At 38.6% G+C, this 60948-nt stretch overlaps 1 protein-coding gene and 1 pseudogene across 5 annotated transcripts; one reads left to right on the top strand and one right to left on the bottom strand.

The window, feature by feature from the left end:
* Nucleotides 1-30001: 30001 nt before the first annotated feature.
* On the bottom strand, nt 30002-40780 carry Vom2r73 (vomeronasal 2 receptor, 73). Of its 5 annotated transcripts, none has more exons than XM_063273640.1 (6): nt 40109-40780; nt 37238-37530; nt 34090-34896; nt 33013-33237; nt 32025-32148; nt 30002-30888 (listed from the first exon to the last, which is right to left on the bottom strand). In XM_063273640.1, the coding sequence occupies exons 1-6, from the start codon at nt 40311-40313 to the stop codon at nt 30002-30004; spliced, it is 2541 nt and encodes an 846-aa protein (XP_063129710.1). In that variant the 5' UTR covers nt 40314-40780. The 5 variants fall into 5 exon arrangements, with proteins under 5 accessions (XP_063129710.1, XP_063129711.1, NP_001092956.1 ...); XM_063273641.1 differs by having other exon boundaries at nt 30002-30885; nt 37238-37520; nt 40108-40780; NM_001099486.1 differs by having other exon boundaries at nt 37238-37520; nt 40108-40313.
* Nucleotides 60284-60627, top strand: Vom2r-ps129 (vomeronasal 2 receptor, pseudogene 129; annotated as a pseudogene).

Below are 60948 nucleotides of genomic sequence, written 5' to 3' on the forward strand. Positions count from 1 at the left end.
TATTGGGGACGAAGAATGGCATGAGAAACTGTTGGATGGTGAACTGGGAGTAGGGGGAATGACTGGACTGTAATATATAAAAGTAATTTTCAAGGCAATAAAAATAGCAGGAAAGTAAATAGACATGAGCATGCAAATGGAGAGAAAAATAAAGCAATTTCACTAAAATCAGGCAGAAGACAAGATTGACAACTGTCCTCTTATTTATTCAGTATAGTACTTGAAGCTCTGGTCAGAACATACAATGAATAAAGGAGATCAAGGGAATACAAACAAGCAAAAAGGAAGCCAAAGTATCACTAATAGCAGATGCTATGATAGTGTACATAAGACACCACAAAAATTCTATAAGATAACTGCTACACTTGACAAACACCTTCATCTATGTGTCTGGGTACAGAACTAATTCAAAGAAATCAGCAGCCCTTCGTTATACAAATAATAAACAGGCTGAGAAAAGCATTAATGAAACAACACCATCTTCAATAACCACAAATAATATAAAACATCTTGGAATAACTCTAACCAAGAAAGTGAAAGATCTGTATGACAAGAACCTCAAGTCCCTGAAGAAAGAAACTGAAGAAGATATAAGAAGATGGAAAGATCTCCCATGCTCATGGATAGCTAGGATTAAAACAGTGAAAATGGCCACCTTACCAAAAGCAATCTACAGACCCAATGAAATCCCCATCAGAATCCCAACACAATTCTTTACAGATTTTGAAAAAGAAATTCTCATCTCCAAAGGGAAAAATAATGAACCTAAGGTAAACAAAACAATCTTGAATAATAAAAGAATTTTGGGAGGAATTTCCATGCATTACCTCAAGCTGTAATACAGAGAAATAGTAATAAAAACTGCATGGTATTGGTACAGAAACAGACAGTTTGACCAATGAAAAAGAATTAAAAACCCAGAAATAAACCAACATACTTATGACACTTGATTTTTTATAAAGTAACCATGACAATAAATGCAAAAATAAAGCATCTTCAACAAAGGATGCTCTATAAATTTGATGTCTATATACAGAAGAGTAAAATTAGAAATCTATTTAACACCATGCATAAAAGTGGATTAAGTACCCCAAAATAAAACTAGATGCACTAAATCTCATAGAAGAAAAGTATCTTTGAATGCATTGGTGCAGGAGACAATTACCTGAACAGAACACAAATTGCTCAGGCTCTAAGATAATTTGTAATTTTGTAGAACAATTGATAAATAGTACTTCATGAAACAGAAAAGATTCTGTAAGGCAAAGGGTATGGTCAATAACACAAAACCAAAGCTTGGGAAAGGTTCTTCGCCAAACTTTGATCTGACATAGGGCTAAAATGCAAAATTTATAAAGAACTCAAGAAGTTAAATACAACCAATGCAAATATCACATTAACTTGGAATACAGAAGTGAATAAATATTTTTATTTGAAAAACTGGGTACAGAACTAAAAAGAGAAATCCAAACAGAGAAATCTTGAATGGCCAATAAGTACTAAAGGAAATGTTCAAAGTCCATAGTCATCAGTGAATTTCAAATAATAAAGACAGTGAGATTCCATCTTGCAAACATCAGATTGGATGCTCAAGATATAGCACATGCTGTGGAAGTTACAGAGCATGATGAGCACACTTTTATTGCTAAAACTTGTACAACCACTTTGGAAATTTATTTGGGAGTTTCTCAAACAACTGGAAATGAAGAAAACCTCAAAGTCCAGCAATACTACCACTCGAAATATAACCAAAAGATGTTCCTCCATACCATAATGACATGTGCTCCACTATGTGTATAGCACACTTATTCATAATAATTAGAAGCTAGAAATAACCCAAAAGTCATTCAAACAAAGAATGGATACAGAAAATTTGATTCATTTACTCAATGAAATATATTCAGGTATTAATAAAAGGACTTCTTGAATTTTAAGGGCAAATTGATGGGACTGGAAAATATCATTCTAAGTAAGGTAAAAAAAAAGATCCAAAAGGACATGCATAATATATACACGATTCCCCATGCACAGATTGTTTGTCTAAAGGAATGGTTCCATTATTAAGGCTTTATGGGGCATTCAAGCTGCAGGAGACCTGTGGTCCATACTGCACCCATATCTGAAGAGACCTGGTCAAACAGCTCTCTGAACCCAAATCCCATGGGAGGGAGAACTGGATCTTGAGAGGGGTAGACATGCCTGGGAAGCCAGAGGAGACTACCCTCTGCCCACATTTCTGACTCTAAAGGAAAATGCCTAGTGCCATCTGGGCACTCTGTGCACAGGAATGGGGGAGAAGGCAGGGCAGGCCTTCCTGGTTGCTACCCTCACAGAGAGCTGAAACCCAGCCATGAGGTGACTTCAGGCCCGAGACCAGAGGTAAGACCAACTTTTCTGCTCCAAGTTACCTCCCTGGTGGACTCAGGACACACAAAGGCAAAATCCCTCTGGCACCAGACAATTCGAGTTCCCAGCTGGCACCAGAACCTCACTGATCCCAATCCAAATCTACCTACTCCCAACGGCCAAGGGAGGGAGACCTAGACTCTCAGAGGGGCAGACACACTTGGGAAACCAAAGGAGACTATTCTCTGCCCACATTTCTGACTCTAGAGGAAAACACCTAGCGCCATCAGGGCCACACAGAGACCCACAAGTAGGAGCAGACCCTTCTGGTTGCTGCCCTCACAGAGAGCTGAAACCCAGTCCTGAGGAGTGACTTCATGCCTAAGACCAGAGGTAAGACCAACTTTTCTGATCCAACTGACCTGCCTGTCCTGTGTGGACTCAGGACAAATGCCCACAAGAGCAGCAGAAAGCCACTAGACAGGAATGACTACATGCCTAAAACCAGAAGACTCTGTTAACATAACTTGTGGAAAGAAAACAGGAAAACAGGTCTACAGCACGCCTGACACACAGACCTATAGGACGGTATAGCCACTGTCAGAAATAGCAGAATAAGGTAACACCAGAGACAACCTGAGGGTGAGAGGCAAGCACAGGAACCCAAGCAACAGAAACCAAGACTACATGGCATCATTGGAACCCAATTCTCCCACCAAAGCAAACACTGAATATCCAAACACACCAGAAAAGATATAGATTTAAAATCACATTTGATCATGATGATGGAGGACTCCAAGAAAGACATAAAGAACTCCCTTAGAGAAATGGAGGAAAACATAAATAAACAAGTATAAACCTATAGAGAGGAATCACAAAAATCCCTGAAAGAATTCCAGGAAAACACAATCAAACAGGTGAAGGAATTAAAAATGGAAATGGAAGCAATAAAGAAAGCACAAAGGGAAATAACCCTGGATATAGAAAACCAAAGGAAGAGACAAGGAGCTGTAGATACAAGCATCACCAGCAGAATACAAGAGATAGAAGAGAGAATCTCAGGAGCAGAACATTCCATAGAAATCATCGACACAACAGTGAAAGATAATGTAAAACAGAAAAAGCTACTGGTCCAAAACATACAGTAAATCCAGGACTCAATGAGAAGATCAAACCTAAGGATAATAGGTATAGAAGAGAGTGAAGACTCCCAGTTCAAAGGAAAAGAAAATATCTTCAACAAAATCATAGAAGAAAACTTCCCTAACCTAAAGAAAGAGATGCCCATAAACATAAAAGAAGCCTACAGAACTCCAAATAGATTGGACCAGAAAAGAAACTCTTCCCATCACATAATAGTCAAAACACCAAATGCACAAAACAAAGAAAGAATATTAAAAGCAGTAATGGAAAAAGGCCAAGTGACAAATAAAGGCAGACCTATCAGAATTACACCAGATTTCTCACCAGAGACTATGAAAGCCAGAAGATCCTGGACAGATGTCATACAAACCCTAAGAGAACACAAATGGAAGCCCAGGTTATTATATCTAGCAAAACACTCAATTAACATAGATGGAGAAACCAAGCTATTCCCTTACAAAACCAAATTTACACAATATCTTTCTACAAATCCAGCCCTACAAATGATAATAAATAGCAAATCCCAACACAAGGAGGCAAGCTACACCCTAGAAAAGCAAGAAACTACTAATTTGCGACAAAACAAAGAGAAGACAAGCATATAAACATTAACTTACCTCCAAATACGAAGATAACAGGAAGCAATAATCACTATTCCTTAATATCTCTTAACATCAATGGACTCAATTCCCCAATAAAAAGACACAGATTAACAAACTGGTTACACAATGAGGATCCAGCATTTTGCTGCCTACAGGAAACACAAGTCAGAGACAAAGATGAACTACCTCAGAGTAAAAGGTTGAAAAAAACTTTCCAAACAAATGGTCTGAAGAAACAAGCTGGAGTAGCCATTCTAATATCGAATAAAATCAATTTTCAACCAAAAGTCATCAAAAAAGATAAGGAAGGACACTTCATATTCATCAAAGGAAAAATACTCCAAGATGAACTCTCAATCCTAAATATCTATGCTCCAAATACAAGGGCACCTACATACATAAAAGAAACCATTCTAAAGCTTAAAAGCACACACTGTATCTCACACAATAATAGTAGAAGATTTCAGCACTCCACTCTCATCAATGTACAGGGCATGGGAACAGAAATTAAACAGAGACATACACAGACTAAGAGAAGTTATGAACAAAATGGACTTAATAGATATTTATAGAAAATTCTATCTTAAAATAAAAAGGATATATCTTCTTCCATACACCTCATGGTACTTTCTCCAAAATCGACCATATAATCAGTCATAAAACAGGCCTCAACAGATACAGAAAGATAGAAATAATACCATGTGTCCTACCAGACCACCACGGGCTGATCTTCAATAACAATAAGGAAAGAACCCCCACATATACATGAGTGTTTAACATTGCTGTACTGAATGATAACCTGCTCAAGGAAGAAATAAAGAAAGAAATTAAAGACTTCTTAGAATTTAAAGAAAATGAAGGTACAACATACCCAAACTTATGGGACACAATGAAAGCTGTGCTAAGAGGAAAACTCATAGCTCTGAGTGCCTGCAGAAAGAAACAGGAGAGAACATATATCAAGAGCTTGACTGCGCATCTAAAAACTCTAGAACAAAAAGAAGCAAATACACCCAGGAGGAGTAGCAGGCAGGAAATAATAAAACTCAGAGCTGAAATCAACCAAGTAGAAATAAAAAGTACTATACAAAGAATCAACAGAACCAAAAGTTTGTTCTTTGAGAAAATCAACAAGATAGATAAACCCTTAGCCAGACTAACGAGAGGACACAGAGAGTGTGTCCACATTAACAAAATCAGAAAAGAAAGGGGTGACATAACAACAGAATCAGAGGAAATTCAAAAACCTCATCAGTTCCTACTACAAAAGCATATATTCAACAAAACTTGAATATCTGGAGGAAATGTACAATTTTCTAGACAGATACCAGGTACCAAAGTTAAATCAGGAACAGATAAACAATTTAAACAACCCCATAACTCCTAAAGAAAGAGAAGCAGTCATTAAAAGTCTCCCAGCCAAAAAGAGCCCAGGTACAAATGGATTCAGTGCAGAATTCTATCAGACTTCCATAGAAGACCTCATACCAATTCCATCCAAACCCTTCCAAAAAATTGAAACAGATGGAGCGCTACCGAATTCCTTCCCTGAAGCCACAATTACTCTTATGCCTAAACCACATAGAGACCCAACAAAGAAAGAGAACTTCAGACCAATTTCCCTTATGAATATCGACGCAAAAATAATCAATAAAATTCTTACAAACCGAATCCAAGAACACATCAAAACAATCAACCATCATGATCAAGTAGGCTTCATCCCAGGGATGCAGGGTAGGTTTAATATATGGAAAACCATCAATGTAATCCACTATGTAAAGAAACTGAAAGATAAAAACCACATGATCATTTCATTAGATGCCGAGAAAGCATCTGACACAATTCAAAACCCCTTCATGATAAAAGTCCTGGAAAGAACAGGAGTTCAAGGCCCATATCTAAACATAGTGAAAGCTATATACAGCCAACCAGTAGCTAACATTAAACTACAGGGAGAACAACTTGAAGCAATCCACTAAAATCAGGGACTAGAAAAGGCTGCCACTCTCTCCCTACTTATTCAACATAGTTCTCAAAATCTGAGCCAGAGCAATTGGACAACAAAAGGAGATCAAATTGTTACAGATTGGAAAGGAAGAAGTCCAATATCACTATTTGGAGATGATATGATAGTATATGTATGTGATCCCAAAAGTTCCACCAGAGAACTACTAAACCTGATAAACACCTTCAGCAAAGTGGGTGGGTATAAAGTTAACTCAATTAAATCAGTAGTCTTCCTTTACACAAAAAAGAGAAACAAGCTGAGAAAGAAATTAGGGAAACGACACCCTTCATAATATTCCCAAATAATATAAAATACCTCAGTGTAACTTTAATGAAGCAAGTGAAAGATCTGTATGATAAGAACTTCAAGCCTCTGAAGAAAGAAACTGGAGATCTCAGAAGATGGAAAGATCTCCCATGCTCATGAATTGGCAGGATTAATATAGTAAAATTGGCCATTTTACCAAGAGTGACCTACAGATTCAATGCAATCCCCATCAAAATTCCAATCCAATTCTTCAGAGAGTTAGACAGAACAATTTGCAAATTCATCTGGGATAACAAAATAACCCAGGATAGCTAAAACTATCCTCAACAATAAAAGGACTTCTGGGGGAATCACTATCCCTGAACTCAAGCTGTATTACAGAGCAATAGTGATAAAAAGCGTATGGTATTGGTATGGAGGTAGGAATGTAGACCAGTGGAATAGAATTGAAGACCCAGAAATGGACCCACACACCTATGGTCACTTGATTTTTGACAAAGGACCTAAAACCATCCAATGGAAAAAAGATAGCATTTTCAACAAATGGTGCTGGTTCAACTGAAGGTCAGCATGTAGAAGAATGCAAATCGATCCATGCTTATCACCCTTTACAAAGCTTAAGTCCAAGTGAATCAAGGACCCCCATATCAAACCAGATACACTCAAGCTAATAGATGAAAAAGTGAGGAATAGTCTTGATCACATGGGCACTGGGGAAATTTTCCTGAACAAAACACCAATAGCTTCTGCTCCAAGATCAAGAAATGGGACCTCCTACAACTACAAAGCTTCTGCAAGGCAAAGGATACTATCATTAGGACCAAACAGCAACTAACAGATTGGGAAAAGATAATTTAACAATTCTACATCTGATAGAGGGCTAATATCCAAAATATACAAAGAACTCAAGGAGTTCGACATCAGAGAGCCAAATAGTCCTATTACAACCACTCTAGAAATAGGCCTGGAAGTTCCTCAGAAAATTGGACATTGAACTACCAGAAGACCAAGCAATACCTCTAATGGGCATATACCCAAAATATGCTCCAACATACAACAGAGACGCGTGCTCCATTATGTTCATAGCAGCATCATTTATAATAGCCAGAAACTGGAAGGAACCCAGATGCCCTTCAACAGAGGAAAGGATACAGAAAATATGGTACATCTACACAATGGAGTACTACTTAGTTATCAAAAAGAACGACTTCATGGAATTCACAGACAAATGGATTGAACTAGAAAATATTATCCAGAGTGAGGTAACCCAATCACAGAAAAGCTTGAATTACCCAATACACAGTCAACATACCACATGAAGCTCAAGAAAACAGATGACAAAAATGAAGATGCTTCACTCTTTCTTAAAAGATGGAAGAAAAATATTCACAGAAGGGGATATGGAGGCAAAGTTTGGAGAAGAGACTGAAGTAAGGGCTATTCAGAACCTGTTCCACATGTGGTCCATATATACACAGTCACCAAAACTAGATAAGATTGCTGAAACTAAGAAGTGCATGCTGACAGGAACCGGATATAGATGTCTCCTAAGAGACACAGACATAGCGTGTCAAATACAAAGGCGAATGCTAGCAGCAAACCACTGAACTGAGAATGGGACACCCAGTGGAAGAATTAGACAAAGGATAGAAAGAGATGAAGGGGCTCACAACCCCATAAGAACAACAATGCCAACCAACCAGAGTTCCCAGGGTCTAAACCACTACCCAAAGACTATACATAAACTGGCCCATGGCTCCATCTGCATATGTAGCAGAGGATGGCCTTGTTGGGCACTAATGGAAGGAGAAGGCCTTGGTGCTGATAAGGTTGGACCCCCAGTGTAAGGCAATGTCGGGGGCAGGAAGAAGTAGTGTATGGGGAGGAGATCCCCCTTCTAGAAGAATGGGAAGGGGAGGGGATGGGGGCTTATGGACAGGAAACCGGGAAAAGGAATAACATTTGAAATGTAAATTAAAAATATCCAATAAAAAAGAAAGTTTTTCACATATGATATTTTAAAGTTTTTCCTCATCTCTCAATTCCTTCCTATTCCTCCCCATCTCCCAATCAACCAAACATTATTAAGTTCTCTTTTTTCTCTCTCCTCTTTCTTTTTTTAATTTTAAATTTTGTTCTTTTATTAATTATTTTATTTACATTTCAAATGTTGTTCACCTTCTGGGTCCCACCTCCACTAACCCAGCACCCCCTCCCGCTCTTTTTTTCTGCCTCCAAAAGGGTACTCCCACCACCACCACACTCTCATCTCACTTCTATCTCATCTCTATCATGCCCCTTCTCCAGGGTATCAAGCTTCCACAGGATCAAGCACATCCTATCCCACTGAGGCAAGACAGGGCAGTCCTCTGCTAAATATATAGTGGAGGGGGGATGTCATGGACCAGCCCATGTATGCTCCTTTGTTGGTGGTTCAGTCCCTCAGAGCTCTGAGTGATTCAATGAATTGATGTTGTTGTTCTTTCTATGGGGTTACTATCCCCTTCAGCTCCTTCAGTCCTTACCCCTAACTCTTTCATAGGGGTCCCTATGCTCAGTCCAATGGTTAGCTGTAAGTATCTGCATCTGCCTCAGTCAGGTGCTAGTAGAGCCTCTCAGAGGAAACACATGCCAGGATCCTGTCTGAAAGAACAATATGGCATCATTAGTAGTGTCAGGAGTTTGGTGTCTGCAGATGGGATGGATCCCAAGATGGGGTTGACTCTGGGTAGCCTTTCTTTCAATCTCTTCTCCAATTTTTGTCAATGCATTTCTTTACATGGGAACAATTCTGGGTCAAATATTTTGAATTGGGTGGGTGGGTGGTCTCATCTCTCAACTGTGAGCCATACCTAGATGTTGTCTTCTCAGGTTCCATCTCCCCACTGTTGGACATTTCAGTTAATGTCATCTCCATTGATTCCTGTGTGCTTCCCACATCCTTTCTGTCTGGGACTTTCTAGTGGTTCTCTCTCTCTCTCTCTCTCTCTCTCTCTCTCTCTCTCTCTCTCTCTCTCTCTCTCTCTCTCTTTCTCTCTCTCTCTCTCTTTCTCTCTCTCTCTCTCTCTCTCTCTCTCTCTCTCTCTCTCTCTCTCTCTCTCTCTCTCACACACACACACACACACACTGCTGAATATTTCTATTCATTCTCCTGGCCCTCTAGACTTCTCTCCTGTCTACCCTATACCTGATCCTGTTCCCTTTTCCTTCCCCCTCCCAGGTCTCTGATTCCCTCTGCATCCTGTGATTATTTTGTTCCCCCTTCTAAGTAGGATTGAAGCATCCACACTTGGGTCTTCCTTTTTGTTATGCTTCACATGGTCTGTGAGTTGTATCCTATCATGGGTACTCTGAACTTTTTAGCTGATATCCATTAATCAATGAGTACATACCACATAAGTCCCTTGTGGTCTAGGTTACCTCACTCAGGATGGTATTTTCTAGTTCCATCCATTTGCATGAAAAACTCATGATGTACTCGTTTTTTAATAGCTAAGTAATATCCTATTATGTAAATGAATCATATTTTCTGTATTGATTTTTTGATTAAGGGACATCTTTGTTGTTTCCAGCTCTGACTATAAATAATGCTGCTACGAACATAGTGGAGTGTGAGTCCTTATGATATGGTTGAGCATTTTTAGGTATATACCCAGGAGTGGTATAGCTGGGTCTTCAGACAGAACTATTTCCAATTTTCTAAGGAATCTCCAGATTGATTTCCAGAGTGGTTGGACTGGTTTGCAATCCCACCAAAATTGGAGGAGTGTGTGCCTTCTTTCTCCTTTCTCCTCACCAGCATCTACTGTCACCCGAAGTTTTTTTTTTTTTTTTTGTTTCTTTTTTGTTTTTTTTTGCCGGAGCTGAGTACCGAACCAGGGCCTTACCACTGAGCTAAATCCCCAATCCCCCTGAGGTTTTTATCTTAGACATTCTCACTAGTGTGAGGTGGAATCTCAGGGTTGTTTTACATTTCCCTGCTGACTAAGAATGTTGAACATTTCTTTAGATCCTTCACAGCCATTTGATATTCCCCAGTTGAGAATTCTTTTTTTAGCTCTATATCCCAATTTTTAATAGAGTTATTTGATTCTCTTGGATTTAACTTCTTGAGTTCTTTGCATATTCTTGATATTAGGGCTCTATCAGATGTAGGGGTAATGAAGATTTTTCTCTCAGTATGTAACAGGTTGCTGATTTGTCCTATTGACAGTGTCCTTTGCCTTTTAGAACCTTTTTGGTTTCATGAGGATCTATATGTCAATTGCTAATCTTAGAGCCTGAACCATTGGTGATTTGTATCAGGAAGTTTTCACATGTGCCAAGGGGTTCAAGGGTCTTTACCACTTTCTCTATTAGATTCAGTGTATCTGGTTTTATGCAGAAGTCTTTGATCCACTTGGAATTGAGCTTTGTACAAGGTGATGAATATAAAACAATTAGAGTTCTTCTACAGAGAGACTCCCAGATAGACCAGAGCCATTTTTTGAAGATGCTTTCTTTTTTGCTGTAAGATTTTAGAATTTTTGTCAAAGATCAAGCATGCACAGGTATGTGAGTTTATTTCTGGGTCTGCAGTCCCATTCCATTGATCAACTTGTCTGTCTCTATACAAAACTCATGGGTTTTTATCACTGTTGATTGTAGTATAGCTTGAGGTCATAGATGGTGATTCCCCCAGAAGTTCATTTATTGTTAGTAATTGATTTTTGGGCTATCCTGGGTTTTTTGTTTTCCACATAAAGTTGAGAATTTGTCTTTCCATATCTGTAAAGAGTTGTGTTGGAATTTTAATGGGGATTTCATTGAGTCTGTAGATTGCTTTTGATAACATGTCCACTTTCACTGTGTTAACACTACTGGTTCATAAGCATGGGAGACCATTCAATCTTCTGAGGGCTTCTTTGATTGCTTCCTTCGGGAACTTGAAGTTCTTGCCCTACACATCATTCCCTTGTATGGTTAGAATTACACCAATATATTATATATAATTTGTGGTTATCAGGAAGGATATTACTCCACTAATTTCTTTCTGAGCCTATGTAATATTTGTATAAAGGAAGGCTACTGCTTTGTTTGAGTTGATTTTATATCTGGCCACTTTGATGAAGCTGTTTATCAGCTATAGGAGTTGTCTCATAGAATTTTTGAGGATGTTCATGTATTCTATTTTACCATTCCCAAAGAGTGATATCTTACTTCTTCCTTTACAATTTGTGTACCCTTGATCTCCACTTTTCATTTAATTGCTCTACATAGAAATTCTACTACACTGTTGAATAGATAAGGAGAGAGTGGGAAGCATTACTTTGTTCCTGATATTTGCGGGATTGCTTCAATATTCTCACCATTTAATTGGATGCTGGTTTTGGATTTTTTATATAGCTTTTATTACATCCTATGAATTTCTGATGTCTTCAAGACTTTTTTATCTTTATTGACTTCAGTATTTCTTACTTACATTTCGATTGTTATTCCTCTTCCTGCTTTCCGGGCCAACATCCCCCTGGACCCTCCCCCTCCCCTTCTATATGGGTATTCCCCTCCCCATCCTCCCACTATTACCACCCGCCCCCCAATAATCACGTTCACTGGGGGTTCAGTATTGGCAGGATCAAGGGATTATCCTTCCACTGGTCCTCTTACAAGGCTATTCATTGCTACCAATGAGGTTGGAGCCCAGGGTCAGTCCATATAGAGTCTTTGGGTAGTGGCTTAGTCCCTGGAAGCTCTGGTTGGTTGGTATTGTTGTTCATATGGGGTCTTGAGCCCCTTCAAGCTCTTCCAGTCCTTTCTCTGATTCCTTCAACAGGGGCCCCATTTCAGTTCAGTGGTTTGCTGCTGGCATTTGCCTATGTATTTGCTGTATTCTGGGGGTTTCTGTATGAGAGACATACATCCTGTTCCTGTCAGCCTGCACCTCTTTGCTTCATCCATCTTATCTAATTGAATGATTGTATATGTATGGGCAACATGTGGGACAGGCTCTGAATGGGTGTTCCTTCTGCCTCTGTTCTAAACTTTGACTCCGTATTCCTTTGCAAGCGTATTCTTGTTCCCCTTTAAAAGAAGGAGTGAAGCATTGACATTTTGTTCATCCTTCTTGAGTTTCATTTGTTCTGTGCATCTAGGGTAATTCAAGCATTTGGGCTAATAGCCACTTATCAATGAGTGCATATCATGTGTGTTTTTCTGTGATTAGGTTACCTCACTCAGGATTATATTTTTCAGTTCCATCCATTTACCTAAGAATTTCATATACTCATTGTTTTTGATAGCTGAGTAATATTCCATTGTGTAGATGTACCACATTTTCTGTATCCATTCCTCTGTTGAAGGGCATCTGGGTTCTTTCCAGCTTCTGGCTATTATAAATAAGGCTGCTATGAACATAGTGGAGCAAGTGTCTTTGTTATATGTTGGGGCATCTTTTGGGTATATGCCCAAGAGAGGTATAGCTGGGTCCTCAGGTAGTTCAATGGCCAATTTTCTGAGGAAATTCCAGACTGATTTCCAGAATGATTGTACCAGTCTGCAATCCAACCAGCAATGGAGAAGTATTCCTCTTTCTCCACATCCTCGCCAGCATTTGCTGTCACCTGAGATTTTGATCTTAGCCATTCTCACTGGTGTGAGGTGAAATCTCAGGGTTGTTTTGATTTGCATTTCCCTTATGACTAAAGATGTTGAACATTTTTTATGTGTTTCTCAGCCATTTGACATTCCTCAGCTGTGGATTCCTTGTTTAGCTCTGAACCCAAATTTTAATAGGGTTATTTTTCTCCCTGCAGTCTATCTTCTTGAGTTCTTTGTATATAAGCCCTTATCAGTTGTACGATTTGTAAAGATCTTTTCCCAGTCTGTTGGTTGCTATTTTGGCCTAACCACAGTGTCATTTGCCTTACAGAAGCTTTGCAGTTTTATGAGATCCCATTTGTCGATTCTTGATCTTAGAGCATAAGCCATTCGTGTTTTGTACAGGAAATTTTCTCCAGTGCCCATGTGTTCGAGATGCTTCCCCACTTTTTCTTCTATTAGTTTGAGTGTATCTGGTTTGATGTGGAGGTCCTTGATCCACTTGGACTTAAGCTTTGTACAGGGTGATAAGCATGGATTGATATGCATTCTTCTACATGCTTACCTCCAGGTGAACCAACACCATTAGCTGAAAATGCTATCTTTTTTTCCATTGTATGGTTTTGGCTTTTTTATCAAAAATCAAGTGACCATAGGTGTGCGGGTTCATTACTCGGTCTTCGATTCCATCCCACTGGTGTATCTGTCTGTCTCTGTACCAATACCATGCAGTTTTTATCACTATTGCTCTGTAATACTGCTTGAGTTCAGGGATAGTGATTCCCCCAGAAGTCCTTTTATTGTTGAGGATAGTTTTAGTTATCCTGGGTTTTTGTTATTCCAGAGGAATTTGCAAATTGTTCTGTCTAACTCTCTGAAGAATTGGATTGGTATTTTGATGGGGATTGCATTGAATCTGTAGATCACTTTTGGTAACATGGCCATTTTTACTATATTAATCCTGCCAATTCATGGGCATGGGAGATCTTTCCATCTTCTGAGATCTTCTTCAATTTCTTTCTTCAGAGGCTTAACATTCTTTTCATACAGATCTTTCACTTGCTTTGGTTCTTTTTTTTAAGTGACTATATACCATCCATGTCTTTCGGGTCTGAGATATCACTTAAGATGATATTCTCAATTCCATCTATTTGCCTGCAAAATTCATTGTGTCTTTATTTTATCATCATTAGTTTGGGTGTTTCTTATTTACATTTTGATTATTATTCCCTTTCCCAGTTTCTGGGCTAACATCCCCCTAACCCTACCCGCTCACCTTCTCTATGGGTGTTCCTCTCCCCATCCTCCCCATTACCGCCCTCCCCAAAACAATCATGTTCACTGGGGCTTCAGTCTTGTCTGGACCAAGGGCTTCCCCTTCCACTGGTGCTCTTACGAGGCTATTCATTGCTACGTATGCAGTTGGAGTCGAGGGTCAGTCCATGTATAATCTTTGGGTAGTGGCTTAGTACCTGGAAGCTCTGGTTCATTGACATTGTTGTTCATATGGGGTCTCAAGCCTCTTCAAGCTCTTTTAGTCCTTTCTAAGATTCCTTCAACGGGGGTCCCGTTCTCAGTTCAGTGGTTTGATGATGGCATTCGCCTATGTATTTGCTGTATTCTGGCTGTGTCTCTCAGGAGAGATCTACATCCAGTTCCTGTTGGCCTGCACTTCTTTGCTTCATCCATGTTATCTAGTTTGGTGGCTGTATATGTATGGGCCACATGAGGGGCAGGCTCTGAGTGGGTGTTCCTTCTGCCTCTGTTCTAAACTTTGACTCCCTATTCCTTCCCAAGCGTATTCTTGTTCTCCCTTTAAAGAAGGAGTGAAGCATTCCTTCTAGGGTTTCATGTGTTCTGTGCATCTAGGGAAATTCAACCATTTGAGCAAATATCCACTTATCAATGAGTGCAAACCATGTGTGTTTTTCTGTGATTGGGTTACCTACTCAGGATGATATTTCCCAGTTCCATCCATTTGCCTATGAATTTCATGAAGTCATTGTTTTTGATAGGTGGCTTATTCATACCTTTAAGGTTACTGGGGTTTCAAACCTTAGCTCAGCAAGAACCAAGCTACCTCACACTGTCCCACACTTCTGAATACAGGAAATTTCACCAGGAATGAACAGGAGACTGCTGTTTTGATTGTAACTGGGACACAGAGAGTGAGGCTTCAAATGAGACAAATGATTGTGTGTGAAAGAAATTCATGAAATTGAATAACCTCTCTCTTCCTAACTAGAACTTTCAAAGGGTCTCAAAAGAAACTGAAGACATAAAATATGTGAAATTAATGTAACAATTTTACTGTTATATGTAATCAAAATCATTGTAAATAATTTCATTTACAATAAATAAATATTTACAATATCTTCGTTTACAATTTACAAAATTAGTTGTAAAATTATTTACTGATATATGTATAATATCTACCAACAATATTATAAACCCAAGAAACCAACATACACTGTGTTCCAACAACCACATATTTTTCTGACACTATGATGTTTACAGGTTTTATAATTTTTAGAGAATTTTTAAAGGAAAACCATTTTGTGACTAGTATTTTAGGAGATAATTTTGCACATAGTATTGTCTATGCCTATTTTTAATAGTCCCTGACACTTTATACAAATTGGTTTGGCAACATGATCAGCTCAAAAACTTGTCTTCCTAGTAGCCAGCCTGGTCACTGGAATGCTCGAACAACTTTTCTTATTTACTGAAATATGCATAAAATTAAAGGAATTGTCTTATAGAACAAAACATTTACAGTGGAAGAATTAGGACAAGAGTGCAGATCTCAAGAATCTACACAGAGATGAGGGAATTTTCATTAGCTACCACATTTTACCTACAGTTAGTGGGAGGATTCAGAACAAACCTCACCTCTATAATGGAATATGTAGTTGTGAAGTAACCGAATCCTTACCACAAAAAGAAGAGAATGAATAGAAACACCTCATGATTGTCTTTATACCTGTATATACATGAAAAATGTTAACATGTTCACATGGTCATGCAAAAATCACTCACAGAGTCATGGATAAATATTTACACAAACCACATATACATGAGAATAAAATAGACTTAGTTATATTTTTAGTTGAAAGGTATTATTTCACTTCACCATTTTCCATGTCTCCATCTTAGGTCCCACAATTACAGTCACTGGAACAATTCTACAGGTCCCTCCATTCTGAAGTCAATAGAAAAAGTACTGTAGTGGTTGGGTACAGACACATTACATGCATGTCCAACTTTACATAAAATGCTTAATAAAAATTCTTAATTCTGTGGTGTAACATATGCTTAACTGATGAGTGTATTTTCTTTTTGTTTCTAATATAAAAGTGAGTAGGGCAATAACAAATATTAATGTGCTTTACAAGTTAATTTTTGAAGTGATGGAATTTATCAAAAATGTAATTTAGTACATTGTATATATGTGAAGATACAAAATAATGGCCCAAGACAGCAAACTACACAATGCACAGTATAAACTGGGTAAGTGATAAATATAAAAACCTACATAATCTACACATATGTGTGTGTGTAGCAAGTTCAAGTCTGAGCAATTAATCAAAACTGTTTTATATTTCTATTTAAAATGCACTGAGAAATACTGTGTTTTTCTTTCACATTTTAGAGCCTCATGAATATAAAGGTTTCTAAGTAAGAATAAGTAATATCTCTGCACCCTCCTGCATAGAGAAAAGATCCATCTCCAAGGAAGCTTGCTACAGAACAGCCTAATGTCACTGTTTATGGGAACTGGGATCCAGGAGGGAGTCAGGAAAGTGGAGCTACAAACATGGGAAACAAAATCTGGAGAGCAGCACTGAGGCACAGAGATACAGTATTGCACAGCAACATCCATGTTTATGCCCCCTTTGCAGCAATGGGCAATCCACACAAGTTCTATAGTAACCAACTGTCACACTGGGAGTATAAGGAGGAGTCAGACTGCCAGTACCTAAGGCTAATTTCATAAAGATGGGGAAAGCAGCAACCATTCTATTCCAGACCTATTCTGAGGTTAAACTATTTTGTCAGGATCCTCTTATTTCTGTCATGTAGTATGTGCAGTATGCCAGTGGACACGGGCACTCGTTATTATTAGGACAGTGTGGAAGCCTTCCTGACAGTCCTCTGGGCTCCACCTAGGGGCTACAGAACCTACAACAGCTTTCTATACCAAAAAATTTTATTTGTGGAGTCGCAAAGTATTTACCAAGACATCCTCTAATTAAGACAAACACTAAATCTTTATATAATAGTAAATTTTTCCAAAGACTTGTTGCAACTGTTCACCAACAGATATGGCCAGATGATCAGTATATCAACACAAAACATAAACATAGTCTGTATATATATATATATATATATATATATATATATCTTTTCTTACTTATGAAGACCTGTTTGGGAATATTCTTGATTAAATGTCCCAGCACTTCTCTACCATCACAGCACAGGTTCTTGGAGCTTATAAGAAATGCAAGGATACTTTCACTGTACAGGATAATAACCACATTCTTAGCTACATTCTGCTTATCTCTTCACATTCTGCTTCTTCTGCTCCTAGCTCTGTATCATGTATCCCAGCATGACCATACGCATCCTGTAACAAAGCACATTTGGTGTCATACTCACAATTACCATTTTTTTATTAACTTGAGTATTTCTTATATACATTTCGAGTGTTATTCCCTTTCCCGGTATCCGGGCAAACATCCCCCTCCCCCCTCCCCTTCCTTATGGGTGTTCCCCTCCCAACCCTCCTACCATTGCCGCCCTCCCCCCACCAGTCTAGTTCACTGGGGGTTCAGTCTTAGCAGGACCCAGGGCTTCTCCTTCCACTGGTGCTCTTACTAGGATATTCATTGCTACCTATGAGGTCAGAGTCCAGGATCACTCCATGTATAGTCTTTAGGTAGTGGATTAGTCCCTGGAAGCTCTGGTTGCTTACCATTGTTGTACATGTGGGGTCTCGAGCCCCTTCAAGATCTTCCAGTTCTTTCTCTGATACTTTCAACGGGGGTCCTATTCTCAGTTCAGTGGTTTGCTGCTGGCATTCGCCTCTGTATTTGCTGTATTCTGGCTGTGTCTCTCAGGAGCGATCTACATCCGGCTCCTGTCGGTCTGCACTTCTTTACTTCATCCATCTTGTCTAATTGGGTGGCTGTATATGTATGGGCCACATGTGGGGCAGGCTCTGAATGGGTGTTCCTTCATTCTCTGTTTTAATCTTTGCCTCTCTCTTCCCTGCCAAGGGTATTCTTGTTCCCCTTTTAAAGAAGGAGTGAAGCATTCACATTTTGATCATCCGTCTTGAGTTTCATTTGTTCTAGGTATCTAGGGTAATTCAAGCATTTGGGCTAATAGCCACTTATCAATGAGTGCATACCATATATGTCTTTCTGTGATTGGGTTAGCTCACTCAGGATGATATTTTCCAGTTCCAACCATTTGTCTACGAATTTCATAAACTCGTTGTTTTTGATAGCTGAGTAATATTCCATTGTGTAGATGTACCACATTTTCTGTATCCATTCCTCTGTTGAAGGGCATCTGGATTCTTTCCAGCTTATGGCTATTATAAATAAGGCTGCGATGAACATAGTGGACCACGTGTCTTTTTTTATATGTTGGGGCATCTTTTGAGTATATGCCCAAGAGAGGTATAGCTGGATCCTCAGGCAGTTCAATATCCCATTTTCTGAGTAACCTCCAGACTGATTTCCAGAATGGTTGTACCAGTTTGCAACCCCACCAACAATGGAGGAGTGTTCCTCTTTCTCCACATCCTCACCAGCATCTGTTGTCCCCTGAGTTTTTGATCATAGCCATTCTCACCGGTGTGAGGTGAAATCTCAGGGTTGTTTTGATATGCATTTCCCTTATGACTAAAGATGTTGAACATTTCTTTAGGTGTTCCTCAGCCATTTGGCATTCCTCAGCTGTGAATTCTTTGTTTAGCTCTGAACCCCATTTTTTAATAGGGTTATTTGTTTCCCTGCGGTCTAACTTCTTGAGTTCTTTGTATATTTTGGATATAAGGCCTCTATCTGTTGTAGGATTGGTAAAGATCTTTTCCCAATCTGTTGGTTGCCGTTTTGTCCTAACCACAGTGTCCTTTGCCTTACAGAAGCTTTGCAGTTTTATGAGATCCCATTTGTCGATTCTTGATCTAAGAGCATAAGCCATTGGTGTTTTGTTCAGGAAATTTTTTCCAGTGCCCATGTGTTCCAGATGCTTCCCTAGTTTTTCTTCTATTAGTTTGAGTGTGTCTAGTTTGATGTGGAGGTCCTTGATCCACTTGGACTTAAGCTTTGTACAGGGTGATAAGCATGGATAGATCTGCATTCTTCTACATGTTGACCTCCAGTTGAACCAGCACCATTTGCTGAAAGTGCTATCTTTTTTCCATTGGATGGTTTTGGCTCCTTTGTCAAAAATCAAGTGACCATAGGTGTGTGGGTTCATTTCTGGGTCTTCATTTCTCTTCCATTGGTTTATCTATCTGTCTCTGTACCAATACCATGCAGTTTTTATCACTATTGCTCTGTAATACTGCTTGAGTTCAGGGATAGTGATTCCCCCTGAAGTCCTTTTATTGTTGAGGATAGTTTTAGTTATCCTGGGTTTTTGTTATTCCAGAGGAATTTGCAAATTGTTCTGTCTAACTCTCTGAAGAATTGGATTGGTATTTTGATGGGGATTGCATTGAATCTGTAGATCGCTTTTGGTAAAATGGCCATTTTTACTATATTAATCCTGCCAATCCATGAGCATGGGAGATCTTTCCATCTTCTGAGGTCTTCTTCAATTTCCTTCTTCAGTGTCTTGAAGTTCTTATTGTACAGATCTTTTACTTGCTTGGTTAAAGTCACACTGAGGTACTTTATATTATTTGGGTCTATTATGAAGGGTGTCGTTTCCCTAATTTCTTTCTCGGCTTGTTTCTCTTTTGTATAGAGGAAGGCAACTGATTTATTTGAGTTAATTTTATACCCAGCCACTTTGCTGAAGTTGTCTATCAGCTATAGTAGTTCTCTGGTGGAACGTTTGGGAGCACTCAAATATACTATCATATCATCTGCAAATAGTGATATTTTGACTTCTTCTTTTCCGATCTGTATCCCCTTGACCTCCTTTTGTTGTCTGATTGCTCTGGCTAGAACTTCAAGAACTATATTGAATAAGGAGGGAGAGAGTGGGCAGCCTTGTCTAGTCCCTGATTTTAGTGGGATTGCTTCAAGTTTCTCTCCATTTAGTTTAATGTTAGCAACTGGTTTGCTGTATATGGCTTTTACTATGTTCAGGTATGGGCCTTGAATTCCTATTCTTTCCAGGACTTTTATCATGAAGGGGTGTTGAATTTTGTCAAACGCTTTCTCAACATCTAATGAAATGATCATGTGGTTTTGTTCTTTCAGTTTGTTTATATAATGGATCACGTTGATGGTTTTCCGTATATTAAGCCATCCCTGCATGCCTGGGATGAAGCCTACTTGGTCATAGTGGATGATTGTTTTGATGTGCTCTTGGATTCGGTTTGCCAGAATTTTGTTGAGTATTTTTGTGCCGATATTCATAAGGGAAATTGGTCTGAAGTTCGCTTTCTTTGTTGTGTCTTTGTGTGGTTTAGGTATAAGAGTAATTGTGGCTTCGTAGAAGGTATTCGGTAGTGATCCATCTGTTTCAATTTTGTGGAATAGTTTGGATAATATTGGTATGAGGTCTTCTATGAAGGTTTGATAGAATTCTGCCCTAAACCCGTCTGGACCTGGGCTCTTTTTGGTTGGGAGACCTTTAATGACTGCTTCTATTTCCTTAGGAGTTATGGGGTTGTTTAACTGGTTTATCTGTTCCTGATTTAACTTCGATACCTGGTATCTGTCTAGGAAATGGTCCATTTCCTGAAGATTTTCAAGTTTTGTTGAATATAGGTTTTTATACTAAGATCTGATGATTTTTTTAATTTCCTGTGAATCTGTTGTTATGTCTCCCTTTTCATTTCTGATTTTGTTAATTTGGACACACTCTCTGTGTCCTCTCGTTAGTCTGGCTAAGGGTTTATCTATCTTGTTGATTTTCTCAAAGAACCAACTTTTGGTTCTGTTGATTCTTTCTATGGTCCTTTTTGTTTCTACTTGGTTGATTTCAGCTCTGAGTTTGATTATTTCCTGCCTTCTACTCCTCCTGGGTGTATTTGCTTCTTTTTGTTCTAGAGCTTTTAGGTGTGCTGTCAAGCTGCTGACATATGCTCTTTCCTGTTTCTTTCTGCAGGCACTCAGCGCTATGAGTTTTCCTCTTAGCACAGCTTTCATTGTGTCCCATAAGTTTGGGTATGTTGTACCTTCATTTTCATTAAATTCTAAAAAGTTTTTAATTTCTTTCTTTATTTCTTCCTTGACCAGGTTATCATTGAGTAGAGCATTGTTCAATTTCCAAGTATATGTGGACATTCTTCCTTGATTGTTATTGAACACCAGTTTTAGGCCGTGGTGGTCTGATAGCACGCATGGATTATTTCTACCTTTCTGTACCTGTTGAGGCCCATTTTTTGACCAATTATATGGTCAATTTTGGAGAAAGTACCATGAGGAGCTGAGAAGAAGGTATATCCTTTTGCTTTATGATAGAATGTTCTATAAATATCCGTTAAGTCCATTTGGCTCATGACTTCTCTTAGTCTGTCTACATCTCTGTTTAATTTCCGTTTCCATGATCTGTCCATTGATGAGAGTGGGGTGTTGAAATCTCCCACTATTATTGTGTGAGGTGCAATGTGTGTTTTGAGCTTTAGTAAGGTTTCTTTTACATATGTACGTGCCCTTGTATTTGGCGCATAGATATTTAGGATTGAGAGTTCATCTTGGTGGATTTTTCCTTTGATGAATATGAAGTGTCCTTCCTTATCTTTTTTGATGACTTTTAGTTGAAAATTGATTTTATTTGATATTAGAATGGCTACTCCAGCTTGCTTCTTCTGACCATTTGCTTGGAAAATTGTTTTCCAGCCTTTCACTCTGAGGTAATGTCTGTCTTTGTCTCTGAGGTGTGTTTCCTGTAGGCAGCAGAATGCAGGGTCCTCGTTGCGTATCCAGTTTGTTAATCTATGTCTTTTTATTGGGGAGTTAAGGCCATTGATGTTGAGAGATATTAAGGAATAGTGATTATTGCTTCCTGTTAGGTTCATATTTGGATGTGAGGTTATGTTTGTGTGCTTTCATTCTCTTTGTTTTGTTGCCAAGACGATTAGTTTCTTGCTTCTTCTAGGGTATAGCTTGCCTCCTTATGTTGGGGTTTACCATTTATTATCCTTTGTAGTGCTGGATTTGTGGAAAGATATTGTGTAAATTTGGTTTTGTCATGGAATATCTTGGTTTCTCCATCTATGTTAATTGAGAGTTTTGCAGGATACAGTAACCTGGGCTGGCATTTGTGTTCTCTTAGGGTCTGTATGACATCAGTCCAGGATCTTCTGGCCTTCATAGTTTCTGGCGAGAAGTCTGGTGTGATTCTGATAGGTCTGCCTTTATATGTTACTTGACCTTTTTCCCTTACTGCTTTTAATATTCTTTCTTTATTTTGTGCGTTTGGTGCTTTGACTATTATGTGACGGGAGGTGTTTCTTTTCTGGTCCAATCTATTTGGAGTTCTGTAGGCTTCTTGTATGTCTATGGGTATCTCTTTTTTTAGGTTAGGGAAGTTTTCTTCTATGATTTTGTTGAAGATATTTTCTGGTCCTTTGAGCTAGGAGTCTTCACTCTCTTCTACACCTATTATCCTTAGGTTTGATCTTCTCATTGAGTCCTGGATTTCCAGTATGTTTTGGACCAGTAGCTTTTTCCGCTTTACATTATCTTTGACAGTTGAGTCAATGATTTCTATGGAATCCTCTGCTCCTGAGATTCTCTCTTCCATCTCTTGTATTCTGTTGGTGATGCTTGTATCTACGGCTCCTTGTCTCTTCCTTTGGTTTTCTATTTCCAGGGTTGTTTCCATGTGTTCTTTCTTGATTGCTTCTATTTCCATTTTTAATTCCTTCAACTGTTTGATTGTGTTTTCCTGGAATTCTTTCAGGGATTTTTGCGATTCCTCTCTGTAGGCTTCTACTTGTTCTCTAAGGGAGTTCTTCACGTCTTTCTTGAAGTCCTCCAGCATCATGATCAAATATGATTTTGAAACTAGATCTTGCTTTTCTGGTGTGTTTGGATATTCCATGTTTGTTTTGGTGGGAGAATTGGGATCCGATGATGCCATTTAGTCTTGGTTTCTGATGCTTGGGGTCCTGCGCTTGCCTCTCGCCATCAGATTATCTCTAGTGTTACTTTGTTCTGCTATTTCTGACAGTGGCTAGACTGTCCTATAAGCCTGTATGTCAGGAGTGCTGTAGACCTGTTTTCCTCTCTTTCAGTCAGTTATGGGGACAGAGTGTTCTGCTTTCGGGCGTGTAGTTTTGCCTCTCTGCAGGTCTTCAGCTGTTCCTGTGGGCCTGTGTCTTGAGTTCACCAGGTGGGGTGCTGCCCAAGGGCTCTCTGTGGCGGCAGCAACCAGGAAGACCTGTGCCGCCCCTTCCAGGAGCTTCAGTGCACCAGGGTTCCAGATGGCCTTTGGTGTTTTCCTCTGGCGTCCGAGATGTATGTACAGAGAGCAGTCTCTTCTGGTTTCCCAGGCTTGTCTGCCTCTCTGAAGGTTCAGCTCTCCCTCCCACGGGATTTGGGTGCAGAGAACTGTTTATCAGGTCTGTTTCCCTCAGGTTCCGGCGGTGTCTCAGGCAGGGGTCCTTCCGCTCCTGGGCCCTCCCCCACGGGAGCCCAGAGGCCTTATACAGTTTCCTCTTGGGCCAGGAATGTGGGCAGGGGTGGGCAGTGTTGGTGGTCTCTTCCGCTCTGCAGCCTCAGGAGTGCCCACCTGACCAGGCGGTGAGGTCTCTTTCCCACAGGGTCTGGGAGCCGAGAGCTGCTGCGGGCCAGGATCCGTGGGCGTGGGACCTCCGGCAAACACAGGACGTGCCCGGTCCTAGATGAACTCTGCCTCTGTGTGTCCCAATCTCACCAGGCAGCTCTCTTGCAGCAGACAAGTTGGTCTTACCTGTGGTCCCGAGGCTCAAGTTTGCTCGAGGCGTGCTGCCCAAGGGCTCTCTGAGGCGGCAGCAACCAGGAAGACCTGTGCTGCCCCTTCCGGGAGCTTCAGTGCACCAGGGTTCCAGATGGCCTTTGGTGTTTTTCTCTGGCGTCCGAGATGTATGTACAGAGTGCAGTCTCTTCTGGTTTCCCAGACTTGTCTGCCTCTCTGAAGGTTCAGCTCTCCCTCCCACGGGATTTGAGTGCAGAGAACTGTTTATCAGGTCTGTTTCCCTCAGGTTCCGGCGGTGTCTCAGGCAGGGGTCCTGCCGCTCCTGGGCCCTCCCCCATGGGAGCCCAGAGGCCTTATACAGTTTCCTCTTGGGCCAGGGATGTGGGCTTTCCTTTACTTTCAATATACTTTCCAATACTTTCAATATTAAGCCAAAGAAAATTGTCCCAGTAAAGATTCAGAGACCTTGTTTTTCTATTGTCCTAGATCTAGTCTAGCCACAATTACCATTTTTAATGTAATGATCAAGCTAAGTCCAGTGTGTGTTTCTGGCTTTCAACTGTACTGCTCAGGAACAAACATGAGAGGACTGTGGGTAAATGGGGGACCTAATTTTGTTATTTCCATTGTATCCTGGTCAAACTTGTTCTCTTTGGAATCTTTATGATAACATCTACCTTTATTGGCACTGATATACACGCTGAACATGGTTAGATCAACATTTTCTTTGCTTACAACAAAGCTCAATTATTATATTCCACATATCCATTGAATACTTGTACTTCTTGACTCTATGGAATTTAAGTTGACTTTATAGGCCAGAAATCTTCCCTAAAGCCTCAAGAAAGCCAAGGTTCCAACATTGAGTATGTCAGTGTTCTACAGTGGTGGGGTGACCTTCCTCACTGTCTTCCTCAGCAACAAAGAGAAGGGCAGAACAATATTTCCAAGGTAACACCAATCACTAAGTTAGGATATATATAGATTGAATTTATTTAGGAGTGTTTTTCCTTTTTATGATGCTCATTTTCTATTAGAGATACTATTGTTATTTCCATTTTAAGCTGTGATACCGATTTTTGTCAGTTTTACACATCCAAGCCGCACTGGAAATAGGAATCTCAACTAAGGAATTACCTCCATCATCTTTACTTGTATGTACTTGTATACGGTATGATCCTAAAGAATGATGAATGTGAAACTGCCAAAATTTCTGTGGACATTGTCACCCTCTGGTAAGTGACTCTGGATGTCGTAAGAAAAAGGACCATAGACACCAGAGATAACAAGGCAGTAAGAAGCATCTTAGAGACTCTTAATTAGCTCCTGAATCCAAGTTCTTGCCTTTGCTTCTCTAGATGAACTGTCAACTTTGATACTTAGGTTAATAAACCCTTTTCTTCCATGTTTCTTGGCCATGGTGTTTGTTACAGCAATAGAAACTATGACTCCTGGAAAGAGTTATGTTGTCTTAGCTGGGATTCAGAAAATTATAGAATTCTAAAGCACTATGGGAAATTGATTTGAAAGTGGAAACATGAGTGAACATAATCAGAATATAGATCACAGTGAGAGAATGACACATTGTTGCTGGATCTCACAGAGGTACTAATTTTTTCTCAGCATTGCAATGTACTCTGAGCATATTTGAAATGTTAGGTGCCGTACTGAGAAAGACATTGTATATGAAAGGATGACAAGATTCATATTAAACATACAGTATGTGAACTTCATATGTGAAAACTCCATGTAAATTAGAATTTGACAATAGTGAAAATGTTGTATTATGATTAACATACAGCATTGATTACAGTGATGTCATTGAAGTCTGTGAACACATTAATCACTTTAGCTAAAGGGTGTCATTATTTATTTTATCACAGTAAATTTAAAAATTTTGAGTATAAATAATACACACACACACACCACTCACATATATAAATTGTTTCTGACCATCAGTTCTTCAAGTCTAGTGTCATTATTCCCTCAATGTATTTAGGGTCTTTTGTTGTATTTTTTTCTTTAATTTTTGGAGCTGGGGACTGAACCCAGGGCCTAGCGCTTGCTAGGCAAGTGCTCTACCACTGAGGTAAATCTCCAATCCATTTTTGTTGTATTTTTAAACTGTTTTTTTATGGTGTTGTTTTTTGGGATCTTGGTTTAATTATTTCTTTCCACTGTGTTTCCTGTCTCCAAATACTCCATTATACCTATCCCTGTATGTCTAAAATATAAAGGCCATATTCATTGTTTTAGTGTATATATGTATATATATTTGTAAGTATACACTGTAGATTCCATATAATATTCATTTTAACTATTTCTCTAGGACTTATCATTTGGTACTAGAAAACCAATCTGTGTTGCCTTCCCTGGGGATGACCATCTCTTCCATTTCCAGCTAAACAGTTCCATATAGTTCTTATATAGGCTTAAAGCCATTCAATCTTTCAAAGAGCCAGTGTGACATATTTATGGGTAATATGATCCTTTAGATAAAATTTTGGGGGTCATGTTGATAAAACCTTTAGCATACTTTCTGTAAGTTCCTCATAATTTCAATTTCAAGATATTTCCTTTAATTTCTTCAATATTCTCTAAGTCTTCAAGCTGGGATGTTTTATAGATAGAGCCATTGCTTGCTTTTAACTATACATGTTGGACTGAAAGAATCATTAAGAAGTTGGTCCAAGTTGTCTTCATTCTCTATTTTTCCTTTTCTTTTGAGTTATAAAGAGTACATTCTGACACCATACTGTTATTCAGTAGAGATACAACTTGTAGTTGGGCACCAGCCTGACCTTTGAAAATATAATGACTTAACTAAGTGTTGTTCACAGGAAAAATGCCTATGTCCAGGAAGTATGGAACAAAGAAACCACTTAAATCTCAGAGAAAAAGTACATGGAAATATTATGAGTCAGAGATACTAGATTACTTTCAAGAAAGCAGTGTCATACAGATCCAAAAGGAATGATGGATATATGAACTCATACAGATATAGGAGCATGGACAAGATGTATATAGGGGCAAAAATACAATATCTCAGTATGTAGAGGGGATGAGTACTCAAATGCCCACTCCTACAAAAGATATTGTTTACAATTTATAATTGTTACAAAAGTAATAATGTTTTCTACAATAGAGTGCCATTGATTGGAGCACCTTATTCCAAGAAATGACCATACCTTGTAATTTAGGTGGCAAAAATTAAAAAACTGCAAATACTTTGTGTATGTGTGTGTCTGTGTGTGTGTGTGTGTGTGTGTGTGTGTGTGTGTGTGTGTGTGTGTGTGTGTGCTGTGCAGGGCTTCTTGTATATGGCATTTTTTGAGCATTGTTTTGTCATAGTGTTTTTGATTGTTATGATTTTCATTTTATGATTAGTTTAAAAAGACTGAAAAACATGAAATTTGTTGCACAGTTAGTTGGTACGATTGGGGAAAGTTTGCAAAAGAGAAATAAGAAAATATATTATTTGAAAATGTGGAATTAAAAATATAATTAAAATTTATTGTATAAAATATATAAATATACATGTAAATATATATATTTCAAAGAATTTGTGTTCCTTGGATTGATAAGAATTGCCCAAGATCCACAGGCAATCTAAAAAGAATTTCAGTATCATGTAGGAGAAATCATATTTCTAGTCATTGTATGGGGGAATTCAAAATACTGTAAAAACTGTATTGTGACCATTCATCTTAAATGTCTCCAAGAACTTATGCCCTTTTAGTGAATGTACCCTACACTTCAGCTTCAGGATATAGAAGTACTAAGATGTAACTGACCAGAAGTTTCCTTCCTGGGGAACATCATTCAGCTTAACTAAAGGGGTTATAAAATCTTCCAAGGGTTGCTGATTTAGCTCCAAAAAAAAGAAAAAAATTCTTCCAAGAGAGAAAAGAAAATCCATGTCCAAACCCAGCTTTAAAACTGCTGAATCACTACAAAGCCTAGAATGAATACACATATTCTATAGCTGTGTCAAGTATGACATTGGGATAACCAACACCTGTGTAATTGTCCTTAAGATACTCAACAGAAACAAAATGTGTTTGACTGTAAATTGAATAAGAACCTTTAACTACTAATGTCTTGGAGCCTAAAGGAAAACCAAATAATGCCACTTGTGTAAATCAGACTAATTCTTTTTTTTTAATTACTTCAAAATTTTTATTGGCTATTTTATTTATTTATATTTCAAACGTTATCCCCTTTTCCAGTTTCTTCTTGGCTTACCCCCATCCCATACTTCTGCTTCTTGAATATGCTCCTCCACATACCCACCCACTCTTGCCTCACTGCCCTATCATTCCCCAAAACTGGGGCATCTAGCCTTCACAGGACAAATGGCCCTCCTTCCTATTGATGCCAGATAAGGTCATGTTCTGATACATATGTCACTGAAAGCATGGGTCCCTCCATGTGTACTCTCTGGTTAATGATTTAGTACCTGGAGCTCTGGGAGATCTGGTTGGTTGATATTGTTGTTCTTCCTACTTGGTTGCAAAGCTCTTTAGCCCTTCACTCCTTCCCCTAACTCCTCCATTGGGGTCCCCATGCTCAGCCCTATGGTTGGCTGTGAGTATCAGCATCTGTATTGTTCAGTCTCTAGCAGAGAATCTCATCCCTTAACTGGAGACTTGCCTACCCTCTGGATATGGGTTCTAGAGGTTCTCTCTTCCCTTTATTGGGTATTTCAGGTAATGGGTCCTGGGAGCCTCGTGCATTCCTGGCATCTGTGACTTTCTGTTAGCTTCTCCCAGGTCCCAATCACCCTTTGCTACATGCCTCTATTCAATTTACTGACCTTCTGTACATGTCCTCTACCTGGTACTCCTTCTCCTTTTCCCGTCCCTGTCCTCTCTTCCTCACCAGTCCCTCCAACACTACCTCCGGTAATTATTTTGTTTCCATCTAAGTAGGACAGAAATATCTTCACTTTGGTCTTCCTTCTTCTGCAACTTCATATGGTCCATGTGTTATATTTTGAGTATTCCAAGCCCTTTCTCTAATGTATGCTTATCAGTGAGCACATATTATGTGTCTTCTTTTGTGACTGTGCGTCCTCATTCAAGATGATATTTTCTAGTTCCATCCAATTTCATGAAGTCTTTGGGTTTTTTAAGTCATTGTTTTTAATAGCTTAGTAGGACTCTGTGTGTAAATGTATCAAATAGTATTGCTGATGCGCAGAAGTACTTCCTGGAAAGATCAGGACGTAGCTGGCTCCTGAGATGCGCTGGCAGAGCCTGAAAAATACAGAGGCAAATACTTGCAGCAAACGAGTGGAATGAGCATGGTGTCCCCAATGGAGAAATTAGAGAAAAGAGTGCAGAAGCTGAAGGGGTTTGGAACCCCATAAGAAGAACAACAATATCAACCAAACAGACACCTAACAGCTGGCAGGGACTAAACCACCAACTAAAGAGGACACATGGAGGGACCTATGGCTCCAGCTGCATATGTAGCAGAGGATGACCTTGTCAGCATCATTGGGAAGAGAGGCACTTGGTCCTGTGAAGGCTGGATGCCTTAGTATAGAGGAGTGCCAGGGTAGACAGGCAGGAGTAGATGTGTGAGTGGAGCACCCTTATATAATCAGTGGTAGGAGGGATATGATAGGGCGTTTCCAGAGGGGAAACCAACTGAGAAAGGGGACAACATTTGAAATGTAAATACCTAAACTATCCATTTCTGACATATATTCATACAAGCCAAATTGATGGAAACCATTCCTCAATTGTATGTCGTATCTAAATAGGTTTGTGAGCTCATGAATGAAATTTTTTTCCACCAAAACCTATTAACTGGTGTTACTTTAGGGACTTCTACCTTGTGATATACGTACTATCTTTATATATTACTTAAAATTTTCCATGACTGAGAGTACTTTTGTTAAGACAAAGCAAAACAGATATTTTGAATATTATCTAATATTTTAAAAGTAGGAAACTTTTTACTTCTGAAGAAAATTTAAATCTGGTCTAACTAAAATAACATAACACTTTGGGACAAAGATACACCCGAGCAACCCTGCACTAGAAGCCAAAATGGAAAAGACCTCCACAACTACCATAACCTTCCCTCTGGTGCTGTGGTAGACAGGGAGGAAGGTGATCCATACACTGTAGAACACCAACATGCTGAATGTTAGGAACTTGGCTTCATTAAATCTGTCAGGAAGGTTCCTAGCCAAGAAAGCCACAGTGATGCTCCCCAGAGCCAAGGAGCCCAAATATCCCAGGACAAAGTGGAATGCAATGACTGAGCCTTTGTTGCAAATAATGATGGTCTTCCCATGTTCAGATTGTATATCTCTGTCAATAAAGGGAGGAGATATTACCAACCAGATCCCACACAGAACAAGTTGGATTAGGGTACAAATGGGAATGACCAAGTTAGGTGTCCCTGAGGCCAGCATCCCTCTCATCCTTCTCCCTGGAGTAGTGAGCTTGAAAGCCATGACCACAGTTACTGTTTTGGTCAACACTGCAGAAACAGCCACAGTGAAAAACACTCCAAATGTGGTCTGCTGCAGGATGCAGGTGGCCTTGTTGGGGTGTCCAATGAAGAGCAATGAACAGAGAAAACACAAGATGAGAGAGATGAGCAGGATGTAGCTGAGAATACAGTTATTGGCTTTCACAATGGGAGTATCCTTGTACTTCACAAAAGTGACTAGTACTAGAATTGTGATGGCTGAGAAGAACAAGGCCATGCAGCCTAGAGCCATCCCCAGTGGATCTTCATAAGCCAGAAATGACACAGTTCTTTGGAGGCAGTAGGTCTGCTCTGAGTTGGCATATTTATCATCTGGACATCTCGCACACTGTTCCATATCTGCTGCCAAACAACAATAAAGCCTCATAAGATACCATAATCATGTAGTTAATAATTATGTATTTGTATTATTCAGAGGATAAATCAATAAATATTTTGGTGTTCAAAATCCATTCTACTCCTTATTTCTGTATGGAACACTGATTTAAGGTTGCCCTTAATTAACCTATGCTTTCTGATGGAACAACAAAACATCATCCTAAGGTGTTGAACAGAAGAAAAATTATGGAACAAAAATTTTAAAAATGTGATGAATAATAAAATGCATAATCTCAGATTATCTAATTTCTCAAAAAATAAATTCACTATTCACAGACGTGGGCAGTGTGCAGACATTGTTATCAATGTCAGATGATGAAATGCATTATGTATTTGTTTGCTTTGAAAGATCTGCCCTTTGTCTGTATCTACACCTAGGCACCAGAACATACAATTCCTCATGAAAATACTGTTTTTGTAAAGAAATATTGTCCTTCTTGAAGCTGTATGTCTCATAGACCTATGCAGGCACCTCCTGTTGTACAATCTCTTTTTTCCCAACTACACATTCCAAGGTTATGCATATTGAAGATTATAACATGAAGGTTATGGATATCGACATTCATTCTTCTTTCCTTGGACTGTGATTAATGATAAGCACTATCTCATTCCTTTGTCATTCTTGAAATCTTGGCACTTATCCTAATTCTTTGACAAGAAATGTTTAATCCTTTAAGCCAGGTAAGCTACTAAAATATATTTCATTAAAGAACCACAGTTACCCTCACCATCTGGTCTTTGTCAGGTACTAAGCTGAGTGATAGAGGGAAAGATTGTGGACTGATCATGTAGTCAAGATTCTTTGTGCATAGATTGTGCCTAAAACTTTTCTATAAAAATTGTTACACTTGTATGTCCCCTAAGTGTTTTCTGCATAATATAAAATCAGTATCCATTGTATTATGAGAGAAATGAGTAGTTTGTAGAAGACACTGAAGGTTATTTGCTGGGTCAAAAAGAAGCTGATATTATTTAACTGATTAAGTTCTGAAACACACAGATATTAGGTCTTCAGTTTCCATTTAGGCCATACACATTTCTAGTTCTTACAGGGAAGGTATTCTAATTCAGCAATTTTTCTTCTATATGCAAGCACATACCTGTCTCATTGGAAACCTCATTTTCTGGGCACTGAACACAATCAAAGCAGCAGTCTGCTGTTTGTTTCTGATGAATTTTCCTGAATCCAGGAGTACATGTTGCACTACACATGGAGGATGGAACCTGAGTGAATATATTTATGTAATTGTACATAAAATGTATACATATATGTGTATCATTAACAGATATGGTTATACATATACATATAGGATATTAACACATATGGCTAAACATATTGAACTAGTAACCAACATCACTTAACAATTTCATGCTCATTACTATTTTGCATTGTCCTGCAATGCATTGAATGTCAAACAATATTTACTATATCATGTAATATTATTTACGTGACATTTTGGGTTGTAGCCTTTTAAATTTCCTTCCTAAACTGATTAATCCATAAGAAATATTCATTTGGCATCACTTTCTCTTGCAACAAATATAAACAATAATAAAAGAATACTGAATTGTATGGAGAGAGAACATAGGGCAAATCAAGGAAGAGTTGTTTGATGAATATGAATAAAGCATGTTATATAAGACCCCCATAAAATTAATGAAGTTTTTCTAAGTTTTAAAGAAAACCCTAAATTTGCAGAAGTATTTCTCTTAATGAATACATCTGTATTAATTAGGCTATAAATCTGTTCACACAGAATCAGAAAATTCCATTGTTTATATGTAGTCACAAGATTTTAACATATATATTTCTATAAATTTCATAAATTTAACTTTATTATTATTAAATTTAGAATTGTAATCTTGGGTGAACAAGCACTTGAATGCAGTCAAACATGGCATCCAAAGGTCTTTGATCCCTATGTCCAAATTGACATGAAGTTGAGAGTTATCAAATTTTGATGCTTGTAACTTAGGACAGTCTTTTGTAGGAGTATCAGATGGTCTTAACCACAGAGCTGTTACTTCAGTGCCTCATGTTTTGAATTTTTGATATCCTGAAAATAATAAAAATTGTGGTTTACTCACCAATGTTCCTTCTGTGGCCCATTCCAAGTCTTCAGATGTATGAAGTTGTTGATTATGTGGGAAACAAGGAAAATAGCTTGCTATTTTCACTTTTAATCCAAGGCCCTGAGGAAAATTCCAAATGATGAAAATGTCATACTCTGCACACTGATTTTCCCTATGGTTCATGTTCACCAGTTCTCCAACAGGGTTAGTAAATATCCTGGTTTTCAGCAAGGAAGAAACCTAAATGAGATGCAACATTAGATGATTACATACACATATCAATATAGGGAATGCCAAATTGAGGGTGTCTTCTAAAATTTAATGACTTTCAGAAAAGACAACTTTTAAAAATGATCCTATGTAGCAAAATAGAGTATACCTCATTGATTTGTAAAAATTGACATTTTTCAATGTTAAAATATGCTAAAAAATGATTACCAGAGAACAAATAACATGGTATGTATGTGAATGAGTGTGTATGTGCATGGATGTGTGTGTTTGTGTATATATATGAGTTCTTGCATACATGTACATGTTTGTCAAAAATATTGAAGACAAAGCCATGTTGTGAGAATGAAGGGGAAGTCTGAGTATCTGGAAGTTGTGGAAATAAAGAATGATAGGTGATCTTTCATGTACACACAATATACATATATGAAATAACAATACAACATACAGTCTTAATCATTTAGGTTTTTATGTATAATTGTTAATTTAAATTAATAACAATTAATCACATCACAGGTACCAACACTTGAGAAATTATTCTTAAGAAAAATATTCTAGTCTAGTAATCACTTAAGGGCTCTATGATAAAACTCTTGGCTCCAAGTTGAACTCACTTCTTAAAATGTTGAGACACATTTCCACAAAACTCACTAATATTCATAAAAATATATTGTCTTCTATGTAGTCCTAATGAGAAAGATAGATATATATAGATATAGATATAGATCCGTGTAAAAGAGTCATTGGGGGGTTTTGTAATGTAGAAACCTTTCCAATGAGAGAAATATCTCTAACGAATATACATGAGTTATTCAGGGACAATTAAAAGATGACATTGATATATCTAAGCATAAGAAAATTTACCTGCTGACAGTCAGTGATTAATACTTTGGATTCTGCCATTCTCTGAGACTCTACTTTTTGAGAAATGAGTTCATGGTACGTGTGGGCCACAGCATACACAGCATTATACAAATTGTAACCTTCCTCACTCAGGACCATGTCAAATTTGTGCAGTGCTAACCATTCTAATGTATTGTTGAATGTAAAATGATCCATTTTGCTATGTCTATTCTCAGAGATTGAACAATTAAAATAATTCCACCCTAGCATAGATTGAGAAATGTCTATTGGGTACTTGGAAGTGCTCATTGTTTGTGTAACATTCATAAATATAGTCATCCCACTGTGGTGGTGTGCAAAAGTGACAGTCCCGTGGAAGAAATCAAGGCTGAAATCTCTTTTATTTATGATAACATCCCATTGTGAGTTCGTGACCCAGATTCTTCGTGCACCTAAATATGCCCATCTTCTAAAGCTGACTTCTAGAGTAGAGTTCATTTCACCATAAATGATAACAACCTTTGCTGATGATGTCATAAGTTGTTTATCATATATCTTAGCCCTTGTCATGTATATCTGCATGGTTTCTGGGATCACATTCACAAAAGCCAAACAGATTCCATGCCGTTGCATTTCTTCTCTCAAGTCTGAGAAAAACTGAATACCCTGGTCATTATCTGAGATGATCAGTCCTACCCAAGTCCATCCAAATTGAAGCATCAAGGATACCATGCCATGGGGCAAAAATGTATCTTTGGTTGCTATCTGATGGATATACTGAAACTGGTCATGGTCTCTTAGGTTAGAGTTAAATGGTCCAAAGAAAACCTAAAAGATGTAGAAGAGGGTGAAATATCCACATGAGAAATATAATTATTACAATGTTCAAACTTATATATAAATAATATTATTCACCATAAGAGTAGTAAGCTAGAAAAACTATCCTCAACAATAAAAAGGACTTCAGGGGGAATCACTATCCTTGAACTTAAGCAGTATTACAGAGCAATAGTGATAAAAACTGCATGGTATTGGTACAGAGACAGACAGATAGACCAGTGGAATAGAATTGAAGACCCAAAAATGAACCCACACACTAATGGTCACTTGATTTTGAAAAAGGATCCAAAACCTTCAAATGGAAAAGAGATACCATTTTCAGCAAATGGTGCTGGGTCAACTGGAGGTCAACATGTAGAAGAATGCAGATCTATCCATGCTTATCACCCTGTACAAAGCTTAAGTCCAAGTGGATCAAGGACCTCCACATCAAACCAGACACACTCAAACTAATAGAAGAAAAACTAGGGAAGCATCTGGAACACATGGGCTCTGGAAAAAATTTCCTAAACAAAATACCAATGGCTTACGATCTAAGATCAAGAATCGACAAATGGGATCTCATAAAACTGCAAAGCTTCTGTAAGACAAAGGACACTGTGGTTAGGACAAAATGGCAACCAACAGATTGGGAAAAGATCTTTACCAATCCTACAACAGATAGAGGCCTTATATCTAAAATATACAAAGAACTCAAGAAGTTAGACTGCAGGGAGACAAATAACCCTATTACAAAATGGGGTTCAGAGCTAAACAAAGAATTCACAGCTGAGGAATGCCGAATAGCTGAGAAACACCTAAAGAAATGTTCAACATCTTTAGTCATAAGGGAAATGCAAATCAAAACAACCCTGATATTTCACCTCACACCAGTGAGAATGGCTAAGATCAAAATCTCAGGTGACAGCAAATGCTGGCGAGGATGCAGAGAAAGAGGAACACTCCTCCATTGTTGGTGGGATTGCAGACTGGTACAACCATTCTGGAAATCAGTCTGGAGGTTCTTCAGAAAATTGAACATTGAACTGCCTGAAGATCCAGCTATACCTCTCTTGGGCATATACCCAAAAGATGCCCCAACACATAAAAAAGACACGTGCTCCACTATATTCATAGCAGCCTTATTTATAATAGCCAGAAGTTGGAAAGAACCCAGATGCCCTTCAACAGAGGAATGGATACAGAAAATGTGGTACATCTACACAATGGAATATTACTCATCTATCAAAAATAATGACTTTATGAAATTCGTAGGCAAATTGTTGGAACTGGAAAATATCATCCTGAGTGAGGTAACCCAATCACAGAAAAAGTGGCTATTAGGCCAAATGCTTGAATTACCCTAGATGCCTAGAAAAAATGAAACTAAAGACAGATAATCAAAATGTGAATGCTTCACTCCTTCTTTAAAAGGGGAACAAGAATACCCTTGGCAGGGAATAGAGAGGCAAAGATTAAAACAGACACAGAAGGAAAACACATTCAGAGCCTGCCCCACATGTGGCCCATACATATACAGCCATCCAATTAGACAAGATGGATGAAGCAAAGAAGGGCAGGCTGACAGGAACCGGATGTAGATCTCTCCTGAGAGACACAGCCAGAATACAGCAAATACAGAGGTGAATGCCAGCAGCAAATCACTGAACTGAGAATAGGACCCCATTGAAGGAATCAGCAAAAGAACTGGAAGAGCTCAAAGGGGCTCAAGACCCCTTATGAATGACAATGACAAGCAACCAGAGCTTCCAGGGACTAATCCACTACCTAAAGACTATACATGGACTGACCCTGGACTCTGACCTCATAGGAAGCAATTAATATCCTAGTAAGAGCACCAGTGTTAGGGGAAGCCCTGGGTCCTGCTAAGACTGAACCCCCAGTGAACTAGATTGTTGGGGGAAGAGCGGCAATGGGGGGAGGATGGGGAGGGGAACAGCCATATAGAAGGGGAGGGGGAGGGATTAGGGGGATGTTTGCCCGGAAACCGGGAAAGTTAATAACACTCGAAATGTAAATAAGAAATACTCAAGTTAATAAAAAAAAAAGAATAGTAAGCTAGAAAGATCATGTATTATTCCTATTAAAGTCTAGAAAATTCCTGACAAGTCTGAATATTCTAGAAAACAGTTTTGTCTGTGTGCCCATTACATAGATGATCTGGTTATTTAATTATATACTATATATATATGTATATATATATATATATAATTGTGTGTGTGTGTGTGTGTGCTAGAGCACTCATAAATGTATGCTCTCAAGTTTTCTTGTAGGCACATGTAAATGGAAGGTAAAAGTTGTAAATTCATCCAGTGTCACACATTTTTACCTTTGGCATCATGGAATGAATTGCCAGCTTTAAGGATGTTGTCCATGATGGCCCTATAAGATCTATGTCACAATGTTGTTCTAGTCCACAGATATAATTAGTAAAATACCAAGTATTGTTTTCTTGTGAATATATTCTATCCAGAAGTCCCAATGTATCTTCACACATGCTACCAAGAAGGTTGAATATCAAAGACATGTTGGGTAAAAGATCAGGATTCTTGTTGATCTCATCAGTAGCAAGAAACATTACCAGAAAAAACTCATATTTTGTTGCTGGTATTCTAAAACCAAACATAGTGATGATTAGGGTAGATGATTGAAACATAAAACTTCAATTGCAGTAAAATTTGTACTTTGAGACATGCTAAATTTTTTTAAATGTCTTGAAATAAGCCTTATAATTTGGAGATCATTAGAGCTGAATACAATGTAAGAATTCACAAACGTAGGGCACTCTGATATGACAAATTTTGTATTTATTAAAATCAATAATGAGCTTGTTTTATCTTGGAATGCCATCCTTGAACTAGATTACACTCCTATTGAATAACAGTGCTATAAAATAATCGTGGAGTTGTCATTCCACAGATATATTTAAATCAAAAGCATGGCTTGAACCATATATGAAATAACACATTCTCCTTCAATTTTTATTATTTAAATGTATTTTATACATCAAATATTTAATAATATTTAGTATTTTGAAAATCAAATGATGAATCAAAAAATTTTGTTCAACTTTTATATTCATATACTTTCATACCATAAAAATATCATTAACATATATTTAATAATATTAAAAATTGAGGACCTATATCTAATGTGGAGTACTACATTGTTCCAAAACATACAACGTATTTGTTGGTAAGTAGGCATAGTAAAAGAGCATAAAATATTAAAAAATTAATCATTATGAAAATATTAAAAATCCCTTATGTGATACCACTTGACAAAGAGTAAGAGTATTCAAAATGTATTATTTAGCTTTGTATATTATCTAACAATTAGTTTACTTAAAAAGATTATCAGGGTTTCTATGAGATAATTTATTTTATCAGTAAGAATATTTTATACATTTCAAAATAGAAAAAACTCTTTGACGTTAACCATTAGGAAAATGGTAATTTCATGCCCAGTGAGAAAAATTATCAATAATATTTCCATGATGTTTTAAAACATGCTATTAATATTCTCAACTGCTAATATTTATCAAACAGAAAACCTATTTTAAGATATATTTCATTTAAATGTATTCATTCATTTCAAATACATGAAATGATACAATATACCACATAACCAGAATATTATCTTTTAGGCTCTCTTGCACATCAATTTAATGTTATCTTTTAGTGTTTTTTACTATGTCAATTTTGTAAAAATAGAAATAAAACATATTGGATTGAGCTTAACAACCCAGTCTTTCTAATTCTTTGATATCCTGTAAGTTATTTCTGAGCATAGAGATCATTTTTCCATATGAAATATGTTCATCTGCCCAAGCACAGTTGGCAGTTTATCTGTTACTATTTGCAATTACCTCTCATTAGGAATAAAAACACCAAACATGCTCTTCTGTTGAAATATGCACTTTTTAATTAAGAGTTTGGAGTTAAGTTTTTCTTTCTAAACCTGAAAACTGTGTTGACACTGGTCATTCAGTTGTAATTTTAAACCTTATTATGGTTTATAAAAGTGTGACTAGTGAGAATTTCCACTATTTTTCCAATGACGTGTGGGATGATACAGGTCACATCAGAAATGAAATTCCTACTGACCTAACACAGAAGAATAATAATGTGAAGCAACCATCACTATCAAAGTGTTCAGTGTACTATGGCTAACAATTGGAAAACATATTCTTTAAATCTCAAAGACATGAAATTGAATAGGAGATGGGGTGAAAGTCAGGACAGAAAAGTACAGGAAATATCCGTGCATGAAAGAAAGAAGTCTCAAGCACACTGACTAGCTAAAAGCTGAGTGATTTCAGAACTCATTCCCTCAAGATCTACAGTCACCAATGATAGCATCTCATTCTGAAGATATATTGAGAACAGTCAATTATCCACATGAAGTATATTTACTCTCCTGGATTTTTGCTGTTACATTTATTCAGTAATTAATAGAAATATTGACCACTTATCTAATACCAATAATAAGCCTAAGCCGTGACTGGGCATTTGTATAATTAGACCAAAAGATTATTCTGATACCATAAAATAAAACCTGGTACACATTATCCACATTCAGTGTCAACTTCAGAATGGCAGGAAAGGCTCATTTAAAGACCATTTTAAAAGCAAAATGTAAGTATATTCATAAATATATATGTATTATTATACACGTAATCATGTACGGTAGACACATTCATACATACATACATATATACATACACACACACACATACACACATATTTCAATGTATGAATGTATGCCCAACTGTTACAGACAAAATTAGATAACATTTTTATGAAGTTCTTTAAATGCATGCTTATACAGGAATAGTTGGCAACAACTGAAGATACGCAGTGATATAGTCTCTTCATACTGACTGCTTGTCAAAGATGAGGATTGTGAATTCAAGGAAGAAGAAGACACACCTTTCAACATATGAAATCCATGAAAAGGCAACAGGTAGAATCCAGTCTCACTCATTGTCCAGCTTTCTGAACTGGAGCCCAATGCTATAAAGCCAAACTAAACAGTCACACGATTGAAAGTATTAAAATAGTGGTTGACATGGTAATTAATTTTCAGTGGTTCCTAAAGGTACAGGGGAAAGATCAGGAGAGAACCCCACCATTTGTGTACACAGCTACATATTTTTAATTCATGGCATTGAATCAGGAAATGAAGTTAATGACTTACCTAAAATTAATAAGTTCATTATAATAATTTTCTTCAATAGGTTCCTCAAATGCCAAAAGGACAAAACCACAGTCACTTCGCAAATCTCCATCAGTCTCTTCACTATTCTTTATCCTCCAAAAGCAACTGGGTTCTGTCAAACGGAACAAGATTAGAGAAAATTTCAGGATCAAAAAGGCAATAGTGAAAGCACACAGCTTCTTCATGTCTGCTAGGATATTGGATGGAACAGGTGTGAAATCCGATTCTTATGTAGACAAACATCACACACACAAATCTCTGTGTCTGTTTTAATGCTATTGCTGTCTGGAAATCCACTTAGTTATATTCAACAGTTCCCTTTGCCATGCTCCCTGGATACATTGGAAAAATTCTGGCCTCAAGCTCTACATCTGAGGTCTGAAAACTTTTCATTAATACATTTCTGAAAACATGTTATGAAGATCATTTTCTCCATTCTCAGGTGCCATGATTTCATTCATATCCATAGAATGATAATGTATATGAAATTTTTATTCCCAGGGACAATCTTTTCTTAGGCAGCTCATACCAGATCATGTGTCTATATGTATGAAAACAATGGATTTCATCAGAACTTCCATAGTAAGACAAGAGTTCAGAAAGTCATAAATGTCCTACATTATTCAGACTTTGAGTTGAATCATGGACTTTATGTCTTCCATTGTCTAATATAGAGAAGGGCAACACATGCAACATTGAGTCAGTAGTTGAGCATGTGTGAGTTCTCTCTCTCCCTCCCTCTCTCTCTCTCTCTCTCTCTCTCTCTCTCTCACACACACACACACACACACACACACACACACACACACACACACAACTAAATTATATCTAGTCTTGTAAAGATGATAGAGGTCTTTAAATAGGAAATTAAAAAATCTATTAAAATATAGGAAAATACAACCAAATACATAGTGGTCATTAAAGAGGAAACAAATAAATTACTTAAAGACATAGAGAAAATATACAATTAGACAGGTGAAGGAAGTCAATAAAACTATTCAAGGCTTGAAAGTGGAAATCCTTTAGATTGAAAGCCTAAGTAATAGAAAAGGAACAACAGAAGCAAACATCAGAAAATAGAATATGGTAGATGGAATAGAGAATCTTAGGCGTACAAGATACAATAGAAGAAATTGATTTATTGGTTAAGGAAAATGGTAAATCAAAAAAAATTCCTGACACAAACAATACATGAATTCTGAGATACCATGAAAAGACCTAACCCAAGAATAACATAAATATAAGACAGGGAAGAGTCATAGTTCCAAGGCTCAGATAATATTCTCAATCAAATCATAGAAAATACTCCTAACCTAAAGAAAAAGATGCCTATAAAAATGAAAGAAGCTGTAGAACAACAATTAGATTTGACCAGAGAACATCTTCAGGGCATATAATAATAAAAATGCTAAATCTGTAGAACGAAGAAATGATATTAAGAGCAGCAAGGGGGAAAGGTGATGTAAGATACAACCTTGATAGTTCTGATAGACAGATGTATCAGAATTATACCTAATTTCTTAACACATACTCTAAAACCTAAAAGAGCCTGGTCAGGTGTCTTGCAACCTAAAAAAACACAGGTGCCAACCTAGACTACTACAAACAAAAAATGGTCGATTTTTTGCACCATACAAAGAGAAAACAAGATACTTCAAGACACATCCAAATTCAAACAACATCGTTCCACTAACACAGCTCTACAGAAATAACTAGAAGAAATCTCCAACCTAAGAAGAGTAAATACATCCCACAAAAAGACAGAAAGTAAGTAAGTCTAAATTAGCAATAAAAAGCACACACACACACACACACACACACACCATCACAATCATCATCAACACAACAATAACAACAAAATCAAAATAACAGGAAATAGCAATATCTGATCACAAAATACATCATTCTGATGCATACAAGAAACAAACCTGAAAACTAAAAATAAGCATTTTTTCAGTGTAAAAGGCTGAAGAAAAGTTTTCCAAGCACACAAACCCAAGAAACAAGCTGAAGTAGTCATTCTAATACCTAATACAAGAGACTTCCAACCAAAATTAATCGAGCCCACAGGGAAGGAAGGACACTTCATACTCCTTAAATGAAAAATCTACCAAGATGATATCTCAATTCTAAACATCTATAGCCCAAACAAAAGAGCACCCATATTTGTAAAAGAAACATTTCTAAAGCTTAAATAGCACACTGAACCATACACATATATAGTGGTAGACCTAAACACTCAACTCTCCCAAATTGGCTGGTCATCTTGATATAAACTAAACAGTAATAATGAAACTAACAGACATTATGAACCAAATGTACCTAACAGACATCTATATAATAAAAATACAAAAGAATATAGACACCTCTCAGTAACCCATGGTCCCTTCTCCTAAACTGGCCATAAACTAAGTCACAAAGCATGCATAAACAGATAAAAGAAAATTGAAATAACACTTTGGTCTTGCCAAGGTTGGACCCCAAGTGGAGGGGAATATGAGGGGGGGCAATAAGGGGTATGGATAGGGGGAATACCTTTATGGGAGATGGGGAGGAGAGGGAATGGGGGTTTATGAACAGGAACCTGGGAAGGGGAATAACGTTTGAAATGTAAGTGAAAAGATATATCTAATAAAAAATTTTTTAAAAAGAAAGAAATGAGACTGTTCTCATACCTACAATTTAAAAGTAAAGAGAGGAGGGCTACCCAATAGGAAAACCAGCAGTCTCAAATAACCTGGACCCCTGAGATCTCTAAGATTGAACCACCAACCAAGCAGCATATAAGAACTGGTCTGTGGCTTTGAACATATAATAGCAGAAGACTGTCTGGTCTGGCTTCAGTGAGAAAATTTGAGCCTAAACTTCAAGAGACTTGAGGACCCAGGGAGTGGGTTGGCCTGGTAGGGGAAGAAATTTCTCTTGAAGACGAAGAATGGGATGAGAAACTGTTGGATGGTGAACTGGGAGTAGGGGGATTGACAGGACTGTAAAATATAAAAGTAATTTTAAGGTAATAAAAATAGCAGGAAAGTAAGTAGACATGAGCATGCAAATGGAGAGAAAACTAAAGCAATTTCACTGAAATCAGAAAGAAGACAAGATTGACAACCCTCCTCTTATTTATTCAGTATATTTGAAGTTCTGGTCAGAACATACAATGAATAAAGGAGATCAAGGGAATACAAACAAGAAAAGAGGAAGCCAAAGTATCACTAATAGAAGATGCTATGACAGTGTACATAAGAAACCACAAAAATGACTCAAGCGGCAGGTCCCCTTCGGTCCAGACCCTGCTTGAACCTGAAGGGACCCGATCAACAGCTCCCTGCACCCAAATCCTGTGGGAGGGAGAGCTAAAATTTCAGAGGGGCAGACACGCCTGGGAAGCCAGAAGAGACTACACTCTGCCCACATTTCTGAGTCCAGAGGAAAACACCTAAAACAAGCTAGGACCCCAGTGCACGGGGGCCCCAGGAGAGTCAGCACAGGCCCTCCTGTTTGCTGCCCTCACAGAGAACTAAAAAGAAGCCCACCAAGAGAAATTTCAACCACGGAACCACAGATACGACCAATTTTTCTGCTCCAAGCAACCTGTCTCCTGGACTCAGGACAGACGCCACAGGAAGTGCTGAAGACCAGTACACAGGAAACACTACACACCTGAAAGAAGAACACTCTGTTCCCATAACTGGCTGAAAGTAAACAGGAATCAGTTCTACAGCACTCCTGACACACAGGCCTATAGGACGGTCTAGACACTGTCAGAAATAGCAGAACAAGGTAACACCAGAGACTACCTGATGGCGAGAGGCAAGCACAGAAACACAAACAACAGAAACCAAGACTACATGGAAACATCGGAGCCCAATTCTCCCACCAAAGGAAACACTGAATGTCCAAACACACCAGAAAAGGAAGATCTAGATTTAAAATCACATTTGATCATGATGATGGAAGACTTTAAGGAAGACATAAAGAACTCCCTTGGAGAAATACAGGAAAACATAAATAAACAAGTAGAAGCCTACAGAGAGGAATCACAAAAATCCCTGAAAGAATTTCAGGAAAATACAAACAAACAGGTGAATGAATTAAAAATGGAAATAGAAGCAATAAAGAAAGCACAAAGGGAAACAACTCTGGATATAGAAAACCAAAGGAAGAGACAAGGAGCAGTAGATACAATCATCACCAACAGAATAGTAGAGATAGAAGAGAGAATCTCAGAAGCAGAAGATTCCATAGAAATCATCGACATAATGGTCAAAGATAATGTAAAATGGATTAAGCTACTGATCCAAAACATATAGGAAATCCAGGACTCAATGAAATAATGTCTAAGGATAAAAGGTATAGAAGAGAGTAAAGACTCCCAGCTCAAAGGACCAGTAAATATCTTCAACAAAATCATAGAAGAAAACTTACCTAACCTAAAGAAAGAGATGCTCATAAACATAAGAAGCTTACAGAACTCCAAACTGATTGGACCAGAAAAGAAAATCATCCCGTCACATAATAGCCAAAACACAAAATACACAAAACTAAGAAAGAATATTAAAAGCAGTAGTGGAAAAAGGTCAAGTAATACATAAAGGCAGACCTATCAGAATCACACCAGACTTCTCAAGAGACTATGAAAGCCAGAAGATCCTGGACAGATGTCATACAGACACTAAGAGAAAACAAATGCTAGCCCAAGTTACTGTATCCAGCAAAACTCTCAATTAACATAGATGGAGAAACCAAGATTTCCATGACAAAACCAAATTTACACAATATCTTTCTACAAATCCAGCCTTACAAAGGATAATAAATGGTAAACCCAACATAAGGAGGAAAGCTACACCCTAGAAAAAGTAAGAAAATAATCGTCTTTGCAACAAAACAAAGAGAAGAAAAGCACACAAACATAATCTCACATGCAAATACGAATATAAAAGGAAGCAACTATCACTATTCCTTAATATCTCTCAACATCAATGGACTCAACTCCCCATAAAAAGACATAGATTAGACTCAAGCATGAGGTCCCATGCAGTCCAGACACTGCCCAGATCTGAAGGGACCCGATCAAAAGCTCCCTGCACCCAAATCCCGTGGGAGGGAGAGCGAAAACTTCAGAGGGGCGAACATGCCTGGGAAGCAAGAAGAGACTACACTCTGCCCACATTTCTGGCTCCAGAGGAAAACACCTAATGCCATCTGGGACCCCGGTGCCCAGGGTCCCTGGAAAATGGCGGCACAAGCCCTCCTGGTTGCTGCCCTCACAAAGAGCACAAAAGCAGTCCACCAGGAGCTACTTCAGCCACAGGACAACAGATAAGACCAACTTTTCTACCCCAAGCTACCTGCCTGGTGGACTCAGGACACAGGCCCACAGGAACAGCTCAAGACCAGTAGACAGGAAAGACTACACACCCGAAAGCAGAACACTCTGTGCCCATAATTGGCTGAAAGAAAACAGGAAAACAGGTCAACAGCACTCCTGACACACAGGCCTATGGGACGGTCTAGACACTGTCAGAAATAGCAGAACAAGGTAACACCAGAGACAAACTGATGGTGAGAGGCAAGCACAGGAACACAAGCAACAGAAACCAAGACTACATGGAAACATCGGAGCCCAATTCTCCCACCAAAGGAAACGCTGAATGTCCAAACACACCAGAAAAGCAAGATCCAGATTTAAAATCACATTTGATCATGATGATGGAGGACTTTAAGAAAGACATAAAGAACTCCCTTAGAGAAACACAGGAAAACATAAATAAATAAGAAGAAGTCTAAAGAGAAAAATCACAAAAATCCCTGAAAGAATTTCAGGAAAATACAAACAAACAGGTGAATGAATTAAAAATGGAAATAGAAGCAATAAAGAAAGCAGAAAGGGAGACAACCCTGGATATAGAAAACCAAAAGAAGTGACAAGGAGTGGTAGATACAATCATCACCAACAGAATACAATAGATAGAAGAGAGAATCTCAGGAGCAGAAGACGTCATAGAAATCATCGACACAATGGTCAAAGATAATGTAAAACGGATTAAGCTACTGATCCAAAACATATAGGAAATCCAGGACTCAATAAAATAATGTCTAAGGATAATAGGTATAGAAGAGAGTAAAGACTCCCAGCTCAAAGGACCAGTAAATATCTTCAACAAAATCATAGAAGAAAACTTCCCTAACCTAAAGAAAGAGATGCTCATAAACATATAAGAAGCTTACAGAACTCCAAACTGATTGGACCAGAAAAGAAAATCCTCCCGTCACATAATAGCCAAAACACAAAATACACAAAACTAAGAAAGAATATTAAAAGCAGTAGTGGAAAAAGGTCAAGTAACATATAAAGGCAGACCTATCAGAATCACACCAGACTTCTCAAGAGACTATGAAAGCCAGAAGATCCTGGACAGATGTCATACATACCCTAGGAGACCACAAATGCCAGTCCAGGATACTGTATCCAGGAAAACTCTCAATTAACATAGATGGAGAAACCAAGATTTCCATGACAAAACCAAATTTACACAATAACTTTCTACAAATCCAGCCCTACAAAGGATAATAAATGGTAAAGCCCAACATAAGGAGGAAAGCTACACCCTAGAAAAAGTAAGAAACTAATTGTCTTTGCAACAAAACAAAGAGAAGAAAAGCACACAAACATAATCTCACATCCAAATACGAATATAAAAGGAAGCAATAATCTCTATTCCTTAATATCTCACAACATCAATGGACTCAACTCTCCAATAAAAAAGACATATATTATCAAACTGGATACGCAATGATTACCCTGCATTCTGCTGCCTACAAGAAACACACCTCAGAGAGAAAGACAGATACTACCTCAGAGAGAAAGGCTGGAAAACAAATTTCCAAAAAAAGGGTCTGAAGAAGGTAGCTGGAGTAGCCATTCTAATATTGAATAAAATCAATTTTCAACTAAAAGTCATCAAAACAGATAAGAAAGGCACTTCATATTCATCAAAGGAAAAATCCACAAACATAAACTCTCAATCCTAAATATCTATACTCCAACCAGGACATCTACAAACATAAAAGAAACCTTCCTAAATATCGAAGCACAGATTGGTCCTCACACAATAGGAGTAGGAGATTTTAGCACCCCACTCACTGGGCAGATCATGGAAACAGAAATTAAACAGAGACAAAGACAGACTAAGAGAAGTCATGAACCAAATGGACTTAACAGATATTTATAGAACATTGTATCCTAAAACAAAAGGATATACCTTATTCTCACCACCTCATGGTGCTTTCTCCAAAATTGATCATATAATTGGTCATAAAACAGGTCTCAACAGATACAGAATGATAGAAATGATCCCATGTGTCCTATCAGACCACCATGGGATAAAGCTGGTCTTCAACAACAATAAGGGAAGAACATTTACATGGAAATTGAACAATGCTCTACTCAATGATAACCTGGACAAGGAAGAAATAAAGAAAGAAATTAAAGACTTCTTAGAATTTAATGAAAATGAAGGTGCAACATACTCAAACTTATGGGACACAATGAAAGCTGTGCTAAGAGGAAATCTCATAGATCTGAGTGCCTGCAGAAAGAAACAGGAGAGAGCATATGTCAGCAGCTTGACAGCACACCTAAAAGCTCAAGAACAAAAAGAAGCAAATACACCCAGGAGGAGTAGAAGGCAAGAAATAATCAAACTCAGAGATGAAATCAACTAAGTAGAAACAAAAAGGACCATAGAAAGAATCAACAGAATCAAAAGTTTGTTCTTTGAGAAAATCAACAAGATAGATAAACTCTTAGCCAGACTAATGAGAGGACACATTGAGTGTGTCCAAATTAACAAAATCAGAAGTGAAAAGGGAGACATAACTACAGAATCAGAGGAAATTCAAAAAATCATCAGACCCTACGACAAAAGCCTATATTCAACAAAACTTGAAAATCTGCAGGAAATGGACATTTTCCTAGACAAACACCAGGTACTGAAATTAAATCAGGAACAGATAAACCATTTAAACAACCCCATAACTCCTAAAGTGTCACGCCCAACCTCGACCAGCAAGGAAGACACGACCAGCGAAGATCTTCTTCAAGCAGTTTTACTCAGGAACCTTAATACAATCTTCTGACCCCGGGGAATTCCCGCGCCACACTTAAATAGCTAGCGATGGCCAATCCTAGCAAACCACGTGGGAATAGCAGATAGGTTATATCTATGCGGAAGTGACCAGGCCAAGCAGCAACAGCCAAATAAGGACTTGTTTTTCTCAAGGAGCAGAAGGTGGAAACCGGTGCCATCCATGGTTTCCGAAGCTCCCTACAGTTCCCCCTTTTTGTTTTATTGGCACCCAGACAACACTGGCATATACTGAGCACAACGATGCCCCCGTCTTAGGATTGTCCCTTCGTGTACCCGTCGTACAATTACGTTGTCGTCCTTAAGGCTCCATGTCTTGGGTGAGAAGCGAAGTTGCCCATCACTGAGTAGGGTCACTCAATATGCTCAGGGATGATGGAATATGCCAGGAGAAACAGGGCCCAGTAGAGTAAGGGTGGCTATATATCTTACATGACTGTTAGCCACGCCTGGGGGGACTTTCCTGCCTCAATGACTGCAAATGCCTGCATGACCATGTTCACATGCCGCCTCTATATGAACCTCATCCTGCACAAACACCACAGGCTCACTAGGGAGACCAGCATCAAGAGTCCAGCTAGGGCTCCCATACCTGCCCACTCCCTCAGATGATTCATAGCAGCAGCAATCCAAGATGACAATTCCGTAGCCAGTCCAGCATCCGCACGTGTGGAGTTCACGGTCACGATGGCTACACGTAGCTGATTCATTAAGAAATTGAATTCTCCAGTCCAATTACCCAAAAGATAACTTAACAACTGTTTAGACAAATTAAAGGAGTGGGCTTAAAGGTCATGACGTATCGGCATGGGTCTCAGGCACTGATCGTATCCCCCACCCAGGCTCCGTTTGGACCAGCACTTGGGTCACACCGAAAAGTGTCAACAACAGTAGGATCTTCATTCTTGTTGAACCTCCTGGTCAATCTTTCAGGGACCCACAATGGATCTTGCCGGTCCTGAGGAAACACACAAACAGACCCTCTCGCCCATGCCAGCACAGGATCTGGCCCATGCCAGAAGCCAGTAATCACATCTTTCCATTTCACATAACCTTTCAACGTGCCCGCCCAACATTGATGTCGGTCAGCAGCAGAAAGGCCATCTTCATCCAAAATTAAAAAATTAAGAGTAAAAAGGGCTAAGGATATCTGTTCCTTGGGAGTTCTGCCATGGCCTATTCCCCCTTTTGTTTAATTACGCATTCTTTCAAGGTACGATGTGCTCGCTCATCAATTGACCTTGGGGATTATAAGCAGGCCATGGCTCAACTGCACATCCATCTGTTTACAAAAGGATTTGAAAGATTGGGCGGTGTATGCTGGGCCATTATCAGTTTTTAAGTGTTGAGGCTTTCCCCAAGCAGCCCAGGCTTCTAGACAGTGTCCAATAACATTGCGTGCCTTTTCTCCACTCATAGGGGTAGCATGAATGACACCTGAACAAGTATCCACAGAAACATGAATGTATTTTAGAGTCCCAAATCCAGATATGTGAGTTACATCCATTTGCCAAATCTTTAGGGGTAGGAGGCCCCTAGGATTAACCCCTACACTAGGGGGATGGTGAAAAGTGATACACTATTGACATCCTAAAACTATCTGTCGAGCATCTGCTCGAGACAGTTGAAACTTCTGCTGTAAGGTTTTACTAGGCACATGAAATTGTTGATGAAACTGTCGGGCTTGACCCATTGATGAGCTTAAGAAGATAAACTCCATTCGGGTACATCTATCCACAAGATCATTTCCCTCACTGAGAGGACCAGGCAAACCTGTATGAGCTCTAATATGTTGGACAAAAGACTTGTGACCTCTTTTCCAGATCAATTCCTGAAGTTCCCTAGCAGCTGGCATACCATGCTGCTAATTTCAATAGGGCCAGTCACTTCTAATATCTTAACTGCATTAACAACATATGATGAATCAGAGAGCAAATTAAAGGCAAAAGAACAATTTTTAAACACTTCCAGCACAATTTTGAGTCAATTACTTGTGGAGAGCCGGGTTGATATTGACACAAAATTGGCTCTTGATGGTCAATCATATAGGCTCCACAGCCATTTTTGGATCCATCTGTAAAAATGTTTGGAGCCCCCTGTATAGGAACACTGGAGGTAACCTTAGGGAAAATCACGGGATGTTCCTTAAAGAAGGATAGCAAAGGATGTTTTGGATAATGATTATCTATCTCTCCATGGACTCCACAGCGTAATATAGCCCAATCATCCACAGTGCCACACAAGATGTTCATCTGCTGACCTGTATAGGGCACTATTATCGAGGTTGGAGAAACACCAAAATATTGTATGCACTGTTGGATCCCATTCAGGGCTAATCGTGCAACTGCTGTAGGATAATACTCTACTGATCTAGCTGGAGAAGCTCTGGGATAAACCCAAAGCAGAGGGCCATCTTGCCACAACAATCCTGTGGGCTGCATGTAGGTGGCTAGAATGCATAGCACAATGTCTGCACCCTCCTTCCATCGATGTAAAATTGAGCCTTGTAATCCTTTTTCAACCTTCTTTAAAGCTTCCCTTGCTTCATCAGTCAATTGTCTAGGAGAATCCAAGGCCGAATCCCCAACTAAAGTATTATACAATGGTTTTAATTCATAATTTGGTAATTTTAAATAACATCTGACCCAATTAATATCTCCCAATAATTTTTGAAAATCATTAAGAGTCTTAAGGTTATCTTTCCTCAATTCAACCTTTGGGGGATAATGATATAAGGGCTTACTTTTTCTCCTAAATAATTTATAAGATTGCCCTTTTGTACCTTTTCAGGGGCAATAATCAATCCTTTACCTTCTAGCACTTTAACTAAATTTCCATATGCTAAATCTAAAATCTCTTCATTCTTTGCAGTTAAAAGGATATCATCCATAAAATGGACGCATCTCAGCGCAGGAAACTTCTGTCTTAATGGGGCTATGGCATTTCCCACAAAAAGTTGACACATAGTAGGGCTATTGGCCATACCCTGTGGTAAAACCACCCATTCAGATCTTTGATCAGGTTCTTCATGATTGCATGATGGAAAAGTAAAAGCAAATCTTTCACTATCCCTTGGACAAAGAGGTATGGAGAAAAAGCAATCTTTTATATCAATCACTACAACAGGCCAACAGGCTGGCAGAGAGGATAAAAGAGGAAGCCTGCATTGCACTGGGCCCATGATTTGCATCTGTTGATTAATAACTCGTAAACCATGCAACAGTCTCCATTTCCCTGACTTCTTTTTAATCACAAATATTGGGGTATTCCAAGGTGACACTGATGGTTTTATATGCTTCATACCCAGCTGTTCATCAACCAGGGCTTTAGCTGCGGCAAGCTTCTCAGAGGAAAGCGGCCACTGAGGAACCCACACTGGCTCCTCTGTCTTCCAGGTAATGGGAATGCCTTCCTCAGCGGCCCCTAGGAAAAACCCAGGTCCTGATTCCTTTCTCTCTGTTGGGCAGTTATAGGGCTAGTCCTACCCTGCAGGTATTTCCCTATTCCTTTACCGGGAAAAAAGCCCATATTTTTCATAATCTTTGGTGAAGTTTCAGAATACTCAGTGGTCAATTTGAAACCCATATCTTTCAGCAAATCTCTCCCCAAAATGGAAATGGGTAAATCCAACACATAGAGTTGCATAACTCCTGAATGCCCTTCCTGATCTCTCCAACTCAGTTGTCTTGCACTCATATCAGGAGCTCTTGCATAACCGAGACCTTGTAATGTTTGAGATGAGGTCTGTACTGGCCATCGAGAGGGCCAATCTTTCTTTGCTATTATACTTCTATCGGCCCCTGTATCCAACAGTCCTAGGATCCATTTACCACCTTCCCTTAGCTCCATTACTGGGTGTTCGTCTAAACCCAAGGGTAAAAATATAAGGTAGGCCCTTATGAACAACAATGACAAGCAACCAGAACTTCCAGGGACTAAGCTACTACCTAAAGACTATACATGGACTGACCCTGGACTCTGACCTCATAGGAAGCAATGAATATCCTAGTAAGAGCACCAGTGGAAGGGGAAGCCCTGGGTCCTGCTAAGACTGAACCCCCAGTGAACTAGATTGTTGGGGGGAGGGCGGCAATGGGGGAGGATGGGGAGGGGAACACCCATAAAGAAGGGGAGGGGGAAGATTAGGGGGATGTTTGCCCAGAAACCGGGAAAGGGAATAACACTCGAAATGTAAATAAGAAATACACAAGTTAATAAAAAAAAATGTAAGGTCGGAGCCTGTGGAACCAAAACCCTTCTCTCCCCTCTCTCTAGACTGGGCTGCAAATCTTTCATGAAGTCTAGGCAAAAGTAATAGTTGGGCTATTCTGTCCCCAGGGGAAATGGCATTCATCCCTTTCGGTGATTCTACCTCTCTTGGACATATACCCAAAAGATGCCCCAACATATAACAAACACACCTGCTCCACTATGTTCATAGCAGCCTTATCTATAAAAGCCAGAATTGTAAAGAACTCAGATGCCCTTCAACAGAGGAATGGATACAGAATATATGACACATCTACACAATGGAATACTACTCAGCTATCAAAAACAATGACTTTATGAAATTCATGGGCAAATGGATGGAACTGGAAAATATCATCGTGAGCGAGGTAACCCAATCACAGAAAAACACACATGGTATGCACTCTTGGTAAGTGGCTATTATCCAACTGCTTGAATTACCCTAGATGCACAGAACACATGAAACTCCAGAAGGATGACCAAAATGTGCATGCTTCACTCCTTCTTTAAAAGGGGAACAAGAATTCCCTGGGAGACAATAGGGAAGCAAAGTGTAGAACAGAGACAGAAGGAACACCCATTCAGAGCCTGCCCCACATGTGGTCCATACATATACAGCCACCAAACTAGATAAGATGGATGAAGCAAAGAAGTGCAGGCCAACAGGAACTGGATGTAGATCTCTCCTGAGAGACACAGCCAGAATACAGCAAATACATAGGCGAATGCCATCATCAAACCACTGAACTGAGAACGGGACCCCCGTTGAAGGAATCTTAGAAAGGACTAAAAGAGCTTGAAGAGGCTTGAGACCCCATATGAACAACAATGTCAATGAACCAGAGCTTCCAGGGACTAAGCCACTACCCAAAGACTATACATGGACTGACCCTGGACTCCAACTGCATACGTAGCAATGAATAGCCTAGTAAGAGCACCAGTGGAAGGGGAAGCCCTTGGTCGTGCCAAGACTGAACCCCCAGTGATCATGATTGGGGGAGGGCAGTAATGGGGGGAGTATGGGGAGGGGAACACCCATAGAGAAGGGGGGGGCAAGGGTTAGGAGGATGTTGGCACAGAAACCGGGAAAGGGAATAACAATCGAAATGTAAATAAGAAATGCCCAAGTTAATAATGATTAAAAAAAAAGAAAGAAAAAAGATTTGAGGATTTTTGTCAAAGATCAAGCATGCACAGGTATGTGAGTTTATTTCTGGATCTGCAGTCCCATTCCATTGATCAACCTGTCTATTTCTATATAAATATCATGGGTTTTTATCACTGTTGCTTTGTAATACAGCTTGAGGTCATAGATGGAGATTCCCCCAGAAGTTCATCTATAGTTGGTAATTGAATTTTTTGGCAATCCTGGGTTTTTTGTTTTCCATATAAAGTTGAGAATTGGTCTTTCCATGTCTGTGAAGAGTTGTGTTGGAATTTTAATGGGGATTTCATTGAGTCTGTAGATTGCTTTCGATAACATGACTATTTCCACTATGTTAGCCCTACTGGTTCATAAGCATGGGAGACCATTCCATCTTCTGAGGGCTTCTTTGATTCCTTCCTTGGGGAACTTGAAGTTCTTGCCCTACATATCATTCCCTTGTTTGGTTAGAATTACACCAATATATTACGTATAATTTGTGACTATCAGGAAGGATATTATTCCCCTAATTCCTTTCTGAGCCTATGTAATATTTGAATAAAGGAAGGTTACTGCTTTGTTTGAGTTGATTTTATATCTTGCCACTTTGATGAAGTTGTTTATCAGGTGTAGGAGTTCTCTCATAGAATTTTTGAGGTCGTTCATGTATACTATTTTACCATTCCCAAAGAGTGATATACAGACTTCTTCCTTTTCAATTTGTGTACCCTTGATCTGCATTTTTTCATTTAATTACTATAGATAGAAATTCTAGTCCTCTGTTGAATAATTAAGGAGAGAGTAGGAAGCATTACTTTGTTCCTGATATTTGCGGGATTGCTTCAATTTTCTCACCATTTAATTGGATGCTGGTTTTGGATTTTTTTATATTGCTTTTATTACATTCTATGAATTTCTGATGTCTTCAAGACTTTTTTTACCTTTATTAACTTGAGTATTTCTTATTTACATTTCGATTGTTTTTCCTCTTCCCAGTTTCCAGACCAACATCCACCTAGCCTTTCCCCCTCCCCTTCTATATTGGTGTTCCCCCCCCATCCTCACCCCATTGCCACCCTCCCCCCATTAATCACGTTCACTGGTGGTTCAGTCTTGTCAGGAACAAAGGCTTACCCTTCCACCGGTGCTCTTACTAGGCTATTCATTGCTACCAATGAGGTTGGAGCCCAGGGTCACTCCATGTATAGTCTTTGGGTAGTGGCTTAGTCCCTGGAAGCTCTGGTTGGTTTGCTTTGTTGTTCATATGGGGTCTCGAGCCACTTCAAGCTCTTCCAGTCCTTTCTCTGATTCCTTCAATGGGGTCCCGTTCTCAGTTCAGTGGTTTGATGATGGCATTCGCCTATGTGTTTGCTGTATTCTGGCTGTGTCTCTCAAGAGAGATCTACATGTGGTTCCTGTCAGCCTACACTTCTTTGCTTCATCCATCTTGTCTAGTTTGGTGTCTATACATATATGGGCCACATGTGGGGCAGGCTCTGAATGGGTGTTCCTTCTGCCTCTGTTCTAAACATTGCCTCCCTATTCCCTCCCAAGGGTATTCTTGTTCCCCATTTAAAGAAGGAGTGAAACATTCACATTTTGGTCATCCTTCTTGAGTTTCATTTGTTCTGTGCATCTAGGGTAATTCAAGCATTTGGGCTAATAGCCACTTATCAATGAGCGCATACAATGTGAGTTTTTCTGTGATTGCGTAACCTCACTCAGGATGATATTTTCCAGTTCCATCCATCTGCCAAGGAATTTTATAAAGTCATTGTTTTTGATAGCTGAGTAATATTCCATTGTGTAGATGTACCCCATTTTCTGTATCCATTCCTCTGTTGAAGGGCATCTAGGTTCTTTCCAGCTTCTGGCTATTCTAAATAAGGCTGCTATGAACATAGTGGAGCAGATGTCTTTGTTATATGTTCAGGCATCTTTTTGGTATATGCCCAAGAGAGGTATAGCTGGGTCCTCGGGTAGTTCAATGTCCAATTTTCTGAGGAACTTCCAGACTGATTTCCAGAATGGTTGTACAAGTCTGCAATCCCACTAAAAATGGAGGAGTATTCCTCTTTCTGCACATCATCACCAGCATTTGCTCTCACCTGAGTTTTTGATCTTAGTCATTCTCACTGGTGTGAGGTGAAATCTCAGGGTTGTTTTGATTTGCATTTCCCCTATGATTAAGATGTTGAACATTTCTTTAGGTGTTTGTCAGCCATTCGGCATTCCTCATCTGTGGATTCCTTGTTTAGCTCTGAACCCCATTTTAATAGGGTTATTTTTCTCCCTGCAGTCTAACTTCTTGACTTCTTTGTATATTTTGGATATAAGCCTTCCATCAGTTCTAGGATTGGTAAAGATCTTTTCCCAGTCTGTTGGTTGCTCTTTTATCCTAACAACGGTGGCCTTTGCTTACAGAAGCTTTCCATTTTATGACATTGCATTTGTCGATTCTTGATCTTACAGCATAAGCCGTTGGTGTTTTGTTCAGGAAATTTTCTCCAGTGCCCATGTGTTCGAGATGCTTCTTCACTTTTTGTCACTAGTTTGAGTGTATCTGGTTTGATGTGGAGGTCCATGATCCACTTGGACTTAAGCTTTGTACAGAGTGATAAGCATGGATCAATCTGCATTCTTCTACAAGCTTACCTCCAGTTGAACCAGCACAATTTGCTGAAAATGTTATCTTTTTTCCATTGGATGGTTTTGGCTCCTTTGTTAAAAATCAAGTGACCATAGGTGTGTGGGTTCATTTCTGGATCTTCAATTCTATTCCACTGGTCTATCTGTCTGTCTCTGTACCAATACCATGCGTTTTTTATCACTATTGCTCTGTAATACTGCTTGAGTTCAGGGATAGTGATTCCCCGGAAGTCCTTTTATTGTTGAGGATAGTTTTAGCTATCCTGGGTTTTTTGTTATTCCAGATGAACTTGCAAATTGTTCTGTCTAACTCTCTGAAGAATTGGATTGGTATTTTGATGGGGATTGCATTGAATCTGTAGATCGCTTTTGGTAAAATGGCCATTTTTACTATATTAATCCTGCCAATCCTTGAGCATGGCAGATTTTTCCGTCTTCTGAGGTCTTCTTCAATTTCTTTCTTCAGGGGCTTAAAATTCTTTTCATACAGATCTTTCACTTGCTTTGTTTTTTTTTTAAATGACTATATACCATCTATGTCTTTCGGGTCTGTAATATCACTTAAGATGATATTCTCAATTCCATCTATTTGCCTGCAAAATTCATTGTGTCTTTTTTATCTTTATTAGCTTGGGTGTTTCTTATGTACATTTCGATTATTATTCCCTTTCCCGGTTTCGAGACCAACATCCCCCTAGACTTTCCCCCTTCACTTCTATATGGGTGTTCCTCTCGCCACCCTCCCCCATTACCGCCCTCCCCACAACAATCATGTTCATTGGAGATTCGGTCTTGTCAGGACAAAGGGCTTACCCTTACACTGGTGCTTTTAATAGGCTATTCATTGCTACCTATGAGGTTGGAGCCCAGGGTCAGTCCATGTATAGTCTTTGGGTATTGGCTTAGTCCCTGGAAGCTCTGGTTCGTTGGCATTGTTGCTCATATGGGATCTCGAGCCCCTTCAAGCTCTTCCAGTCCTTTCTCTGATTCCTTCATCGGGGGTACCGTTCAAAGTTCAGTGGTTTACTGCTGGCATTCGCCTGTGTATTTGCTGTATTCTGGGTGTTTCTCTCAGGAGAGATCTACATCCAGTTCCAGTCGGCCTACACTTCATTGCTTCATCCATCTTATCTAGTTTGGTGGCTGTATATGTATGGGCTACATGTGGGGCTGGCTCTGACTGGGTGTTCCTCCTGCCTCTGTTCTAAACATTTCCTCCCTATCCCTTCCCAAGCGTATTCCTATTCCTCTTTTAAAGAAAGAGTGAAGCATTCGCATTTTGGTCATCCTTCTTGACATTCATGTGTTCTGTGCATCTAGAGTAATTCAAGCATTTGGGCTAATAGCCACTTATCAATGAGTGCATACCATGTGGGTTTTTCTGTGATTGGGTTACCTCACTCAGGATGATATTTCTCAGTTCCATCCATTTGCCTATGAATTTCATGAAGTCATTGTTTTTGATAGGTGGCTTACTCATACATTTAAGGTTACCCAGGTATCAAACCTTACCTCAAACAAGAACCAAGCTACCTTTCACTGTCCCACACTTCTGAATCCAGGAAATTTTACCAGGAATGAACAGAAGACTGCTGATTTGATTGTGCCTGGGGCACAGAGAATGAGGCTTCAAATGAGACAAATGATTGTGTGCCAAAGAAATTCATGAAATTGGATACCCTCTCTCTTCCTAACTAGAACTTTCAATGGGCCTCAAAAGAATCTGAAGACATAAAATATGTGAGGTTAATGTAACAATTTTACTGTTATATGTAAGCAAAATCATTGTAAATAATTTCATTTACAATAAATAAATATTTACAGTAACTTCATTTGCAATTTACAATATTTATAGTAAAATTATTTACTGATATATGTATAATATCTACCAACAATATTATGAGCCCTAGAACCAACGCACACTGTTTTACAAAAACCACATATATTTCGGACATTATGATGGTTACACGTTTTATAATTTTTAGAGAGTTTTAAAAAGAAAACCATTTTGTGACTACTATTTTAAGAGAAAATTTTGCACATAGTATTGTCTATGCATATTTTTAATAATCCTTGACACTTTATACAAATTGGTTTGGCAACATGATCAGTGCATAATTTTGTCTTCCTAGTACCCAGCCTGGTCACTGAAATGCTCAAACAACTTTTCTTATTTAATGAAATATGCATCAAATTAAAGAAATTGTCTTATAGAACAAAACACTTACAGTGGAAGAATTAGGACAAGGGTGCAGATCCCATGAATCTACACAGAGATGAGGGAATTTTCATTAGCTACCACATCCTAACTATAGTTAGTGGGAGGATTCAGAGCAAACCTCAGCCCTATCATGGAATAAGTAGCTGTGAACTAACAGAATCCTTACCACAAAAAGAGGAGAATGAAGAGAAACACCTCATGATTGTCTTTATACCTGAAAATACATGAAAAATGTAAACATGTTCACATGGTCATGCAAAAATCACTCACAGAGTCATAAATAAATATTTACACAAACCACACATACATAAGAATAAAACAGATTTAGTTATATTTTTAGTTGAAAGGTATTATTTCCCTTCACCACTTTCCATGTCTCCATCTTAGGTCCCACAATTACAGTCACTGGAACAATTCTACAGGTCCCTCCATTCTGAAGTCAATAGAAAAAGTACTGTAGTGGTTGGGTACAGACACATTACATGCATGTCCAACTTTACATAAAATGCTTAATAAAAATTCATAATTCTGTGGTGTAACATATGCTTAACTGATGAGTGTATTTTCTTTTTGTTTCTAATATAAAATTGAGTAGTGGCAATAACAAATATTAACATGCTTTACAAGTTAATTTTTGAAGTGATGGAGTTTATCATAAAGGTATTTTAGTACATTGTGTATATGTGAAGATACAGAATAAGGGCCCAAGACAGCAAACGACACAATCACAGTATGAACTGGGTAAGTGATAAATATAAAAACCTACATAGTCTACAAATGTGTGTGTGTGTGTGTGTGTGTGTGTGTGTGTGTGTGTGTGTGTGTAGCAAGTTCAAGTCTGAGCACTTAATCAAAACTGTTTTATATTTCTACTTAAATGCACTGAGAAATATTGTGTTTTTCATTCACATTTTAGAGCCTAATGAATATGAAGGTTTCTAAGTAAGAATAAGTAACATCTCTGCTCCCTCCTGCATAAAAGGTCCATCACCAGGGAAGCTTGCTACAGAACAGTCTAATGTTTATGGGAACTTGGATCCAGGAGGGAGTTAGGAAAGTGGATCTACAAACATGGGAAACAAAATCTGGAGAGCAGCACTGAGGCACAGAGATACAGTATTGCACAGCAACATCCATGTTTGTGCCCCCTTTGCAGCAATGGGGAATCCACACAAGTTCTATACTAACCAACTGTCACACTGGCACTATAAGAAGGAGTCAGATTGCCAGTACCTAAGGCAAATTTCATAAAGATGGGGAAAGCAGCAACCATTCTATTCCAGACCTATTCTGAGGTTAAACTAGTTTGTCAGGATCCTCTTATTTCTGTCATGTAGTATGTGCAGTATTGCAGTGGACACGGGCACTCATTATTATTAGGACAGTGTGGAAGCCTCCCTGACAGTCCTCTGGGCTCCACCTAGGGGCTACAGAACCTACAACAGCTTTCTATAGCAACAAAATTTTATTTGTGTAGTGGCAAAGTATTTACCAAGACATCCTCTAATTAAGACATATACCAAATCTTTATGTAATAGTAATTTTTCCAAGGACTTGTTGCAACTGTTCACCAACAGATATGCCAGATGATCAGTATATCAAAACAGAACATAAACATAGTCTGTGTGTGTGTGTGTGTGTGTGTGTGTGTGTGTGTATATATATATATATATATATATATATATATATATATATATATCTTTTCTTACTTATGAAGACCTGTTTGGGAATATTCTTGATTAAATGTCCCTGCACTTCTCTACTATCACAGCACAGGTTCTTGGAGCTTATAGGAAATGCAAGGATACTTTCATTGTACAGGATAATAACCACATTCTTAGCTACATCCTGCTTATCTCTTCACATTCCGCTTCTTCTTCACCTAGCTCTGTATCATGTATCCCAGCATGACCATATGCATCCTGCAACAAAGCACATTTGGTGTCATGCTCACAATTACCATTTTTAATGTAATGATCAAGCTAAGTGCAGTGTGTGTTTCTGGCTTTCAACTGTACTGCTCAAGAACAAACATGAGAGGACTGTGGATAAATGGGGGACCTAATTTTGTTATTCCTATTGTATCCTGGTCATACTTGTTCTCTTTGGACTCTTTATGATAACATCCAACTTTATTGGCACTCTGAACATGGTTAGATCACCATTTTCTTTGCTTGCAACAAAGCTCAATTATTACATTCCACATATCCATTGAATACTTGGACTTCTTGGCTGTATGGAATTTCAGTTGACTTTATTGGCCAGAAATCTTCCCTAAAGTCTCAAGAAAGCCAAGGTTCCAACAATCAGTATGTCAGTACTCTACACTGGTGGGGTGACCTTCCTCACTGTCTTCCTCAGCAACAAAGAGAAGGGCAGAACAATATTTCCAAGGTAACACCAATCAC

This window comes from Rattus norvegicus, chromosome 14, assembly GCF_036323735.1.
Source record: "Rattus norvegicus strain BN/NHsdMcwi chromosome 14, GRCr8, whole genome shotgun sequence".
NCBI classification, from domain to species: domain Eukaryota; kingdom Metazoa; phylum Chordata; class Mammalia; order Rodentia; family Muridae; genus Rattus; species Rattus norvegicus.

Excerpts from the sequence above, each read along its gene's own strand:
- Vom2r73 (XM_063273640.1), bottom strand. The coding sequence starts at position 40,313 with ATGAAGAAGCTGTGTGCTTTCACTATTGCCTTTTTGATCCTGAAATTT. Across the intron at positions 37,531-40,108 it reads TAATGAACTTATTAATTTTA|TTGGTTTTAGAATACCAGCA; the intron begins GGTAAGTCATTA and ends TCATCACTATGT. Across the intron at positions 32,149-33,012 it reads GGGCCACAGAAGGAACATTG|GTTCCATCCTCCATGTGTAG; the intron begins GTGAGTAAACCA and ends ATATTCACTCAG.